General features: G+C 38.9%; 6 protein-coding genes and 1 long non-coding RNA gene across 8 annotated transcripts in view; 4 read left to right on the top strand and 3 right to left on the bottom strand.

Annotated features, from left to right (window-relative positions):
- LOC101740508 (aristaless-related homeobox protein) overlaps positions 1-5,474 on the top strand; it is an 8,401-nt gene extending 2,927 nt beyond the window's left edge. For both annotated transcript variants that reach the window (XM_062672424.1, XM_012692342.4), the window contains exons 2-3: positions 3,492-4,009; positions 4,093-5,474. In XM_062672424.1, the coding sequence (XP_062528408.1) occupies positions 3,608-4,009; positions 4,093-4,560 (870 nt within the window). In that variant the 5' untranslated portion in view covers positions 3,492-3,607 and the 3' untranslated portion in view covers positions 4,561-5,474. The remainder of the gene's footprint in view (positions 1-3,491; positions 4,010-4,092) is intronic.
- Positions 5,475-16,629: 11,155 nt separating this feature from the next.
- LOC101742165 (uncharacterized) lies at positions 16,630-18,434 on the top strand. The gene has a single exon (XM_004928580.5). It carries the CDS (start codon positions 16,659-16,661, stop codon positions 17,277-17,279), a length of 621 nt encoding a protein of 206 aa, XP_004928637.1. The 5' UTR covers positions 16,630-16,658; the 3' UTR covers positions 17,280-18,434.
- A 2,571-nt stretch (positions 18,435-21,005) lies between these two features.
- On the top strand, positions 21,006-26,691 carry LOC101742305 (estradiol 17-beta-dehydrogenase 8). The gene is made up of 7 exons (XM_004928581.4): positions 21,006-21,180; positions 21,835-21,972; positions 22,141-22,334; positions 22,847-22,952; positions 23,712-23,796; positions 24,654-24,769; positions 25,712-26,691. The coding sequence occupies exons 1-7, from the start codon at positions 21,138-21,140 to the stop codon at positions 25,795-25,797; spliced, it is 768 nt and encodes a 255-aa protein (XP_004928638.1). The 5' UTR covers positions 21,006-21,137; the 3' UTR covers positions 25,798-26,691.
- A 1,376-nt stretch (positions 26,692-28,067) lies between these two features.
- LOC101742504 (deoxynucleotidyltransferase terminal-interacting protein 2) lies at positions 28,068-30,073 on the bottom strand. Its single transcript, XM_004928582.5, has 4 exons — positions 29,837-30,073; positions 28,880-29,241; positions 28,508-28,672; positions 28,068-28,353 (listed from the first exon to the last, which is right to left on the bottom strand). The coding sequence occupies exons 1-4, from the start codon at positions 29,922-29,924 to the stop codon at positions 28,087-28,089; spliced, it is 882 nt and encodes a 293-aa protein (XP_004928639.1). The 5' UTR covers positions 29,925-30,073; the 3' UTR covers positions 28,068-28,086.
- Positions 30,074-30,401: 328 nt separating this feature from the next.
- On the top strand, positions 30,402-34,107 carry LOC110385624 (uncharacterized). Its single transcript, XR_002430867.3, has 3 exons — positions 30,402-30,619; positions 31,381-31,516; positions 33,857-34,107. It is a non-coding gene; the product is annotated as an uncharacterized LOC110385624 (long non-coding RNA).
- A 10,879-nt stretch (positions 34,108-44,986) lies between these two features.
- Positions 44,987-51,139, bottom strand: LOC101740646 (chymotrypsin-2). The gene is made up of 5 exons (XM_038015661.2): positions 51,010-51,139; positions 49,764-49,944; positions 47,847-48,093; positions 47,165-47,311; positions 44,987-45,259 (listed from the first exon to the last, which is right to left on the bottom strand). The coding sequence occupies exons 1-5, from the start codon at positions 51,137-51,139 to the stop codon at positions 45,113-45,115; spliced, it is 852 nt and encodes a 283-aa protein (XP_037871589.1). The 3' UTR covers positions 44,987-45,112.
- On the bottom strand, positions 49,814-71,300 carry LOC119629606 (uncharacterized). Its single transcript, XM_038016067.2, has 2 exons — positions 67,031-71,300; positions 49,814-49,944 (listed from the first exon to the last, which is right to left on the bottom strand). The coding sequence occupies exon 1, from the start codon at positions 71,298-71,300 to the stop codon at positions 67,260-67,262; it is 4,041 nt and encodes a 1,346-aa protein (XP_037871995.1). The 3' UTR covers positions 49,814-49,944; positions 67,031-67,259.
- Between the last annotated feature and the right edge of the window lie 201 nt (positions 71,301-71,501).

Here is a 71,501-nt window from a genome sequence, read left to right as displayed (position 1 = left end):
GACAATAGCCACCGGACATCAGGTGGACCGTGGACCTCATTTAAGCAATAAAAAAACATAGGCTAAATAAGGAAGAATAAACGTGATTTTTAAGAATTAAAAAATATCTCTTTTTCTCACTTATTCGCTGGTAGAAGAGGCTAATTCAGCTTCTCGCGGACGGGTATGTGAGCTCACGGGCTGAGAGAATTTGCTAACGCTGCTAAAGAGCAGTGCTTCGCAAACTTTACCACTGGATCACGACCCGCTAAAAAGAGAGAAACTCGACGGGCTGTTCAAAAAATATTAAAGGAGGTAGACACCGTGAATTTTGGGAAAATTATATAGAATATTATATTAAAATTATGTTTAATGAACTAATAAAATACGAAGGTTTCTATTCTGAGAGGAAACAGTTAATTTTTTTTTAAGTTTTATCATTATTATGGATAACGATTTTAATTACCTATAATACAAAAACTAAAAAGTATTAATAAACTTGATTTTCCTTGATAATGTGAGTCACTAATTCAATACAAAACATATTGTTGCACTTATGTAATTACACCAAAATAACGAAATTCGAAGTCGTCGTGGCTTAAAGGATACCTAAGACGTCCGGTGCATTCGTGTTGAGCGATGCACCGATGTTCGAATTCCAGGCGGGTACCAATTTTTCTAATGAAATACGTACTCAATAAATGTTCACGATTGACTTCCACGGTGAAGGAATAACATCGTGTAATAAAAATCAAACCCGCAAAATTATAATTTGCGTAATTAGGTACTGGTGGTAGGACCTCTTGTGAGTCCGCGCGGGTAGGTACCACCACCTTGCTTATTTCTGCCGTGAAGCAGTAATGCGTTTCGATTTGAAGGGTGGACGGCCGTTGTAACTGTATTGAGACCTTAGAACTCATATCTCAAGATGGGTGGCGGCATTTACGTCGTAGATGTCTATGGGCTCCAGTAACCACTTAGCACCAAGTGGGCTGTGAGCTCATCCACCGTTCTAAGCAACAACAAAAAAATCAACTTATAAGGCTACTTAAAAATAAATCGATGTGCGGAAGATAGATTTCAATCTACTCATTTATGCATAATAGTTTCGCTAAGCTTTTTAAGTGCTTTTTGATTGCTTAAATCGGTGGACGAACTCACGGCTCAATTGCTGTTAAGTGGTCACCGGAGCCCACCTTGAAACATGAGTTCTAAATCTTAGTTTTATATTACAACGGTCGCCCCACCCTTCAAACCGAAACTCGTTACTGCTTCACGGCAGAAATAGGCGGCTGGAGGTACCCGTAAAAAACCTGCGACATGGGACATCTATACTAATATATAAATCTACAGTGGTCTTTACGGATGTTCCGTTATAACTACTGAACCATGAATCCGATCGACTTGAAACTTGGTATCCATGTAGAAAATACATGTACTTAATGGATAGGCTAATATTTATATGAGCATTGGACTCCCTACACCAGTTGCGGGGGCGTTAATGACGAGAATCTTTGTGGGGGTGAGAAATGATAATGTTAATTTTAAATGCCCAACGAAGCGGACGGCTACAGCTAGTCTCTTATATAGTTGCGCAGACTTCTATCTTATAAAAAAAAAACTTAGTTGCGAAAATATGTTGTTCCAATTCGCAAACTGCGATTCTACAGTGCATCGTAGTGTAATCAATAGCGTACGTTTTCAGAGAGCAACCATGTGAACAAAGATTCACACACAATATTCTACTGTATTATCATGGAGGTACATCAGCCGCCGCGCCCGTGCGTGCTCTGATATGAAACTAAATGCGGCTTTGTCTGAACAGATTTTATCAACAAACCTACATTGTATGAGGAGTGCTCAATAGTCATAATGCGCTACATTCTCCTTGGAAATAAAATAAATAAATAAATACTGGCAGGCATAGTTCGGACATTAGGCATTAGTTCGGACAAAAACAATCAATTATCTTTTGTTTTTTAAAAATAGAAATCATTTATTTGCGTCGTGTCAGACCGTGTTCTTAAAACTGCATCAACATTGGAGTTCGCGCGGTAATAAAATATCCCTGCTTGAAAAAAATGACTACGGAGATGGTAAATCAAGACTTGAGAGCAACATTTGGGGTTCATGATCCTCCATATTCTGTTCCGCGTTGGTGTGCTTAGTTCAAGCGATGAAGAACTTCTATTGACGACGATCCCCGCACAGGACGCCCTACATCAGTAGTGACTGAACAAATGATTAAAAAAATTTAAAACATTGTCTTGGTGGATCGTCGTATTGCTGCTGCTTGTTTTGTAGCAGAAGGAATGAAGATTTCTATAAGAAGTGTCCATAATATTTATTATACAGAACCATTTTGGCGTGAAAAATGTGTCAGCGCGCTAGATACCCAGAATTCTTTCAGACGTGTAGAAACAAATGAGACTGAGAATTTAACAAAGTTGTTTTGGTTTGTTACAACAAGATCTCAACCGGCTTATGGCTCAATTCATGACTATGGGTGGAACATGGCTTATAAGTCGGAAAAAACAGTATATAACTTCGAAGAGACCGTTGTTTCCAACTCCAAAGAAATTTAAGGCGATTCCATCCGCTAGTAAGATCATGGGCCTTTGGACTGGAGTGGTAAGATATCTTAATTATAGAACCATTATTACGGAGACTTTGTACGCAGGACAAATAACAAAGCTGCGTGAGGAAATACGCTAGGAACGGGTGGGAAACTCGGTAAAGTTGTTTTGTATCACCAAGATCACACCCCCGCGCATAAGTCCAGAGTTGCGATGGGTACCATTCAAGAAACTGGCTTCGAATTGATGGAACATCCTCCATATTCACCGGACCTAGCAACTAGTGACTTCCACCTATTTTCGGGATTAAAGGAACATTTTAGTGGCCATACATTTAAAGATGATGACGCAGTAGTCGCCGCGGTACACGAATTTGAAGAGATCAGGACGATTTTTTAAAGGCCAATTTAAGCATTCGTGAAATATATACAAAATGTATAGACCTGAAAGATGACTACGTCGAAAAATAAAAGATAATTGCGGCATACATACTCATTCACTTTTTATTGAAAATCCCTAATTATGCATATAGTAAATTAGGGGAAACTTATTTAATTGTAGGTAAATTTATTTGTAAATAATGAAATTAATTTACAAAATTAAATTAAATTAATTTAAGGATGTCTATAACGTTTTATTTTATACCACTTATAGATAGCGATGTCTATAATTTTTGTTAACTAATTCTTTTTTTAAAGAGGAGTGTGATTTTGCTTATCGGAATGCAATGTAGGGATAAAGTGAACTTTTCCAAATTTATTATTTTAGGAATTCATATTGTTGTTTCCTTGATTAGTTAATAATACCATTATTTTATTGGGCACTGTGTCGTTTAGGTCATAAATAAAATTTATATTTTACCTTCTAATGTAAGTATAATTGTTTTTGTTGAATAAATAAAAACACATTTGATTTATCATTTAACATTTCCCGCAGATGGCATCAACGGTGGATTAAACGGTACGACTAGAAGCTACGAAGCGAAAAGCCAAGCTGCAGGCAACTATAACGCGGCTCCTGGGTCCTACGAAAACAATCACAATCTGTTCCAGATGATAAAGTGCCACGAAGACAGCCTCATACGTCTACACCAACTGACGGCTGGACGCCAAATGAATGGATCTTATGAACCGACATATCAAAATGACTTGACGTGGTACCCAAAAGACCTGCAGCGCCAATTCATCAAACCTGTAGATTACTTAGCCTACGAAGACATGCGACGGAAATACGAAGAAGGAAAAAATGGAAAAGAGAAGGAGTTGCAGAAAGAATGCGATGAAAATAAGGACGGGAAATCAGACGAGAGGAAAAAGCCGAGAAGAAACCGAACCACCTTTACTAGCCAGCAATTGGCTGCCTTAGAAAAAGTGTTTGAAAAAACGCATTATCCCGATGCTTTTGTTAGAGAAGATTTAGCAGCGAGAGTCAGTTTAACAGAAGCAAGAGTGCAGGTTAGTTTTTATAAAATTTATATTTTTTTATGTTTCATTAATTAGCATTCAGGACTAATTTTAATGGGTGTCTGTTTCAATAGGTGTGGTTTCAGAACCGTCGTGCGAAATTCCGAAGAAACGAAAGATCAGCCCTCTCAAATCACCGGAGTTCAACCAGTCAGAATTCACCAGAGCCTATGGCTGTTCCAATCGGCATTCCTCATCAACCAGACCCGAGACAAGAATTCGCCCGAAACAAAGAACCGTGGCTACATCATTTTCAAACTAACAATTTGAATTTAAATTTAGGACTGCCAATAACGAATACAGGACTGTATCAAAACGATTATTCTTTGATGATGCAGAACGTTGGTAACAGACCATACGTGCCCAACACAAATGGGTTTATGGGCCAAAGTGTTGTAGGTTATAGCGGAGGCGAAAATGCATACAGTTCATGCGGTATTATCGGGGGCTATAATGGATCGTTGTCTTCATCGCACAGTTCATACAATTTGAATTTAAGATTGAGACCACACGATTTCAGCATAAATAATTTGACTTTGTGATAAAAACAAGACTGAAATTATAAACTAAACACACTACGTTTACAACATGAGACTCTCATGACGTGACTGCTGTTGGAAAGTCAAAATGCAAAAGATCGAAATAATCTAAATTTGGCCGATCTTTATTAGCTAGCTATGCCACGATCTTGCCGTGTAGTTTCAGGATAACGCAAAAAATCTAATAATCATAACTGTGGTTAATATTGTTAAAATACAATATGTGCGTGTATGTTGCTAGTGAATATTATCAAACAGTTTACCTGTTACTTTTTTAATATTTGTGATCATAAAATGGCTATTCAATAGGTACCTATAGGCTAGGTTTTATTAAATATTGCATAACAGAATTGAGGTAAGCAACTTAAAGTTAATATACCAGGATGATTCAAATACAATCAATACTATCTTTTTTTTGTTCCTTACTATGCTGATAGCCTTGAGAGGCTATTTCAGCTTCGCCCTAACATGTAGTAGTATAGGTGAGTTCACGGGGCTCAAACCTGACGACGCCGACGTTGCTAACACGAACCTTAGCAAGAGCCGTGCTCCGCAGAATCTACCACCGGATCGGAAACGCGACCCATGAGAAGATCTGGCGAGAAACTTAGTGGACTGTGTCTGTGGGTTAATTTACTCGTCGAGCTCTTCGTCGCGAGCGACGGGTTCGACGAGAACGATGACCGGTCAATACTATCAATTTACTTATAGTCGTATAGTAATAATAATAAGACGGTCGAAATCCAAACATAGACAAATTTGTTCTAATAGAATACCGACAAAATCTTTGAATTGTATTATTATACCTAATGATAACATAAGAAATATGTATACAGGGCTTTTTATTATAGCTAATATCTTTCGATTTAATAAACTAATTTTGATGAAAGGAACAATAAATGTTATTCTGAATACTCTACCATGACTATAACTCTTTACATTTAAAAAAAAATAAAGGGGATATTGAATCAAACGTGATGCTCGTGGAAAGAAGTAGGGAAAATGGCAAACAAAAAAAAATCAAAAACATTTTGTTTTCGTTCTACTGCTCATTGTTTTTCGCTACTCCATTGCTGCTTTTATGCAAAAACGGTTAATGTACAAACGCAATGTATTGTATTAAATGTATGAATACGAAAATTCTTCTTTATGTAAGTAAAGTGGACTTTTGGCGGGAACGCGAGGAGCGAAGTTTGTTGATATAGTAATCTCTTTTGCAGGAAATAATAAATAAATAAATATTTACTAACAATCACGCCACGTTAACTGGTCCCGTGATAAGTTCGTATAGAACTTGTGTTACAGGTACCAGATAACGGATATAAATGTAAGATTTTTATTATACACATACATATATTTAATAGACATCCATAACCCTGGAAAATACATTTATATTTATCATACAAATACCTTCCCTTGGCGGGATTCGAACCCGCGACCCCTGTGTAGTGACCATGTCACTTACCACTACACCAGACGGCCGTTAAAGTAAAATAGTGTTTTGCAGGTTTAAATGTGCAATAACGGTGGTTTATTTACTGTTTAGCACAACTAAGCTTACACTAAAAGCTGTATGTATAACTTGAAGGTTCATTACAAAATTATGTAAACGAGAAGTTTCCATGAAAAGCTATGGTGTTTGCAATAATCTGATTAAATTGACGTGGATATGAAGTACAGAATATGAAAGTTAAATACTTATAAGAGTTTATTTATTTCCAAAAATTTTATTGTCGAGCATACAATTTAGTTAGTGCTGAAATAAGTTTTGTTAAAAAGAATATATCATATTTATTGATTAGGTACATTAAGAAGATTACTCAGTGAGCATTCATTTAGACATGAATAAAATAACATTTTATTGATATAAAGCTTTACTTATGTTGAGGGTATATTGACAGTAATTAATAAAGAGTTGTCAACGGTACTCTGAAGTTTCAATACACAACATGGTGACAGCGGTGATTTTTTAATCGTAAAAACTGTTTAAAATAATATTTAAGTGCATTATTTCGCGTTTAAGTGTCGTAATAAATACGAATTTTGTTTTTTCGTAATGGAACACGCCCGACCACCGTCAGAATTGAGTCTGGAAGGCAACTCCGTCAGCCGGGCTGACGCATGGAAGCGTTGGAGGAAACAATTTCATGTATTTTTGAAAGCATCAGGGGTGCATAAAGAAGAAGGCAGTGTGCAAGCCAGCTTGCTCATCAATTTAATTGGAACGGAAGGTTTCGATGTGTACGAGACGTTTAAGTTTTCAAATGACACTGAAAAAGATGACGTAACGGTTTTGTTAAAAAAATTCGACGAATACTTCGGCGTCAAACCAAATGTTACGTTGGCGAGATATAATTTCTACATGAGAAACCAGGAAGGCGGCGAGTCCATAGATCAGTATGTGACGGCTTTGAAACTGCTGAGCAAAACCTGTGAATTTAAAACCTTAGAAGACGAATTCATTCGCGATCGGATCGTATGCGGCGTAAAAAATACGATAGTTCGCGATCGTTTACTGAGAACGGACGACTTGACGATGGACAAAGCTATTAAAATATGCCAAGTCGACGAGGTATCGGCGGACAGCAGTCGCGTATTGCAGGAGTCGCGCGGAGCGAGCGCGGAGCCGGTGCGCGTGGACGCTGTGGGCGCGCGGGGTGGTGCTGGGCCACGTGCGGCGCGGGGCCGAGCCGGCGGCGCGCGAGCAGCTCGCGGCGGCCGCGGCGGCCGCGGCGGTCACCGGCTGCGTGCGGTCCCGGATGGCGCGGGGCGCCCGCCGCCTCTTTCCAGTTCATCTGCGTCCAGTACTTGTCTCAGGTGCGGAGGTCCGTGTGTTAGTTGGGCTGACTGTCCTGCGGTCTCAGTGCAGTGTTATGTGTGTCAAAATTATGGTCATTTTGCAAGAATGTGTCAAGTACATAAAGGTGTAAAAAAGTTATATGATATCGGTGTTCTAGAGGACGAAAATAAATACGAGCCGGAACTGGACGATGACTGGGAGTCGTTTTATATATCTACTTTAATTGATGGTTCCAAAATCGACTCGGTGTCGCAGGATTGGTTTGAGGTCCTCCGAGGAAAATGGGGCTCGGAAAATTTTAAACTAGACTCGGGTGCAGATATCAATGTCTTATCTTTTAAGCGATTTGTGCAGTTAGGCAATAACCCTAATAACATTGTTGTAAATCATAAGGTTAAACTGCAATCTTACAGTGGCGATTTCATTCCTATTAAGGGAATTTGTAATATTAAATGGTGGTATAAAAATGTTCAATATGATCTTAAGTTTGCGATAGCTGATATTGATTGTCAAAGTGTACTGGGACTGCAGGCGTGCTTATTATTAGGGTTAATAAAAAGAATTCACGATATAAATTTCTCTAAAAATAGTGATTTGTTCACTGGGTTAGGTTGTTTACCGGGGGAATATCATATAACGGTAGATAGGGATGTGACGCCGGTGGTGTGCGCTCCGCGGAAAGTACCGTTAAGCCTTCGTGATAACTTGAAAGACGAACTCGATAGGATGACAGAGTTAGGTGTGATTAGGAAGGTGACTCATCCGACACCTTGGGTCAACTCGTTAGTAGTAGTGGCCAAGACAAATGGTAAAATGCGCATATGCCTAGACCCGAGGCCTCTCAATAAGGCGATTCAACGTGCTCATTTTCAACTACCCACCATAAATGAGTTGGCTACCAAATTGAATGGGGCTAAATATTTTTCGGTATTGGACGCCAATTCAGGATTTTGGTCCGTAAAGCTAGATAAGGAGAGTGCCGATTTATGCACATTTATTACGCCGTTTGGGCGATATCTTTTTTTTTTTTTTTTTTTTTTTTTTTTTTTTTTTTTTTTTTTTTTTTTTTTTTTTTTTTTTTTTTTTTTTTCCTACCTAAGCTGATAGCCCTAGCGGCTATTTCAGCGTAGCCTTAAGTTTAGTAGGTGAGCTCACGGGGCTCAAACCTGACGATGTTGCTAACACGAACCCTAGCAAGAGTCGTGCTTCGCAGAATCTACCACCGGATCGGAAACGCGACCCACTGAGAAGATCCGGCGAGAAACTCAGTGGGCTGTGTCTGAGAGTTAATTTACTCGTCGAGCCCTTCGTCGCAAGCGACGGGTTCGACGAGAACGGTGACCGGTGCTTGAAGTACCTAAAAGCACCGTTAGTGGATCAGGAGGATCCGAGATGACGTGTTTAGGGCGACGTCGACTGCTTTCCATTCTGTCCGCAGGATCGGGAATGTAGTTACCGGCGGCCACGATGAGAGGGTTCTCGTGTCGTGCCGCTTTATCGAAGTGGCGCATGGACGCCGACTGAAGATACTTACTGATGGACTCTAAGTCCAGGTCGTCATGGAGGTCGACGTTCCTGACGAACCACGGGGCTCCGACGGCTATCCTGCAAAAACGGGATTGAATAATTTGAAAGGATTTTAAGTGTATGCGGGCCGCGTGAGCGAACACTACACTTGCATAGGTCATGACGGGGCGTATGCAAGTTTTGTAGAGTGTCACCTTATTTCTAAGGGACATTTTACTTCGCCTACATATCATCGGGTAGAGACGTCCTAGGATGAAGGCGGCACGATCGCGTACCGTCTTGATGTGGGGGCGGAATGTCATCCTACTGTCGAGGGTGACGCCTAAATATTTGACCTTCGGGGCCCACGGTATGGGCTGGTCGTACATCGTGATTGGGCGAACGGCGGGGGCGGGGGTGTTGACGCGCCTAGTCGGGAGAGGGATGCTCAGCGTGGTGTTCGGAGGGCGACCCCTTTTGAAGAGCACCGCTGTGCTTTTCGTGGGGTTAATGTCGATGCGCCACTTCCGGAACCACTGTCCCATGGTGGTAGCTGCGGTCTGAAGTCGTCGATGAAGCAACGCCTTCTTCCTACACGAGTAGTAGATGGCGGTGTCATCGGCGAAGAGCGCCAGATGGGTCTCCGGAGACCGGGGTATATCGTTGATATACAAACTGAATAGTAACGGGGAGAGGGCGGAGCCTTGCGGGACTCCGGCTGTGACGTGACGGGGCCGGGAACGCGTTCCCTCGACTCGATATCGGAACGAACGGTTCGACAAGTAGTCTCGTATGATGAGCACGAGTCTGTCTGGCACTCCCATGTTATACAGTTTGTATATCAAACCGTTGTGCCAGACTTTGTCGAACGCCTTCGCTATATCGAAGAAGAGGGCTCCTGTCGGAATGGGTTTCCGCCTGTTCAGCCCTAGTAAGATGTGCTCCGTGAGGCGGTGCACTTGATGGACGCACGAGTGTCTGGCGCGGAATCCAAACTGCTCGTCTATCAGAATTTTGTTCGCGGATACGAAGTCCCAGAGGCGTTTACGAAGGAGCCGTTCGTATAGTTTGCCTATCGCCGGGAGGAGACTGATGGGGCGGTAACTCGCGGTTTCGTTCTTCGGTTTGCCCGGCTTGTGTATGCCGATAACGTCCGCTTCTTTCCACGCCGCGGGAAAGATGCAGTTCGTCATAGCAGCATTTAATATGGTGGCCAACATCGTTATCAGTTGGGCTGGTAACAATTTAAGCGCGCGGTTGCGGATGCCGTCGGAGCCGGGAGCTTTCCGTGGTTGTAGGCTATCGATCGCCTCCTTGACCTCGGAAGTGGTAATGGGGGGTAACGCGTCCGAGGGCGGCAGGGAAGCTCTGCGCTCGACCTCCCTGTCGACGAACTCGGTGTGTTCGGGGTCCGCGTGTTGAGTGCTGGTGGTGCACTGCTCTTGCAGTGCATCGGCCAGCAACTCTGCCTTGTCATCGTCATCGTAAGCCGGTGATTGGCCTGAGGGGCGTACGAGAGGCGGCATAGTGGCTATAGTTTCGGACTTGAGGGTCCTAGCTAGTTGCCAGTATGCTTGGTGAGTGGGCGCGAGTTCTTTTAAATAACTATCCCAGTTTTCGTTTCGGGCGTCGCTCAAGCGGGATTTGACCTCCCGCTGTAAGCGACGCATCCGAGTCCGGTTTGAATCCGTGGGATATCGATCGTAGGCCCGGATTGCCGCGTTCCTAACTCTAACGAGGTCCCTAAGATCGGGGGAAAGTCTGATGCGGTGGAAGCAGTCCTCCACATCAACTTGCTTTGAAGATCTTGTGATCGCCGTCGAGACGTGATCAGTGAAGATATTTATGGATTCGACGGTGTCCTCGGGGGATGGAGTTGAATCCGGGCCGCAAGGGAGGATTGGTGGAGCGGTGTCAGCTAAGCACGTGCCCAGCTTCTTCCAATCCACCATGGTCCTCGTATCTGGTTCGCGGTTGAGTGGGCGACCGAGCTGCATGACGACAGGTCGGTGGTCTGAGTCGAGTTCTGACATTGCCTCGATGGAGCGCAAGCGCAGAGTTACGTTCCTCAGCAGTGCCAGATCTATTGTGCTCGGACGACGCGCGGCGTTGTACGGATAGCACGTGGGGGTCGGGGGGTTGAATATCTCGAATGTGAGGTCGTCTATGAACGCGTCGAGACGCCTACCGTTCACATTCGTGCGATGGCAGTTCCACCTAGTGTGGTGGCAATTTAAATCGCCTGCCAGAATGACCGCGTCCCCCATACCGAGCAGTGTCTCGAGGTCACTGCTCAGGAGGGGTTTGTCAGGAGGGAGATATACGGATGCGATGACGATCGGCTGGTGTCCCGTCAGCGCGATGCGGCACACTGACGCCTCGATATGTAAGAGCGAGGGAGTATCGAGAGGGACGCAGTGCAGGGCCCTCCTATAGTAAATGACAGTACCGCCCTTGCGGGTGGAGAGTCTGTCATTCCTAACCATGACGTAATTCGCGACTTTGGGGTCGCGACGCGAGGGCTTTAGGAAGGTCTCCTGCACCAGAAGGATGTCGATGAGATTGTCACGTAGAAACTCATAAACCTGGTCGCGCTGACGCGCGAGTCCGTTAGCATTGTAGAATGCTAACTTCAAAGAATGGGGTTTTAATCTCGCGTTGCACGCCATTGATTACCGGTAATCAAACCAGCGTGCGCTGGACGGACTCGATGACGTCGATGTACTCGAACGTCGCGTTTAGGCGGTCTTCGGCCGTGACCGCTCTGCGCATGGCGTCGGCGAACGCACGCATGCGGTCTATGTTTATCGCGGCGATGTAGTCGCGAATAATGGTAAAATCGTTTGAGTGCGCGGGGCTGGGGCGAGGCGCGGGACCGGGCGCGGGCGCGGGGGCGGGGCGCGGCGCGAGTAGAGGTTGCGGCGCGTACCGCGGTTGGGGTGCCGGTGTCGTTCCTGCCTTCGTGAACGGCAACGGTTTCGCCCACGCGGAGACGGTGGGCACCGGAGCCGGTACGAAAGCCGGTTTCGGCGCGCGGGGCGCCGAAGTCTTTGGGCCAGCGGTTTTAGGGGGCGCGTTTGCCGGGCGCTTCCGTGGAGCCTTGGGGCATCCACGGTAGTTGGCCGTGTGTCCCTGCTTGCGGCAGAGTACACAGCTCGGCGGCTCCGTCGCTGTCTCTTTCACGCGCGAGCAATCGGTGGTCGCGTGATCTTCTAAACATTTCACGCAACGCGGTCGCGCGTTGCAGTTACGCGCGGAGTGGCCATATAACTGGCAACGGTGGCACTGCCCGGGAGTGCCGCGTTTGTAGGGGGCCTCTACGGTGACCCCCGATAGGCCGCACACGGTGCGGAGACATGAGGCAATTTTCTTGCCCTCCGGTGTGGCTTCTAGTGCTACGAGCACCATATCATACGCGAATTTATCGCGACCGCTGTGCATCCGGTGCACGCTTATGACGGGGTAGGACTGACCTACCAGGTCATTTTTGATTTGCTCGACGTCGAGCTCTTTGGGGACTCCGCGTATTACGACGCGGAGTTCACGCTCCTCCTGGAGCGCATAGGTATGATACCCTATGCGTTCCTTGCGGAGGTATGCTGTCAAAGACCTATGGTCGTCGGATGACTCTACTTTGATTTGTATTCCATGCGGAATATTCCTCGCATGGACTACATTTATCTTGTTGGCCTTAAGGGCCAGGGATACGCGATCCCAAGAAGATTTTTCCCGCAGGATGACCGGCGGCGGCGCGGGGATTTTTCGGACGGGCGCGGGCCCGGGGCGCGGCGACGGAGTTGCGCGGCGAGGGGAGTCGGGTGTGACCACGACTTTAGGACGCGACGCGTTCGCGGCCTTGGGCTGCTTCGGCGCCGCGGACGGTTCCACGGCGCGGGCGCGTTTTTTCCCGCGCGCGACGGTGGTGAACCCTTCCGAGGTTCCCGGTTGGGGACTCGCGGCGGACTCGTACTCCATTTCCGACTCGGAGTCGGAGCCGGAGCTTACCGCTACGGAGGACGCGATCGACGCGGGCGCGGGGGTGGGGGGCGACATCGGCGAGTCGCGAGGTACCGGCGCGGGGGGCGACAACGGAGAGTCGCGGAGTGCCGGCGCGTCAAGGCCGGCCTTGTAGGCTTCGAATCTCGTGATGATGTCCGGACAAAAATCACGGACGAACTTCAAAAAGAGCGCGCCATTGGCGTCACTCATGGTGACGTGTGCCCGGGGGGGGCGTCCCCGGGACTTAAAGCAAACTCGCCGAAAGGCGAGTCCCCTGAGTGGGATTTATACCCCCTGCGCTGTACCTGCCAGCAGTGATTTGCAGGGGGGGGATGCCTATGCCGTGAAAACGGCAGTCAGCTGGGATTGGGGTGGAGAGTTTGGGAAGGTGGGACCCCACTGGGTTGTGAGTGCCACAACAAGCGGTGATCGCAGTGGGGGTTCAGTCTTTAAAAAGACTGTTTTGCACGACGGATAGATAAATAAATTTAATAAATGGTAATGAATGAATGAATGTGAATTGGCGTTTTCGAATGCACAACAAACGAATTCGAAATGTTTTTTCGACCCAAGGTCGCTACGCCAGCGCCCGTGCGTCAGGAATTCACAACAAAGTCGCGATCGACGCGACAGCGACAATGTCGTGTAAACCAAAACACAAGTTCGCGACGGCAGCGACAATAATTCGAGAAAACACGTCCGGACTCGACAGCGTTGCAAACGGAATTGAGGGCGATATCAATACCTAAGATTACCGTTCGGACCGAACTGCGCACCGGAGGTATTCCACGCTAAATTAAAACAATTGTTAGAAGGTTTAGACGGTGTTGAGTCGTTTATTGATGATATTATTGTCTGGGGGTCCACTAGGCGAGAACATGATGTAAGACTAAATGCGTTATTTCAAAAAGCGCGAGATATTAATTTAAAGTTTAACAAAGATAAGTGTCGCATTTGTGTCGATGAGGTGACATATTTGGGACATATTTTTAATAAAGACGGAATGAAAGTAGATACGGAAAAAGTGCGGGCTGTAATCAATATGCCGGAACCTACGGATTGTAAAAGTTTAGAAAGGTTCTTGGGTGCAATTAATTATTTATCAAAGTTTATACCTAACTACTCGCAACACATATTTCCATTGACTAGATTATTGAAAAAAGATGTCGAGTGGTGTTGGGAAATAGGTCACAAAAACGCCTTTGATAAATTAAAGAAACTGATATGCGAGGCTCCGGTATTATCGTTGTTTGACGTAGGCAGTGAGGTATTGTTGTCGGTGGACGCGAGCAGCGTCGCACTTGGCGCGGTGCTGATGCAGCGCGGCCGCCCGGTCGAGTACGCGTCGCGCACACTCACCGACACACAACAGAGATACGCTCAGATTGAAAAAGAAATGTTAGCTATTGTCTTTGCTTGTGAAAAATTTCACCAGTACATTTATGGAAAAAGGTATATAGTCATAGAAACTGACCATAAACCTCTTGAAAGTATTTTTAAAAAGCCGCTCAATTCAGTCCCAGCACGCTTGCAGCGTATGATGTTAAAATTACAAGGGTACGATCTGAAAATTACTTATAAACCGGGGAAGTATATGTATATACCCGACACGTTATCACGTGCGCCTCTTCCGGATTTATATGACGATAAAATTAGTAAGGCAGTATTGAACCAATTGAAAATGGTAATTAACAATGTACCGATGTCTCAAAGCAAACTGACATTAGTTAAGAAAGAAACTAGTAAAGATGAGTATTTGAAACGTTTGTTAGTTTACATTAATGAAGGTTGGCCCGTTCATAAATATAATGTTGATAGTGATTTAAAGTATTTTTGGTCCATGAGAGACGAGCTGTACTCTGTTGACGGAGTAATTTTTAAAGATAAACAGGTATTGATACCTAACTCGCTTAAAACTGAAATGTTAAAAATAATTCATGACGGCCACCTAGGGATAGATCGTTGTAAAAGACGCGCACGTGAGGTACTGTTCTGGCCGGGTATATCGAATGACATAGAATCATATATTAAAAAATGTAAGGTTTGTCAGGAGAATTCAAATAAACCAAGTAAAGAGCCCATGATTCCGATAACTGTTCCGAAACTGCCATGGAACAAAGTTGGTACCGATCTATTCGAGTACGGAAAAAAACATTACTTGATTTTAGTGGATTACTATTCGGGATTTATTGAAGTCTCACAGTTAAGAGATACGTCGTCAAACTCTGTTATAAAAGAATTAAAACAGAACTTTGCTCGCTATGGCATTCCGGAAACGGTTGTTAGCGATAACGGTCCCCAATATTCTTCTCGAAATTTTAAAAAGTTCGCAGAAGAGTGGTGCTTCAATCATATTACTTCATCACCGTATTACGCACAATCAAACGGCAAGAGTGAGAGGTCAGTACAAACTATAAAGAAAATGTTAAAAAAATCAATAGACAGTAGAACAGATTTTTATTTGAATCTATTGAGCTATAATAACACGCCGCGAGAAAATTTGAATTCTCCCGCACAACTGTTAATGGGACGGAGATTAAATTGTAGATTACCAGTTCATCCAGATTTGTTAAAACGTTATAATTGTAATGATCAGCAACAGCATAAAACAATAATAGAAAAACAATTAAAAAGTAAAATGTATTATGACCAACATTGTAAAGAGCAGCCGGAGCTAAGTGTCGGCGATGATGTAATTATGTTAGAACATAATAATGAACGAATGCGCGGCACTGTCGTAGGCAAGGCATCTGCACCGCGTTCATACATTGTAAAAAACAAATTAGGTATATATCGACGTAATCGCCGACATTTAATTAAAAATATGCCTGATGAGAAACCTAATGTTGTGGAAAAGCTGAAGAATGATCGGCGCGGCACAATAGTGATCGTATCAGACGAGTCAAGTGGGGGAGAATATGAGATGAGTGTGGATGAGGATGGTTCAGTGTACTCTGAAGTTTCAATACACAACAACTTACAACTTTGTGATTTATTTGTCTATTTACTGTTCTTCAGGTTTAAATGTGTAATAGCGGTGGTTTATTAACTGTTTAATATCTGTGAAAGTGCACAGATGTGGGAAAGCGGATGTTTAGCGGTAGGCAGCGGCTTGGCTCTGCCCCTGGCGTTGCTGACGTCCATAAGCGATGGTAACCACTTACAATCAGGTGGGCCGTATGCTCGTCTGCCTGCTCGGGCAACAAGAAAAAAATAAACAAAGCCGCTGGACGTAGTTTCTCTGGATCCTCCTAAAAGTCAACTGAAAAAGACTTCGTAAATAATCACACCATTTTACTGAGATTAAATTTCATCCCATATCATATCAACTCATTTTCCTTTGATTTCATCCCAGTTGATTAATGTCTCAAATTAATCATTTCATTTCACTCCATATTATCATTTTTCATAAAAATATCCCATATCATATCGTTTTATTTCATTCCATTTCATGCTATGTTTCACATTAATCAACTTCATTTCATTTCATAATATCATATTTCATAAAAAAATATATTATATAAAAGATTACGCTGTATGGGATGATACCTTTGCCTTTTTATTTGGAAAAATAAAACTACTACTACTGGACAGGAGTGGTGAATCCAACGTTGTGTATTTATCAACAAAAAAAAACAAGAAATATAAACTTTTAAAATAAGATAACGAAATCAAATACAATACGATTTCAGTAATTTTTTTATAGAAAAATAAGAAGATTCTGTTCCTAGGATATTGTTTCTGTGAATTTGAGACAAAGTGCATTTTAAAAAAAAAACAACGCAACGCGACTGCGATGGCAGTAACTCTTAGTAAAGCTTTGGTATTATTCTTATCAATTTCTTTTCTAACTAGCACTGCGTACAAATATTTCGTACAAAAGAAGAAGAAAGAAAAACAGAAAGAAACTAACGAAGTCATAATGTTTTCGTACGAAGAGTGTGAACTAAAGAAGAGTAAATATTCGCGGTGCACTATCACAAAAAGCATGGACAGATTTTTACACTATTTAGCTTCACCCAAGTACAGTCTTGATGTATGTATTTACGTTTTCACCAACTCTGATATTGCGAATGTGTTACTAAAACTACACTACAAAGGTATTAAAATCCGCATTATCATAGATGCCGACATGGCATACTGTACAGGTTCAAATTTGAGAAGAATGGAGCGTCAAGGCATACCTGTACGCTGGATGAAGTCTACAAATCTAATGCACCACAAGTTCTGCATAATAGATGCAGTGAATATAGATGATGTACACCCTTTAGTAATAGCAGGGTCATTGAACTGGACCAATCAGGCACTTTGCGGAAACTGGGAGAATGTTCTGGTGACATCACAAGCTGATCTTGTAAACCAGTTTAAGACTGAATTTGAGAAACTTTGGTTACAGTTTACACCAATAACCAGTTAATATTTGTATTATTAATTAGTTTATTATGGATGACTAAAATTCGTTTTTAAGAAAAAAGTTTATAAAATAAACTGCGAAAGTGCTTCTAGGTATATATTGCCTATATGTTAAGTCCTGTTTTATAAATTGATTAAGACATAAGTGTTTTGTGTAGACCTTAGACACAAAAAAACAGGAATTAAGTTGTAATTATTTGACTAAATTTATTAAAAAGTTTTAATGGTTGGCAGCAGCATGGCTCTGCCTCTGGCATTGCTGATGTCCATGGGTTATGGTAATTACTCACCATCAGGTGGGCCGTATGCTCGTCTGCCGACAAGGGCAATAAAAAAAATTGAAAAATGATAATGTCATCTTAAATAACTATTTATAATTTTGGTCTCAAGTTAAACAAAAGATTGTAAAAGTATTACAATACCAAGATTTACTTTATATAGCGTATTTTTTTGGAAGTAGACTTAAAAACAAAATAATATAACAAATACCTAATCAAACTTATCTATAATTATTGAGGAGTGGCATTCAGTGGTCGCTGTCTATTCATGTGAGAAATGAGCTATACACACTTTCAGGCCTTAACACGTTCAGTAGGCATTCTGTTTTAATAGTTTTTTTTTGTTGCCTTGATAGCCTAAAAGGCTATTTGAAGTACCAGGAGGTGAGCTTATGGGGCTCAAGCTGGAAGGACTTGGCAACAATAGCTTTATTAAAAGCAGTGCTTCACTGAATCTACCAGATTTGAATCGCATCCAACTGAGTAGGTTTGGTGAGAAACTATGGGTTGTGTCTATGGGCTAGGTTGCACCTTGAACTCTGTCTCATTTGACAAGTTTAAAAATGTATACATATCTCTTTTATATTAAAGCAAATTGAAGTTACTGCCTCCACACAACACAAGTCTAGATCATTCATAGACCACTACAAGGGAGATTCTGCACATAGTCTTAAAATGTTCTAGATTTAATCTATAAAACTATTTTTTTTACATCATAAATCATTAAACTTGTCTTGTTTGGTGCAGCTTCTCACATATCCTCTTTCACACCATCCGGCGAAAGGTCAAAAGGTCTCCCCCCTCACCTACTTTAACTCAGGTGATTTAAAGTTAAACTAAGTTAATTATAAGTTTTTAAATAAAACTATAGTATAAGTAAATGAGTTTTTTTGATATACCTAGTCTATTTAAAACAAAGTACATTTATGGTGTTGAATTTCTTTCACACATTGTTATTCGATGTTTAATTATGTTCAAAATATTTTAGTTCATCCAAAATTTAATTTAAAATCAATAACTAAATTCCACTTGAAAAGAAAAAAGCGAGTGATGTTTTAATCTTTTATAATCATAAAATATTGCTTATATCGGTTTAATTCACACTAAAAACAAGGAATTTATTGAAATACTATTGAATCCCTTTCTTAAAGTTTATTTCAGAATTAAATTAACATTAGTTATAGGTACCTAATTCGCATTTTACTCTGTATAGCACGTAACCGCATACTATCTATGGTAGCCGTTATCTAGTTTGAATTAGTGGGACTTTTTGGCGGGAACGCGAGGAGTGAAGTTATGTGATTTGTTTTATTTTGTCTATTTCGTGTTTCTTCAGGTTTAAATGTGTAATAACCGAGGTTTATTAACTGTTTAATATCTGTGAAACTGCACAAATGTGGGAAAATGAAACAAAGCCGCTGGACATAACTTCTCGGGATTCTCCAAAAAGTCTACTGAAAAAATCTCAGTAAATGACCACAATTTTACTGAGATTATATTTCATCCCATATCATCTCATCGCATCTCATTTAATTTCATCCCAGTTGATTAATGTCACAAATTAATTGTCTTCGTTTCATTTCATTTCACTCCATATTATCATTTTTCATAAAAATAAGAACATTTAATAAGACATGACTTAAAGGTCATAGTTACCAGGTTATAAAATCACTTTAAAAAAGTTTGAATTAGTTGTGTATATCAGTTCTCAGAAAAATCCACTGCATGCCGCCATCGGTCACCGCTCCCAACATCTGCGGACCGTCAAGACTCAAGACGTACATTCACAGTTTAAGCAAAAAAAGCAAAAATAGATGTTATCTATTTACCCGGAAATTGCGGTTAATGGGGACGAAATTAGTATTAATGGAGAAGTTTGCTAGGGCTGGCACTATTTGGTTTTAATTCATTTACTTATTTATTTGCACCAACAAAGTGATCATCAATAAAAAAACATTGAAAACTGACAAAAGTACATGGCAGATGTCACCTTAATTATAGGTAGGTGAATGAAGTTAGCCCCACAAAAAAATTTTTTTTTCCTATTTTATACTTATTTTCTATTAATTCGTTTGTTCATCATTTGTTCATGATTGTTCACTGTTAATAATTATTTGTTCTGCAGTTATTTATTTTAAAAAAAATATTTAAAAATGTACCTACAAGTTAGCCCCTCTAATGCAATTTTTAATATTTTTTCATCCTTAATGACTCGTAAATATTCATTTTCGATTGTTCTTATATAAAACACGTTTGTTCTCTTTCGAAATTATATTCCTAACATTAGTAAAATAACATTTTAATACGATAGGTAATGGAAAAAATGTATTTGGTCTAACTTAACGCCAATGCACATTATTTCATTTATTTATTTTTTATTTTTTTTAATTAAACTGTATACCAATTAATTGCTCCTTCAGGATTTATATTTGTTTTTTTTTTCACGATTAAAACCGCGTAGAAAGTTTAGGCATTATAGTTGACGCATGCGCAGTACACATATTTTGCATACATTTATTCAACTAATAAAAATAGTAAATTAAACAAAAAACGAGTAATTTCGAAAGAGAACAAACGTGTTTTATATAAGAACAATCGAAAATGAATATTTACGAGTCATTAAGGATGAAAAAATATTAAAAATTGCATTAGAGGGGCTAAATTGTAGGTATATTTTTAAATATTTTTTTTAAATAAATAACTGCAGAACAAACAATTATTAACAGTGAACAATCATGAACAAATGATGAACAAACGAATTAATAGAACATAAGTATAAAATAGGAAAAAAAAATTTTTTTGAGGGGCTAACTTCATTCACCTATTATAGGTGCAATCGACGGTCCATTGACAATAAAAAAAATTATATAGATAACTAAAACTTGATTACATTTAATTACTTATGATTAATTTATATTTACTTGGGAAATTATCCGCGACAGATTTTTCCTGTTAGTTGTGAGACAATTACAAAAAACATTTATTTTATCACTTAAAACTAGTTCAGCGCAATTGGACAACTCTAAATGAACATTGACGGAGGCCGCGCTATCGCGCACATTATTGTAATCCCAAAGGATTCTGTTTATGGGAGAGTAAGCACCTAAATTCGAACGAGCGGGCTTTCTTATAAGCGCTTTATATTTCTTGGTTCTTGGTAAGTACTTAGGGGCTGATATTTTTATCTGGGCTAAGAGCTTAGGTGTGTCCACCTGATTAATCCATGGAATATCCGACATTATGCTCTGTAATTGGAAAACTACCATTAAGTAATGGTTAATTCCAGAGCATAATGCGTCTCAGTGACGCACAATGCCGAATTATGCTAAAGCTTAGTTGAGCATTATGCCGCATAATGCGTTCTTGTGCTGTAATTGGAAAACGGCTATTGAGCGTCGAAAGTTTTTCCTGATTTTCCCCCATTCACCTCTCAGTCCCTAATCACCCCATTGTACGGTACTGATAAGAAACATAGATTATACACTTAATTTAAGATAAAAAAGTTCAAAGTCAAACTTTTGAATGTGATTTTATTATTACGTTTTTGTGAATTTTATACTATTTTCTGAATAATACAGGACAATATGGTGTCGGGTTTAGTAGTAGGTCGCCTTGCTCTCGTTACTGGTAAGTTTGTGTTGGTATTAAGAGAAAAATAACCGAGCACACACTTAAAACTGTAAATACGAGCTTCGTCTAAATTATGAACCATATTGAACGTAAATTATTCCTTACATGCAAACTATAATCAAATAATTACTATCCCTGAAACTAACGATACAAAAATCAAGATTGGAATAGGTTAGTAATAAAAATCAAAGAGTATCAAATATTATATTTCAATTAAGAAGAATAAGAAGTTGGCTGAAAAGTTTTACAAGGATATAGGTGCTAACGATTGAGAATCGGTACAGCTTTGCTCATGCTCAATCAAGATTGAGGTATTTAATATAAAAAAAATCATCAAGATCAAAGCTTCATTTTCATATCCACTTTAAATAACTGGAGTCAAAAAGAACTGTGATCCTGTCCAACACGGTGTGGAGAGCAATCATTAATCAACAAAAAAAACTTTCAAAATCAGTGTGTTTTCCAAGATTAACATTTCTGGAGTAATTAATTAAATAGAAAATGTTTAAACTACAATAAAAACTTATTGTACTAATTTAATTGCCACAAATTTATTTATTCAATTGTTTAATTCTCTCTATTTGAATTAGCAAAGATCTTTGAAGAATACAGTTATTACTAAAAAAATTCATTTACAATTTATTAGTACAGGTGCCGGTTCTGGGATTGGTCGTGCAGCGTGCCAAGTTTTATCAAAAGAGGGAGCCACTGTGATAGCCGCAGACAGGAAGTATGAAGCTGCTGTACAAACTATAAAAACTCATACAGCATTAGCACCTGGTACTAATGGTTTGTGAAATTTCAATATATATGTATTTGAGTACTTTGAAATATTAACTCCTGCTTATTTTTGTTTAAACTTCTCTTGGCTTTCTAGAATGGGACTAGAGTGGAATAACTATTCGGAATAAGTATTGATTTATGTATTCCTGTTCCTTAAGTGCTCTGTATCCGTAGGTGGTGAGGAGCATAGTGCTGTGGAATTAGACGTTTCCAACAGTAAAGCAGTCCAAGACCTGGTACAAGATACACTGAAGCAATATAAAAAGCCTCCTTGCATCATTGTCAACTCTGCCGGCATTACCAGGGATAATTGGATGCTGAAACTCTCAGAGGAAGACTATGATAGTGTGCTTAATGTAAACTTGAAGGTGGGTAAATGTAGAGTTTTTATGTAAAATGTAAGCATGCAAGCATGTATGCAAAGTAAAATGCCTATTGTTATGAAAACTTTGTTTAGTTTCTTGTGTGGTATGTTACATAGTACCATTCAAAAACAAAAACTGAATATGCTTACCAGAACCTGTATATGTCACAGTGTCTCACCCACCACGAGACCTGAGGTATTGTAAAATGGCTGACCGAAAGAAATAGAATGCACAACTGTTTGGTGGCAGAATTAGGCAGGATGGTGGTATCCAAAAGCTTAGGCTTATAATACAGACCAGTAATTACGCAAATTTACAAAATTCGGGATTTCGATTTTATTCTATCATAATTCAATCATAATGAAAGTTCTTCTGTAGCATATGGTAGTTACCTATGATTGCTCTTTTAGTACCTGGTAGGTACCGATATAGTCACATTGTTTGATACCAGTACACGGGGCGCCGAATTCTTTAGGCCATGACCACTTCATTAAATATCAATATTAAATCAACAGGGTACATTCTTAGTGATGCAGGCATTTGCAAAAGCGATGGCCGAGTCGTCAGTGACGGGTTCTATAATAAATATCTCTAGCATTGTTGGAAAATACGGAAACATGGGTATGTGTATGTTATGTAAATTAATAAAAAATTATTCATATAGTTAATGAATTATTATAATATTTAGCAATTTTGTATATTAAAAAAATACTTTGAGTTTTTACCATGGTTGTTTGTATGTCAGAAACGAGTCATACATAGTCAGGGGGGAGTCTAGTGGTCAACAAAGACTGATTTGAAAGAGGGTAGATAAGATCCTAACATCTCTGGAAGGTATAGATATGGAGCAAAGTCTGTGTATGAAAAAGTGTCCAACCAATTAGATGTGTGCAGTGCATAAGATTATAAAAATTCACAATTGTTCAATTGTCAATGTTTATTGAAGAAAATTTGCGACGAATCATTTATTAACTGTACAAGCGATCCAGTTTATCATCTTAGACTCTTTTAAAAGAAACGTGAAGACACATTATTCACTGACAATACTTGAAAACTGAATGCATGTTTTTACGCACGTGTCTTAAATAATATTAAACCTAAATATGCCTAATGATATGTGTATAAGTAGTTTATTCTATTGATATTATTATAGTAATATGCATTATTTAGTGCAATGTATAACGTATAATATTGTTTGTATAATAAATTAAAAAAAGACATATTTCTATGAGTTCTTTGTATAAGAAACAAGAATTCTTTAAAATTTATTAACCTATGTAACCTAGTTATTTTTCTTTCAAAATTCTCTTTTTGTTCTGTGGCTGAATGGAAGAAATCTCTGAGCGATAAGAGCGCCTATAGTGCTTTACTATCTTACAGGGCAGACAAACTATGCGAGTAGTAAGGCTGGAGTGGTCGCGATGACTCAATCCGCAGCCAAGGAGTTAGGAAAATTCAACATAAGGTCAGATATGTAACAATTTGTTTAATTATTGTAAATTGATAAATAACTATTATTATGGTAATCTTTAACTTGGTATTATACATTTTCATTGGGTGGATGAGTGTTTGTGGTTTTGTTTATCGACTTTAACGACGGTGGAGACTTACCGAGTTTAGTAATTACTACCCACATAATTATGTCTCTTGAGGCGCCTTGAGACAATAGGCCGAAGTTTCAATTGTTTTCTATAAAACCTATACTGTCAATCAGTAGTATATCCATGTTAGCTTACAATACGCCTAGGAGTTACCCAGGTTTAAAATTTTTGTGAGTTTGATTGTATCGATGCCATTCCGTCCCATAGACATAGCTCACTGAGTTTCTCACCGGACCTTCTCAGTGACTCGCGATTCCGATTCGGTGGTAGATTCTGCAAAGCCCCGCTCTTGCTAGGGCTAGTGTCAGCAAATTCTCTCAGGTTGAGCCGATGAGCTGTCCAAGCCTAGCTGGAATAGCCTCTTAGGCTACTGGCGAATTGGAAGGGAAAAATAAACAGCCATCCCTGATTGTAGTATTTGTTCGTGAACATCTTTCGAAAATTTACCTTATTACAAATAAGTAAAACACTAGTCATATGTTTTGTAGGTAATAATGACCCTTGTGCTTAGTGTGAGTTTCTTAACGTTCTCTATAGCGTAAAAGTTAACCCAATTTTGTATGCAGTTGGAACAGCGCCCCTAGCGGCAAACGTACGCAAACGTTCCAATAAAAATATTAGCTAACTTTGACGCTATCGAGAACGTTAAAAAACTCGCACTAAGCACACCTGTCACATCTAGGCTAACACATATTAGTTCTATTACAATTATCATTTTCAGGGTGAACGCAATCTTACCTGGATTCATTGACACACCGATAATAAAAACAGTCCCTGACAAAGTCAAGGAACAGATTGTGAAATTAGTCCCACTAGGACGACTCGGTAATCCTGCAGGTGAGTTAATGACTGAGTCAATGTGGTCTTTATGATTAAAGAGGTCGATGACCGACGTCGTTCTTGTTAAAACAATAAATAAATAAAAATCGTTTAGAAATTAAAAAGAAAACACAAGAAACAACAGAAAACAGCAAGACGAACCTTCTGGTTAATCGAGTTAGATGTTAGTGCTAAGTAATAATGTTATTGTTTTGCCATCGGTACTTAATGAGTTTTTTTTTAGTTTTTTTTATTGCTTAGATGTGTGGACGAGCTCACAGCCCACCTGGTGTAAAGTGGTTACTGGAGCCCATAGACATCTACAACCACACACCTTGAGATATAGTTCTAAGGTCTCAGTATAGTCACAACGGCTGCCCCACCCTTCAAACCGAAACGCATTACTGCTTCACGGCAGAAATAGGCGGGGCGGTGGTACCTACCCGTGCGGACTCACAAGAGGTCCTACCACCAGTAATAAAGTTTGCAAATTTATTAGTTAATCAGCTATATGGAAGTTGGTGAAAATAATGTTGAAAGTTACCCGTACAAAGGTCAAATTGTTAAAAGCGTGTTAAAAAGCTAAGATGATGAATATCATTTTCACACTAACGAAAAGTACTAAACAATAAAATTGAAAAGAAGACATTTCACCTTTCACTACTTGTTTAACGATTTGATTTGTTCTCACTAGAAGGAGCCATTGGTTTAATTCGATATTGACTAGCAATGGATTATTATATTATATAGCTTTTTTTATTTAATCTTACATTTAGATTATTGTTTTGAAAAAGAAACGAAACTAAATTAAAGTATAATATTTCATTTCCTCAAAGCAGACATTAGGTATCTCTCCACTTAATAGAAAAAATCATGATTCATATGATTTATTGATCTGATTAATAATTCTTATAAAAAATTTGAAGAAAGAAAGCACAAATTTAAGAAATTTATTTACAGAAGTTGCAGAGGTAATCGCCTTCTTAAGTTCCGACAAGAGCTCTTTCATCACTGGTGCTGCTATTGACGTCAGTGGAGGGTATTAAAAAATAATTATAATCCAGCAAAGTATAAAGTTTATAATGGCATTGACCAATATTTATATAATATAATGAACGAGTACTTAGTAATGTAAACTTAATAGTGATATAGTCTGCGTTTTGGGCAACTCCACACAATATAAACTCAAAGAATTGGTTTACAAAAGTAACGCACTGAGTTTCTCGCCGGATCTTCTCAGTGGGTCGCGTATCCGATCTGGTGGTAGATTCTGCGACTGCTCTTGCTAGGGCTAGTGTAAGCAAGTGGCCAGGTTGAGACCCGTGTGCTACACATTCGGTGATGCTAAGATGCCCAAGCGTTACAAACAAAAGTTTAGATAAGTACCTGGTCGGTTCGCACAATGAATTTGTCACAAGCGGTAGGCAGCGGCTTGGCTCTGCCCCTGGCATTGCTGAAGTCCATGGGCGACGGTAACCACTCACCATCAGGTGGGCCGTATGCTCGTCTGCCTACAAGGGCAATAAAAAAAAAAACTCGCTAATACAAACGAGTATGAAATATTAAACAAATATCGACTTAGGCCTTTGAACAGTGAAACAGATTTTTACGCTTTCCTTTTGAAGCTATTCATGGGTTGTTTCAGGAACTTAGGGCATTTAAACTGTTATTTTTGAATTCAATATTTACAAATTTTTCTAATGAATAAATATGTTTAATACATTAAAATAGATACAGTTTAAAATAAAAATAAAAATGTAAATTAACTTTATACCTGTATTTTACTATAGGCTAATAATAATAGCTAAGCTATAAACCCTTTTATTGGAATCAGAAACAATGTCTTCCCGCACCTGTGATATTTTTTCATTACCTATAATCAAACATAATAATGATGTACTGTAACTTGAGCTTAAATAAAATGTTATATTTGTGTTTTAGTGTTGTTTTTTTTTCAACCTTTCATGGTTACTTTGATGGTATATACCTATCACTAGATAAGCTTACGGCCAGTCTTAAGTCTTGAACTGTCGTGATCATATTGTAGTATCACTTTTATTGTGTAACGACTGTCACCATTCTATGAGCCGAAATGGGTCTGCTTCTCAACAGAAATAAGTCACACACACGGGAAGTTTTATATTACTTAGGGTAAATGACCTCACGGCGTCCCTGCGCTGTTCAGTGGTTTCCGGTAAGCCCGTAGACGTCCACAACATAAATGCCTAGTAATTGTAGTCGTCGTGGCCTAAAGGATAAGACGTCCGGTGCATTCGTGTGTAGCGATGCACCGGTGTTCGAATCCCGCAGGCGGGTACCAAATTTTTTTAATGAAATACGTACTTAGCAAATGTTCACGATTGACTTCCACTGTGAAGGAATAACATCTATACTAATATATAAATCTACAGTGGTTTTTACGGATGTTCCGTTATAAGTACTGAAGCATGCATCTGATTGAATTGAAACTTGGAAACCATGTAGAAAATATATGTACGTAATGGATAGGCTAATATTTATATGTTGCGGGGGCGTTAATGATGAGAATCTTTGGAACTCATATTATTATGTCAAGGTAGGTGACGGCATTTATGTTGTAGATGTGTATGGGCTCTGATACTTAACATCAGGAGAACCGTGAGCTCGTCCACCCACCTATGCAATAAAAAAAGTTTCATGCTCTGTACAACAGTTGTCTTATTCTCAAAATCGAAACGCTTTTCTTTACGGAAAAAATAAGAGGGTAGTACTTATCCGTTCAGACTTACAAGACCCTACCACCAGTAATCAACTACTACATATCAGATAATTTTTGGCAGAGAAGGAAAAATAGTCTTCTAAAATTGACACATCAAGAATGTCACTTAAAATTTTCAACCATAAAACACAATTATATTTTTCCACAAAAATTTCGAAGTACATCAAGGGTAAATTGGGCCACCATAAGGGTTTTTAAAAAAATGTTAATATGAGCAATTGGTTTGGCATTACTTTTTTTATTCTGTATACAATTAGTTCCTAGAGCACAAAGACACTTCAAAATCAATGCCAATGCTCCTCAAGAGGCAGTTAATTGGAAGTTTCAAATGCATTCTTGCAACACTTAGTTGTTTTTTACTTTTTAATCGGTGGATAGATTTGCAGTTTAGGCCTCTGGTATTGTTTTGGCACACATGACTTTGCATAAAAAGGCATATTAATATCAATTATTTTATGTGGTGTTTGTGAGAATAGTTGTTCTAGGTAATAAATATGAACTCTGCTCTGATATAATGATAACAAGCAATATAATTTTGGTAGAACACATAAAAAAAAATGCGTGTATAACCAACTTTTTATTGACTACTAGATTTTTTAGTTTTAGTATTCTTAGTTTTTAACTTATTTTTCTTTAATTCTGCTTTATTTTTTTGTCTCTTGTCTCTCATGAACGTTCTGTATTCTGTCTTTTTCTTCTCATCAATGATTTCCTTGTATTTCTTTTTATTGTATTTTTGGAATTCAGCATCAGCCAGGAGTTCTTCTACCATGGTCCTCTTTCGTTGCTTTCTTGTTACACGTTCATTGACATGATCAAGTGGAGAATCCATGATTCGGCCAACCTGAAAAATGGGCAATAATTTAAATCTAGTTTCTTGTATATGGGCATAATTAATGTAAGTTAAGTAAGCTCAAGGCTAGAACTTAAATAATAACGAAACTTAAATAATAATAAGGGATAATAATACAATATGTATACATTCATATCTAACATACCTGAAAGTATTTGGGTAAAACTTTCATGTCATTCTTCTTATAGAAATGTTTCGGATCTAATGCTGATCTCATCTTGAGCACTTGCAGGTCATTCTTAAGATCTTTTGTCACTTCAGGAGCTGGTAAATTAAACCACTGTGAGCCTTTCGTCTTCTCGCGTTCCCTCTGAAAATAACAAGTAATGAATAAATGCAATATTTTCCAATGTTTTGATTTCATAAAAATTGATGTCAGCATCAACAAATTGTCATAAATAAAAAAAGAATAAAAAAACTAGTAATTTAATTTTCATTATGGAAAACCAACCTTTAAAATAGTAAACTACGTGTAATTAGTATTATGATTTAGAATAAAAATAATAACTATAATTACCTTTCGCATTGCTTTCAGTTGGTGTTTATTAACATGATACTTTGGTAAGCTGTGTTGTTTTTCCAAACCAGGCTTTAAGACAGATGTTTTCATTTCTTTTTCCACATCTACAACTCCAATTTTAGATTTTAACTGGCCAGTTTCAGTGTCTAGTTGGTCAAAGTGAAATTTCAATTTATTTCCTTTATTTTTAATAAGGGACTGTGTCCAATTCATATCTGAAAAGAAATCCTCAAATTGGCTGTCTAGTTTAATGCTTTTTAACTTTTTCTGTATTTCTTCCTCTGCATCTTTTTGGGCATCGAGTTCTTGTTTCTTTTTATCAAACAGTTGAAGTATTGCCTTTGTGGTTTCTTCTTTTTCTGAAAATATAGCCAGATAATATTTAAATATAAATTAAAGTCTGTTTTTGGTTCTGAAAGTTTTCTTGAGGTTGTGTATGGTGATTTACACTATACTAAGTCTGTAACATTTGTTTTCAATTTGCTTTGCAAACTGGCGCCATTTCTTCGTGCAGGGACGTGTTTGTTTCGCTATCGAAATAGTCAGAATGGCGGTACCTATCCGTGTAGACTCACAAATTATTATTCTACTAGTATTTACTAGTACCCAATTTAGGAAGCAAGACGATTAGTAAAGTTAAAAAGATTAGGAATAGGCTGAGCTAGTAGGTGAGCTCACGGGACTCAAACCTGACGACGTTGCTAACACGAACCCTAGCAAGAGTCGTGCTTCGCAGAATCTATCTCCCGGAAATGCGACCCACAGAGAAGATCCGGCGAGAAACTCAGTGGGCTGTGTGTGGGTCAATTTACTCGCCGAGCCCTTCGTCGCAAGCGACGGGTTCGACGAGAACGATGACCGGTTTAACCAAGTACCTAGGTAATATCTTAAGATTATATATATTTATTTATACCTCATTTTACTTCAATATATTGATAACAGTTTTTAACTAACCTATAAAATAAGGTTTATCATTTTTTTCAAATAACTCATCCTTCAGCTGCAGATCATCGTCACCAGCGGTGTCGATTATAAAATCCATTATAATATATATTATTCTAGCGTGCACTCGTACGGGACATTTGAAAATATATATGATTTATTAATGATAATGTATCTACGATTTGTTTACAAAACGTACATAAACCACATTTATCGAAATGTGACAGCAGTGTAGCGAGTAGTGACAGTAGAAGTCTAGTAGTTCTATTTTTCCAACAGGAAAGGCCAAGGTATCAAACCATACAAACTCTTTTGTAATTCTGTATTACCTACGAAAATTGGAAGCGAAATATACTGATTAATTTGAGACATTAAATGATTGGTATGAAATGAAATGAAACAAAATTATATGGAATAAAATATATTCTGAGTAAAATGGTTGTTATTTACCGAGACTTTTTCAGTGGACTTGTTCCATTTTCTCACATTTGCGTACTTTCACAGAAATTAAATAGTTAATAAGCCACCGTGGCTACACATTAAAGCCTGAACAAACATCAAATTAACAAAATAAAACAGTTCACCCAGCTTCACTCCTCACGTTCCCGCCAAAAAGTTTCATAAGCCTTTGACAGCTGTAGCAGTTCCATTTTTCCAATACAAAATGGCGAAAATTTCTTAGTATACAATCAAATTTATGAAGGGGAGAATTTATAAAGAGTACCGTATTGTGGGATTAGTTGAAAAAGTGTCCATTTGTAAATATTAAAACAAGTTGCGAGTGAAGTGTGTTGGGTAGGAAATTTTAATTTATCGTGGCTTTTGTAGTTAATAAATATACAGTAATTAAAATCTCAGCTATTTTTTATAATTTTATTTATGTATGAAGTGTTTCTTTTCTTCATATTTTAACCTAAAAGTTTAAGGCGCAGTTTTTAAAAGCTTTCCATTTGCTAATATAGCGCCTTTTCTGGGAACCCTTTTTAATACACTGAGCTGATCATTCTTACTTCTACCCTCCTTCTAAATCATTTACTTTGAAATTGCGGAATTTCCTAAATAAAAGTTTGAAATATCTAACAAAATTTTTACGGAGAGACGATTTCGTTTCAATTTATCTAATATCTACTTTGTTGTTTTATTTCATCTAATTTCGTTTCAATTTATACAACAGACATGGTTTCGGCCTTTGAGACAAAACCTTTGACTATGTTTTTTACGCTTGTTCAATGCACGAAACAATTTAAAAAGAAATATTCGTAAATCATTACCTGAATTGGTCTTTTTGGCTGGAAAGCGAGTTGTGAGAACTGTTTTATTTCCTTAATTTTTCGGGTATAAGTGTGTTTTTTTTTATTTTTTTATTGCTTAGATGGATGGACGAGCTCACAGCCCACCTGGTGTTAAGTGGTTACTGGAGCCCATAGACATCTACAACGTAAATGCGCCACCCATCTTGAGATATTAGTTCTAAGGTCTCAAGTATAGTTACAATGTAGTGTAGTGATATAGTAGTGTACTGATCGTGGATAATTAACGAACTATCTGTCAAAAAGTGATTGCAGATCTCAGAGGTATCAAATTGTGAATGAACCACTCATTTGAAGACATGAGCACAATGTCTTAATTGTATCTTACAACGGCTGCACTAACTCTCAAACTGAAACGCACGACTGTATGTGACAGAAATAGGTAAGATTGTAGTTCATGCGGGCTTAAAGTACAGCCTACTACCAAAACATAAATGATATGCTTGCAGCGATGGATAATCAGTGAAAAAGCGTAAAGTTAAAAAAATTTAATAGGACATAATATTTATACAGTGAGCAATTTATTACGATGTTCTAATATTTGTTCTACTCAAAGAAACATCTACTCGCCGAGGGGCTCCGACCAATTAATTGGTTGCCCAAAAAGCTTTTCAGTCTTCCGTTACTCATTGTCTATCTTCACCTTTGAACCGGCTCAATGACTACAAATTAGTCAAATTATATGACTATACATGACTAATATGTTTAGAAATGGATGAAATTCAGTTCCACATATGTCGTTTGGTACTTTGATGTAGAAATAACTAAATCAATAATAAAATAACTGTACAGTTTGCTAAGTACAAGTACCTATATGATGCGTGTTTTCAATAGATAATTTTAGATTATAATAATACTATTAAGTTTCTCTAGGAAAGATAATTTGAGAGAACAAAGAGAAAAAAATCATTAATATTTTATTTTCCAAGAGCTATCTTTGTTTTTATTTTACATAATATAATAGGTTGGGGAAAAAGTTTCTTCGCATTTTTTAAGAAAATTCACAGCATTTTTAATATAGTTTATTTACATTTAACTAAAGTATGTAGGTACCATTTTGTTCGATAACTTTTTGCCATCTTGTAGGTAGGGACATGATCCCATTGCTATAGAAATTTTGGGGCTTCTGATTAAAATACCGCGACAATTGGTTTTGGCAGTCCTTTTGTGATGTTAAATTGACACTGCGTAAAGAATTCTGAAGAGACCGAAACTGGTGGAAATCTGATGGTGCAAGGTCAGGAATATACGGCGGATGCATTAACACCTCCCAGCCAAGCTTTCTTAATTTTTGGTGAGTGGCTAAAGATGTGTGAGGTCTAGCGTTATCATGATAAAAAACCACACCCCTTCTATTGATTAATTCCGGCCACTTTCTCTCAACTTCTTGCTTTAATCTCATCAGTTGTTCGCAGTAGAGTTCAGAATCGATGGTCCTGTCTGGTGGTAGCAGCTCATAATGAATAACGCCCTTCCAATCCCACCACACACACAGCATCACCTTGTTGCGAGTTAACCCGGGTTTCGCCACAGTCTGTGAAGCCTGACCGGCCTTTGACCACGACCTTTTTTGCACGTTCTTGTCGTACGTGATACACTTTTCATCACCAGTTATCAGCTTCTTCAAAAATGGTTCGGTTTCATTACGTCGTAATAAAGAATCACAAATGAGTACACGGCTCATTAGGTTTCTTTCAGTGAGCTCGTGAGGTACCCAAATATCGAGCTTTTTTGTGTACTCAGTTTTTTTCAAATGCGCCAAAACTGTTTTGTGGTTAATTCCCAGTTCTTCAGCTACGTCGTAACTACTGATATGCCGACCATGCTCCACTTTTTCAAAAATGGCATCGATTTTATCCGTAATAAGGCGACCAGAGCGACGTTTTGACATCAAAATTTCCGGATTGAAAACGCTTAAACCAAATTTGTGCTACTCTCACAGACACTGCACTAGGTCCATAAATATCGCAAATTTTTTTCGCGGCTTGCGTTGCATACCTCTTTTGTAGTAAAATTTTAAAATGTATCGAATTTGTTCATTAGATTCACTCATTTTGACAGTACGAAAAATAAATTAAAATCACATATTTTCCTAATTTGAATTTGGAATTATCTTCTCTAAAATTTAAACTTTTAATGATACCAAAACCAGCCAGATACAAATAGTATAGCCAAAGAGATTTTATTACAAGTTCGTACATACTATAATGCGAAAGGACTTTCCCCCCAACCTATTATGTATATCCACATTTATTTTGTCTTTCTGTTATTTAGCTACGTTCATGTGCAGGGAACTTTAAACTTTAAACAAAACGTAACAAGCGACCGAAGGTCCAAACTCGATATTTCATTTTCCGAGGGGATTAAATTTTATTCAAGGTTGAAGCTAAGGGTTCGTTGAGGCCCCTCGGCGGTCGTTATTGTGTCGCGAGCGGCCCGAGGGTCCTTCACCGCACCCGTATCTAAGAGTTTTGGTGTTGTTCACGCTTCTGATCTTCACAAATCAATACCTGAGTGGTATGAGATTTGGATACGCTTTTTTTATATTTTCGTAAACACGTGTTTACAAATTAAATAGGAAATGATTAGTAGGAATTTGAAAAAATAAAATGAAAGAATCAATTTGGAAGTTATTAATAAAGGCCAAACAAATACGATAATTTGTTGTCATGAAACAGTTTTTCTATCTCTCAAACAGGAACTAATAATTGATTCTCATCAGAATTAGGTAGGAACGTTGTGCCTACCGTAAGAGCCTAGCATCTTTCCACCAGTAAGTACTCAAGACGGCGTCAGGAAGTTGAATGGGAAAATCGTCAAGAATACAGCTACTTCTCGGTGAAGTAGGAGAACGTTAGTTATAGAAGTAGCTTGAGGACAGTTGGGTCGTAAATCCGTGGACGAGGAGAGAGAGGAAGTAAATAAGATGAAGGTTTATCTAAAAATTATAATTAAAACTACTTTTACGCCTTATCTTGCGTTTTTTATTGCTACTTTAATATTAAATTTCCAATGCTTTGAATAATTTATAGTTTTCGTGGTTACAGACGACCACGACACATATGATAATGCCAACCACCATGTTATAAAAATATTTCTAAGCATTTGATTTCACATAGAACGAACTAGCAGTGTCTGGAGGTTTGTTTGACTTGGGTTTAATCACGTTTAGAGAATTCCATTGTTGAATAAGCTACAATAGTGATAGTAATAAAACGAGATTAAACTCTAGAAATAGTTTTAGTTTAGTCCTTAGAGCCACGAAAGCCGAAGAAAAGAATTACTTCGGAATGTACTTAAGAATTTTTTCGGAATATTGTTATCCAAAAGAAAATAAATTTCAAGAATATTTAAATGTCCATCCGTCCTCACCATAGAGTTAACTCCATGGTCCTCACAAATTCGTTGACTTAGAAACTTTCGGTATCTATAAGGTAATTATTAAGGTAACATATTAAAAGATTTGGTACTTACATAATTGCCAACGAAACCGCCAAAACATTGAAGTCGTGTGAGTGAGATATCTTTATGTTCTCGCTACGCACCGATCCCGCTTTATTTTCATGTTTAAAATATTCAATCTATACGTAATTTTACAAGCGATTTTCGCGCGTCCTCCACAAAATGGCTCCAGTGATGTTATTTTATGCCACATGCAATTAATTACTCAGGAAACCTGTGAATAACACCTATCAAATAAAATATTTTAACTTCACAATGTAAAGTTTGAGTATCAGTGTGCTTAGTGCGAGTTTTTTAACGTTCTCGATAGCGTCAAAGTTAACCGAATTTTCTATGCAGTTGGAACAGCGTCTCTAACGGCAAACGTAGGCAAACGATCCCATTCCATACAAATACGAGCTAACTTTTACGCTATCGTGAACGTTAAAGAACTCGTACAAAGCACACAGAACTCCGAAACAAAACCTTTAATTGCAGTCAACAACGGGCTTAGAGAGTGACATTGAAAATATACAGACCGAAGGTCCCGGTGACCCTGTTAAGACCACACTGACCCAGTTTGGGAGTCGTGGTTTTTGTTGTGTCCCGACCCTTTCGGGGGTCCTTCGCTGGCCTCTACCTTAATGAGAATGAATGAAAACTGCAATGTATTTATATTTTCTGTCCCAGAAAACTTCGGAAAGCTTAACGTGAGTTAGAAATTAACCGAGTCGAGTTTCGAACTTCGATGAACGGCGCTCGAAGGTTCATGAACTAAAGCTATAATGTGATTTCAGTCTTATCAACTGGGGCTCATTTGCCAAGTCATTTCCTGTAAATGAAATATACTTTACAGGTCTTATTAAGGAATGTTTGTATCGGAAGTTACTGTTGCAGTTAGATATTATTATTATTATTATTATATTTTCCTTCCTATTCCCTTGTAGCCTAAGGGGCTATTTCAGCTACGTCCGGACGGCTGGGTGAGCTCACGGCCTCAACCTGAGAGAATTTGCTAACACTAGCCCTAGCAAGAGCAGTGCTTCGCAGAGTCTACCACCGGATCGGAATCGCGGCCCACTGAGAAGATCCGGCGAGAAACTCAGTGGGCTGTGTCTATGGGTTAGTTCGCTCGTCGACAGTGACTGATGCTTGAGGGTCCTAAAAGCACCGTGAGTGAATCCGGGGGATCCGACAAGACATGTTTCTGGCGACGGTGGCTTTGCTTTGCCCCGTCGCGGTCGGATAAGTTAGATATTATTTCGCGCTATGACATGTCCTTTTTCAAACGAGGCTTACAGAGAATATTCAACGGTAGGCAGCGGTTTGCGTGTGCCCTTGGCATTGCTGACATCTATGGGCGACGATAACCACCAGGGAATATCAGGTAATCATCAGGTGGACTGAGTCTGCCTACATGAGCTATTAAAAAAGAGTTTTAATTAGTATTTTGGTGGACAATTTCGTAACAACACAACAAGGGCAGTCACTCGTAACAATATTATTAATGATTATAAATTAGTTAATTAGTACCTAAGAGTACTTGTATTTTTCTAAAGCGGGCTTGGAAGCGTTAAACAACTTAAAGTAAACGCCGAGCATAATGTTATCTTATTAAAGCATCAAAGTTTAAGATCTAAAATGAAAAAAAAAACAAAGAACTCCGTAAACCGCTTTTGGGTAAAACTTTTTTTAATTCTTATACTTGCCAGTTTCGAGAAAAAGTATGCATAAATTAGAGATACGTACAGCAAAAAGGTTGTTTTATTTATCTACTTAATAATTCTAGTATCTATTTAAACTGTTTGTAACATAATATGTGTTTAAGTGCATCAAAAGAACAGTAGTAGTAGAATAGTATCAAAAGTTAGTATAGAAATTCGTGTAGTAACAATAAAAATATCATAATCTGATAGATGAAGGCTACAATTTATTATCTATCATCTTCAATTAATCATTGAACCAATCAATCAATTAATCTTGAATAATTATGACCTTCAGTTAATTATATAAATAACAAATTACTGCAACTAATTTAAAAGTATATCATGGGAATAAGCACAGGAAATAAATTTATTATTAGTTATTAACATTGGCAAATGAGAAAATGGCCATCAAGTAATGTATTTTTTTTTTGTATACAAACTAAAATTCACTTTCGAACTAGCAAAGCTTATTTATTGGTCCAGATAAGTGAAAGAGCTTCTGCTCCTGGTATACAGAGAGGCCATAGACATCAAACGGTTACTGCCTTGAGGAGGTTAAAGGGGGTTTGAACGAAGTGATGTGGCTTATTGTGTAATGGCCATCTAAACTTTTAATGGAACACATTCGTTTTCATGAAAAGACTACGTAACGATTGAATATTTAGAATAATTTATGAACTACCGTGAAATACAATGGTCACATAAAAAAATATCTATTTATTTGTGTTGTTTACTTATGAAAGCCATATTATATTTTAAAATAATTTCGTGCTTCCTTCCAATGTTTTACTAGAAGAGATGGGAATACCTTTTCCAACTTTCAACACTCGTATTATTTATCTTAAAATTACCTTGACTTTTTTATTATTATTATTTATTGCTTAGTTGGTTGGACGAGCTCACAGCCCACCTGGTGTCAAGTGGTTACTGGAGCCCATAGACATCTACAACGTAAATGCCGCCACCCACTTTGATATATGAGTTCTAATGTCTCGGTATAGTTACGTATAGTCGATCAAGGATACGTTAGTGAGGTGTTGAGGTTAGTTGTTGAAAAGTGTTTGTTTTATGAACGTGGGCGTAAATGTCTAATTAAGAGTGACGTGACTGTTTTGGTATTTTTTAATACTTTTAAAAGTGTCTTATTTGAACACTACTATCATTTATTTTACTTAATTAACACTCTTTACCTTGTTTCAATTAAGAAATTAGTGTTAAGGGAAGTTTCCTTTACACTCAAGTAAATATTACCTTAGAAAAAGCTCACGCATTAGCTTCAGCTGAAACTATATTGCTTAGCGAGTGAGAGCACCCTAATCTCAATCTCTAAAACCATTGAAGTGGAACTTTATAGAGGTATATGTCGTCTACTGAAGCGCATTAACATACAGAAGACTCGCGAGTTACTACGTTCTTTATGGCCACTTTCAGTTGCATAGAATTTAAGTGACATTTACACGATACGATTTTAAAAAATCGTGGTATAATTTACATTTGTGTCCGATGCTAGTTACCCCCATAGACACAACCCGCTGAGTTTCTCGCCAGATCTTCTCAGTGGGTAGTGTTTCCGATCCGGTGGTAGATTCTGCGAAGCACTGCTCTTGCTAGGGATAGTGTTAGCAACGTCCCCAGGTTAGAGCCTCGAGGGCTCACCTACTCGCTCGGTTACGCTGACATAGCCTCTCAAGGCTACCAGCTTAGACAGGGAAAAAAGTCAGGCAGGTAAATATTTCATTAATATTTAAGGTAGCAAATAAACTTTGAAATGTTCTTCTATTATCATAGTTAGACCTAGAGCTCATAGGCTTTACACCAAAATATTATGTAACTTGAAAATTTAAAGGTGAGTGACAATTTTTTATTGATCTGGATTTTCTAAAGATTTCACGGCACAAAGAGCAGGTAAGGGGTATTGCAGGTATTAGATTTTTTATTTTTTATTGCTTAGATGGGTGGACGAGCTCACAGCCCACCTGGTGTTAAGTGGTTACTGGAGCCCATAGACATCTACAACGTAAATGCGCCTCTCACCATGAGATATAAGTTCTAAGGTCTCAGTATAGTTACAACGGCTACCCCACCCTTCGAACCGAAACGCATTACTGCTTCACGGCGGAAATAGGCGGGGTGGTGGTACCTACCCGTGCGGACTCCCAAGAGGTCCTACCACCAGTGATTAAGCAAATTATAATTTTGCGGGTTTGATTTTTATTACACGATGTTATTCCTTCACCGTGGAAGTCAATCGTGAACATTTGTTGAGTACGTATTTCATTAGAAAAATTGGTACCCGCCTGCGGGATTCGAACACCGGTGCATCGCTACACACGAATGCACCGGACGTCTTATCCTTTAGGCCACGACGCCTTCAAATGAAATGAAAATGATTAATTTAAGTGACATTTACACGATACGATTTTAAAAAATCGTGGTATAATTTACATTTGTGTCCGATGCTAGTTACCCCCATAGACACAACCCGCTGAGTTTCTCGCCAGATCTTCTCAGTGGGTAGTGTTTCCGATCCGGTGGTAGATTCTGCGAAGCACTGCTCTTGCTAGGGATAGTGTTAGCAACGTCCCCAGGTTAGAGCCTCGAGGGCTCACCTACTCGCTCGGTTACGCTGACATAGCCTCTCAAGGCTACCAGCTTAGACAGGGAAAAAAGTCAGGCAGGTAAATATTTCATTAATATTTAAGGTAGCAAATAAACTTTGAAATGTTCTTCTATTATCATAGTTAGACCTAGAGCTCATAGGCTTTACACCAAAATATTATGTAACTTGAAAATTTAAAGGTGAGTGACAATTTTTTATTGATCTGGATTTTCTAAAGATTTCACGGCACAAAGAGCAGGTAAGGGGTATTGCAGGTATTAGATTTTTTATTTTTTATTGCTTAGATGGGTGGACGAGCTCACAGCCCACCTGGTGTTAAGTGGTTACTGGAGCCCATAGACATCTACAACGTAAATGCGCCTCTCACCATGAGATATAAGTTCTAAGGTCTCAGTATAGTTACAACGGCTACCCCACCCTTCGAACCGAAACGCATTACTGCTTCACGGCGGAAATAGGCGGGGTGGTGGTACCTACCCGTGCGGACTCCCAAGAGGTCCTACCACCAGTGATTAAGCAAATTATAATTTTGCGGGTTTGATTTTTATTACACGATGTTATTCCTTCACCGTGGAAGTCAATCGTGAACATTTGTTGAGTACGTATTTCATTAGAAAAATTGGTACCCGCCTGCGGGATTCGAACACCGGTGCATCGCTACACACGAATGCACCGGACGTCTTATCCTTTAGGCCACGACGCCTTCAAATGAAATGAAAATGATTAATTTGGGACGTTAATCAACTGGGATGAAATTAAATAAAATGAGATGATATGGAATGAAATATAATCTTAGTAAAATGGTGGTCATTTAAGTAGATTTTGATTAGATACTGATTTATCTTATCTTATATATACATATTTATTGCTTAGACGTTTGGACGAGCTCACAGCCTACCTGGTGTTAAGTGGTTACTGGAGCCCATAGTAATCTACAGCGTAAATGCGCCACACACCTTGAGATATAATTTCTAAGGTCTCAGTATAGTCACAACGGCTGCCCCACCCTTCAAACCGAAACGCATTACTGCTTCATGGCAGAAATAAGCTGGGTGGTGGTACCTACCCGTGCGGACCCACAAGAGGTCCTACCACCAGTAATTACGCAAATTATAATTTTGCGAGTTTGATTTTTATTACACGATGTTATTCGTTCACCGTGGAAGTCAATCGTAAACATTTGTTAAGTACGTATTTCATTAGAAAAATTGGTACCCGCCTGCGGGATTCAAACACCGGTGCATCGCTCATTGCTATATATAGTCTGAATCTCGGAAACGGCTCCAACGATTTTCATAAAATTTAATATACAGAAGATTTCGGGGGCGATAATTCGATCTAGCTACGATTTATTTTCAGAAAATGTTTTATTCGTGTTTTCAATAATCAACTTTATCGATAATCAACTTTATGACTCTTCCCGACATCTATTGGCGAATAATAATACTATTTCTCTTAATTGAGAGCAACTAACTGCGGTCATCATCTGGTTAAAATCTTATAAACGCTAAACGAAGTATAAAAACCACACAAAACCCATTCGTAAAAAAAGAAAATCGTATCGTAAATTGTAAAAGTAATTACGTCCGTTCCATTTGGTTGGAAACGACTCTATTGAGGCTTCATTGTCTCCGAATAGCTCCAAGGAGATGCACTTATCAATCCTTTAATGGATATAATAATATTATGTTCGTAATAACAGTAAAAATAGACTGGGATATTACGAATAGTTTCCAGTTAACGCCCATTGTAAAAGGAAACGTTTTTACATTGAATTCTAAATTAAAGTCACGTTCCTTCATACTAACGCTATACAATTACTATGTTATTACAAATTTATTTAGCTATGTATGCATGAGGTAGCGATAATAAAACAAGGTTTTTAAGGCGTAAGATATAATAATGATAGGTAGTAAAATGACAATGTGTTCGAAGTACAAATCAAACTAGAGGTCCCGCAGTAGTCGAAATTCGACTATAATTAATTGGAATTGTAAGTTTGTACACTATTATGATTCTATTTTATACGAATTCCGCCAAGACTACACTATAAAAAATATTAATAAAGACAAAAAATATTTAATCTATTCTCAATTTGACAACAGACGTCAAGAACAAAGTTTGACAATAAATAATAAGCATGCGTGTGTGTGTGTTAAATACATGGTATGTAGTATGTGTAATGTTTTCTTTATTGATTTAATGTATATTTATGCATTATTTAAAAAAAATATTAGCATTGTGCACTTCTTCTCTATACTCTCTATAAGTGTGGAAAATTTCATACCCCTCCGTCCGCGCAATTTTCGTAAAAAGGGATACAAAGTTTTTGCTTCACGTATTAATATATAGATAACGTAAGATATAATAATGATAGGTAGTAAAATGACAATGTTTTCGAAGTTTTTTTTTTTTTTTTATTGCCCTTGTAGGCAGACGTGCATACGGCCCACCTGATGGTGAGTGGTTACCGTCGCCCATGGACTTCAGCAATGCCAGGGGCAGAGCCAAGCCGCTGCCTATCGCTTAATACTCTCCACAAGCCTCTTTTAAAGAAGGACATGTCATAGCGCTCGGGAAACACCGTGGAGGGGAGCTCATTCCATAGCCGGATGGTACGTGGCAGAAAAGACCTCTGGAAACGCACTGTCGATGCCCGCAGTGGCTCCAGGTAGTATGGATGAACTCTACTCCGGTGGCGGGCGGTGCGATGGTAAAAACGAGATGCCGGTATCATCTCGAACAATTCCTCAGAGCACTCCCCATGGAACATTCGGTACAAAATACAGAGGGAACCGAAGTCCCTCCGCAGACCCAAAGGTTCCAAACGATCCGCGAGAATGGGATTATCGACGATTCGAACGGCCCTCCTCTGTATGGAGTCAAATGGAAGAAGCTGGTATTTGGGAGCCCCGGCCCAGAGATGGGAACAGTACTCCACGCGAGGCCGGACTTGTGCTTTATAAAGCAAAAGTCTTTGTCCAGGCGTGAAATACCGCTTCGCTCTGTTGAGGACTCCCAGCATTTTGGACGCCAACTTGGCTTTCATTCAGATAATAGAATATGGAAAAGAAGGTTACAACAGTAGCCTCTGTTGTGGGCTGTAAAAATTACGCATTACGAAAGATGAGACGATTTTCTTAAATACCTACATATGAGGCCGTCAGCGCAAAAGTGGCCGTGAAATTTCACCCTAATGGATTTGTAAGCATTGTTTTTGCGCGTATTGTTTTTGCCTACGGAGCAGTATAAAAGTAAAAAATTCAAGCCTCGTTATCTCTATATTAACTATGGCAAGCTTAGGCCACTTTTGCGCTGACGCCCTCATATATCCAAGTACAAGCTCGTCTTTCATACAAGTTTTACTGGTGGTAGGACCTCTTGTGACTCCGCGCGGGTAGGTACCACCACCCTGCCTATTTCTGCCGTGAAGCAGTAATGCGTTTCGGTTTGAAGGGCGGGGCAGCCATTGTAACTATACTGAGACCTTAGAACTTATATCTCATGGTGAGAGGCGCATTTACGTCGTAGACGTCTATGGGCTCCAGTAACTTACTTACACTTAACACCAGGTGGGCTCACAGCCCACCTGGTCCACCCATCTAAGAAATAAAAAACCTCGTCCACCCATCTAAGCAATAAAAAAAAGAGTTTTGTTCATCAATCATCATCATATTTATCTCGAACCCCAGCAAGTAACATTACATTTATTATTAGCCATAAACTTAAATTTACGTTAGGGTTATATTTACGTTTTTTACATGTTTTTTCTCTACCTATTCGTTGGTAGCTTAAGAGGCTATTCAAACTATTCACGGACTAGTAGATGAGCCCATGGCCTCAAGCTGAGAGAATTATTTAGTTTCATTTGAAATTGAAAATGCCGGTCCGCCTGAGTCCTAACGATTAAAAATCTTTTAACGATTGGCATTAGTTGATTAAGGAATAATTTTGAATCATCATCATCATCAGCCTTTATCTGCCCACTGCTGGACATAGGCCTTCCCCAATGCCTTCCAAATAATGCGGTCCTCCGCCTTCCGCATCTAACGACTTCCCGCAACAATTTTGAATGTGTAGTTATAATAACAATAATAAGCCTTTTATTTCCTACTAAATAATTTAACAGTTACTAGCTGACCCGGCAGACTTCGTAGTGCCTCAATCGATAAATAAAAGACCTAAACTTTTGTATAAAATAAACTTAAAACAAACAAAAGGAATCCGTCCGACGGGGGAAACGTCAAAGGAAAAACAAAATTGTTATTTTTATTTAATTCCGAGCATTTTCATATTTATCTACCTTTTAAACCTTCTGTGGACTTCCACAAATAATTCAAGACCAAAATTAGCCAAATCGGTCCAGCCGTCTCGAGTTTTAGCGAGACTAACGTACAGCAATTCATTTTTATATATAGAGATTAAAGATTAACAAGCATGATCACTTAACTAATTTAATATACTTTGGTAGTTTTATGTAGAATCCCGTATTGGGTAAAGGCTCCCTCCAATGATGCCCAATTGTCTATGTCCTGTGCGATCTTTTTCCAGTTTGGACCGGCTGTCCTTATAATCTCATCTTCCCAACGAGTCAGTGGTCTACCTCTGTTCCTTTTACCTAGTGGGCCTCTCCAAAATGTTATTTTTATGGTCCATCTCTCATCCTTAAGACTCGCAAATGTGTAGTTATCGATACATACAATACAATAAATAAATACGCATATTGTCTTTTAATAGATTATCGGAAAGCCCGAAAAATTTCAATAGCACTCGGTTGAAGGTGGAGTCGATAGCGGAGACGTAGCTGAAGATTATCTGTTGTATAATAACACAGAAAGTAGGGGGAGTGTTTGAATAATGTTGCTCGAAAAATATTTGTATAAGGAATAATTTTGTTTGAAGAACGCGATGGAATTTTCTTAGTAATATTATGAAATTATGTTTATGAAATAATTGTTCTCGTATACATTAATGTTTGAATTGCAAATGAAGGTAGGTAGTAGAGTCTTCAGTTAACATAATGAATAACGTAGCTTTTGAATTTTATTAGTAACTTTTTTATTTTATTCCTTTCTTTTATTTTATTTTCTTACGAATGAAGGATTACTGGTGGCTCGGAGGCCTCTGGAGTTTCACCAGGACAGGTGGGTGAGCAGAGGCTCAGCCAGGAGGGGTGGGACTAGCTAACAGTTGCCCGAGCGCCTCCAAAGGAGATCTAACAACTCAAGGGCCGCCCATGCAGATTTTTTTTAATTAAATAAATTTTTAGTAGACCATCTCCTTTAGTTTGAAGTTTGATAATATAATCAGCTAATTTATTGAAAGCATTGTTCGTATTATTTGATTGAGTTGCGTTTTTCTCAAAACTGTTTGGGGTTCTGCAAACCTGCAAAATGATATTGGGAACACAGTGTAAACAATAATTTGGTGTTTCATTGCAATTAAACGCGCTATATACCTATATAGTAGATATTTACTTATTAAGCATTTGGTATTTGCTAAAGTGCTCAAGTGTGGGTGGGAATAAAAAGCAAAAACCCTAGTCGTGTCTTCTCCGCGTTAAAAAAAAATCCAAAACCTTGAGTAAATTTCCATCTTGGCAGAGGGACTTTATTTTATTACATCATGTCTTGTTCCATTTTATTTCCTTTCAATTTCCATTTCATACTTAATATACTTCAGAAGAATCTACTTTATTTAATTCCGTGCCATCTCACATTTCAAAGTAAGCATACTAATAGAGTTAAGTATCCAAAAAGCATAATTTAATAAATAAAAATATATTGCCCTTATAGGCAGACGAGCATACGGCTTACTTGATGGTGAATGATTACCGTCGCCCATGGACTTCAGTTCTTCAGTCTTCCATAATGATACCATAATGTCAATAAATGATGATTTAGTTAATAACCTTAATTATGTCAACAATGGCATTGCAGGAATCCATTTACCGTAATAAAAAAAAAACACGAGGAACTAGAATGACAACACTATTACTTCGAGTTTTTTTTTAAATGTTTGAATTGGAAATCTTGCATCAGAGAATATCCTTTAGTTTGATTTGAAGCTAAATAAAAAATCAGCATCTCTTTTAATAAATAATATTATGTTTTATTTATCACTTATATACATTTTTTTTTCTGTCTTCGGTAAATTCATACACAATTAATAGAGCAACTTTATCGAGATAGTCGCCGATATTAAAAAAAAGTTAGTTTTGTTCCATTTTCTCCAATATCCAGTCTTTAAATGCGAAGACCCTTGAGTATACATCAGGGTAGCCACGAGCACAGGGCATACCCCAGGACACCACGCCCACCACCGTGTTTCCTTCCACCAACGGACCACCAGAATCGCCCTGTAATTAAAACACCTCGATTTGAATTTACCATTTTTTTTAAAACAATTGGAAAACAAGACAGTGTTTTCTTTAAAATAATTTTCTAAAGGATATTTTGCTAACAGTCGAGAGATATCAGTATATTGAGTGAATTTCTATTAATTAACACTTTGAATGGCAAAGGAAGTATTTTAAGTAAACTTTTTTGCAGATAATTCTAAACGCTTCTTTATAAGGTCATTATATTTAACCTGGCAACATTCATCAATGACAAGAAATAAAATGAAAATATCCATATTTTTTATTTCATCTTTTCCTTCCTTTTCCTTTTTTCTTTCCTTTTTTAAATTATCGTTAGAGGGCTTTATGTTAAGGCGTTTTTTGAGCCCGCACGAAGTAAGTACTACCAAGCTATCTACTTTTGCCGTGAAACAGTGATGCTGTAAAACTGAGACTTAGAACTGATATCTCAAGGTGATCTACGTTGTTGACCTCCATGGGCTCGAGAAACCAATTAACACAAGACGAGCCAAAAGTGAGCTAGACCACTCATCTAAGCAATAATAAAAAGGATTAGTTCTCGAACCGCAAGCCAGATGCGTGGGAAGCACCACCCACTGAGAATTTCGATACAGTTGAGTTGCATTGTTATAGCTAGCCTTCGCACCGGAATAAGAATAATAAAAAAAAAACGATTAATTTACCGCAGGAATAAACGTGACGGACTCAACCACTCGTGGTGGTTCATCGATCAATACTAGAAATGAAATCTAAAGGATCTGATCTGTAGACGTTAGTTAAAAGTGGTGTGATACTGCTACAAGCGGGAGCTATTGTTGATTTTGGGACGACGCGACATTTGCTTTTTGTTTCTTTGTATTGCTTTTGTGCACACGCGGATTAGGCCTATTGTTTATTGCTTAGATAGGCAGATGATCACACGGCCCACCTGATGTTAATTTAAGGGCGAGTAGTTAGTTACACTAGTAGCAGAATAGACTAGTCGCTGTCTATTGCTAAGGACTTTCCACACATCTCCAATAAAAAAGGAGAGGAATTGACTCCAAAGCCAAATAGTTTGGGTGAGGGATGACATTCTGTCCCCATATCAAAACGGTAGGCGACCGTGCCGCCTTTATATTAGGACGTCGCTACCCTATGCTTTGCAAACGAAGCAAATTGTCCCTCAGTAATAAGGTAACTCTCTACAAAACTTGCATGCGCCTCGTCATGACGTATGCAAGCGTAGTGTTCGTTCACGTGGCCCGCATCAACTTGAAGCCCCTTCAGGTTATTCAATTCCGATTCTGCAGGACAGCCGTCGGTCGGACAGCCATGGTTCCTGAGGAACGTGGATCTCCACGATGATCTGGAGCTCGACTCTATCAGTAAGTATCTACAGTCGGCATCGTTGTGCCACTTCGAGAAGGCGGCACGACATGAGAACCCTCTTGTCGTGGCCGCTGGAAGCTACACACCCGATCCTGTAGACCAAATGGTAAACCGTCGACATCACCCAAAGCACGTCATTACGGATCCTCCTGATCCATTATCGGTGATTTTAGGCACCACAAGCACCGGTCACCGTCCTCGTCGAACCCATTTCTTGCGACGAAGGGCTCGACGAGCGAATTAACCCATAGACACAGCCCACTGAGCTTCTCGCCGGATTTTCTCAGTGGGTCGCATTTCCGATCCGGTGGTAGATTCTGCGAAGCACTGCTCTTGCTAGGGTCAGTGTTAGCAACACTCCGGTTTGAGCCCCGTGAGCTCACCTACACACTTTAGGGTGAGGCCGAAATAGCCTCTGAAGGCTATCAGCATTGGTAGAAAAAAAAGTCTGCCTCACTGGTTGATGGTGCGATAGTATTAATAGCTGAAGAAAAGTAATGTGCTTAAAAATCAGATAAGTCCAGAACTCACGTGGCATGCTCCTTCTCCAACCTTGGTCATGGCGCATATCTGAGTCGAGAATACAGGGTTGATGCCAACGAAGATATCCTGGCATAGCTCCACACTCAGAGATGTTAGATTTAGCATTTGCAGGTGATTGGGGTATACCCCTGGATACTGTATCAGAAAATTGATTACTGACGTAAGCAGTATATTATACCTAAACAGTATATTACAATTAAAATAAAATCAAAACGCTGTAAAAGCAGGGTCGTAATTTTTATTCTGGTAAGGCTATTTCATAGATCAAACTAATGAAATTAATATAATATCATTGATCCTCAACGCGTGCGTAAATTCTAAAGTTCTTCGGATGTCTTGGATTTAATTAAAATTACTATGAAAGATTCCATTATAGACATATAGATGAATAATAAGGGCCAAACTAAAAAAGCGTAAAAAAAACATTAAGTTGCGTCAAATTTAAATTTTTCATGATTTGGCAGTGGCTTCGCTGTGTACCTATCGTTGCTGATGTCCATGAGCCAGGGTGATTACTTATCATGCCATAGGACGTACGCTAGTCTCCCTAAAATGGGAACAATAAAACGATCTTTTGAAACAGTACAGTGAGTAAAAGCAACCCAATGAAATCATAGTTGACAGAAAAATGGTTGACCGAGTAAAAAACGTTGTAGCATTAAGAACTCACCGAAAGTCTCCCCCACCCACTCAGCATGACGTCAGCTCCGACGTCCGTGTCATCGTCAGGCAGTTGTATTGACTGAACGTTATCATTGAACACGATGTCATTAGATACCTTCACCAGGCTGACGTCATTGCTGATGGCCATGCTGTTGTAGTCACTATGTATGATGATCGACTCGACGGAGTGGTGCTCGCCGCCTATGTGGAGATTGTTTGTTCCAACCACAACTTGCATTGTCAAATGTGATTGGCTGTAAAAGTTTATCTTTTTTTAATTTTTTTTATTGGTTTGAGGACGAGCTCACAGTCCACCTGATTTTAAGTGGTTACTGGAGCCCATAGACATCTACAACGTAAATGCGCCAACCACCTTGATATATAAGTTCTAAGGTCTCAGTATAGTTACAAAGGCTGCCCCATCTTTCAAACCGAAACGCATTACTGCTTCACGGCAGAAATAGGCGGGGTGGTGGTACCTACCCATGCGGACTCACAAGAGGTCTTACCACCAGTAAAAAGATTCGCTTTAAGATTCACGCTCGGTTCTGCGTTAGCCGTCAGCAAAAAGCCGTCAACGTCATGTCATGGCAAAAATGACGACTGGAAACGCATTGTGGATGAGCATAGCGGTCCCAGGTAGCATGGATAAAATCGGGTGAGAGGATGGCGTCATTGTAAAAAGGAAATGACGCACAATCTCGGACAATTGCTCAGAGCATTTTCCATTATCTATATCTATACTAATATTATAAAGAGGAAAGATTTCTTTGTTTGTTTGTTTCGAATAGGCTCCGAAACTACTGGACCGATTTGAAAAATTCTTTTTCCATTAGAAGCCGACATTGGCCCTGATGAACATAGGCTACTTTTTTTAAAAAAAAAATTTTTTTTTTTTTTTGGTTTCATGTGTGTTTTAATGTTTCCGAAGCGAAGCGAGGGCGGGTCGCTAGTATAATAAATATAATGAGAACCGATGTACTTCGATAAAAATTACTAATCGTTGACAACTCAAGACTTGGATTTACTTCATGTTTTTTGATTTTTTTTATATTGCTCTCATTCATGTACTCTTTCTTTTGTTTTATTCTTAACGTTTTCCACAAAAGCGTTTCCAATCACTTTGAATTTGAATACTAGATTTCGTTAATAACAAAGAAAGCTGACAAACGGAGTAGAAAAAGTTATTGAACTGTTTTATCTTTGTAGTATTGATGTGGATTTCGAAGTTAAAAAAAATAATTGTTTAAAAAATTAACAAAATACGCTTTTATAGAAAATTCAACTAAAAATAGAAAATAAATTTTAATGAATTTGAATTAAAGATAGTGTAAGAAAAAGTGATTTTATTGTAAAAAAGCGTGGGGTGCTTTTGAGGATATTATCAAAACTAGACGATGACCGGTTTTTTTTTGATAACGCCATCTTGTTTTGTCTTTGAAGCGGCTAGTTGCAAAAATCTTATACCTTTAAACGAGCAATTCTTGTATATATATAATCGAAATCCTCTGTATACTAAATTTTATGAAAATCGTTCGAAAATCGAAAGCCGTTTCCGAGATTTAGATTATATTATACATATATATTAATATACAAGCATTGCTCGTTTAAAGGTATAAGATAACCCTTTTGCTCATATCTGTTCATAAAATATTTATAACTACTGATACCATGCAAACTATTTTTTAGTTGGATTTTCTATAAAAGCGAATTCGGTTAGTTTATTTAAACTATTATTTATTTTTCATTTTTTAGTTGAATTTCAATTTTTTCTTATTTTTTAGTATTGTCATCGGTCCTTAATAAGTGTACCAAATTTCGAGTTAATACGACGTTTTGAAGGGTGTCAAAATCATGTTCAAAGATTCCGTTACATACTAACATGCATACGTCTGAAGCTAATAAAAGCGTATTAATAACTCACCCAACAGTACAGTGCGCGGCAGTCAAGACCCATTTCTCGTTAAGGATACTTCCGCCACAAAAGTGAGAATTGAAGAGTGTTCGCAGAGACGCCTGATAAGGGATACGACCATCTGGTACAGTCACACCGCCTACCACTCGTGGTGCTAAAAACGGGCTCTCGAACCCACGCAATACGAATGCTGAAATTAAACACACAATCCTGTGACATGATATGATTGATGATATGATTTAAGAATTAAACACCTTTTAATCACAATCTGTGTGTTTAGTGCGAGTGTTTTAACGTCCTCGATAGCGTAAAAGTTAACTCGAATTTGTATGCAGTTGGTACAGCGCCCTTAGCGGCAAAGCTAGGCAAACGTTCGAAATCCATACAAATTTGAGTTAACTTTTACGCTATCGAGAACGTCAAAAAACTCGCACTAAGCACCCTAAATTGTTGCGTTGTTTACGAATGGTCAAAAATAAATTCTGCCAACAAAAGTTTTCTACGGCTATAAACTTTCAATACTGGGCACGTGCCAATGATTTTATTTTCACTAGGACCGATAGTTGGCAGCCTAAATGTTTATACTGTGTTTGTACGTTTAATTCTACGCGCTAATTAAATGTTTTAAGTCTACGAGAATAAAACATTATGTTGTAGTACGTGCATCTCTGGGGAACGAAGTGCGCTGTAAAAAGGCAAGGAAGAAAATAAATGGAAGATAGCGATCGAGTTAAATGAATATCTCCGCATCAGTAATCAGACCTCGTCGGTAGATTTTTTTCAAACACTAATTGCGCTGAGAGCTTTATCGCAAGCCATCGAATCAATCAGAGTACACTGTACGATGTAAATTTGGTTTTTGTACTAATGGGAGATTTTTATCTTAGTTTTATTCTTGTGTTTGAAATAGTTAGAGTTCTATATTAAGTAATTAGCATTATTATGAACGTTAACAAATTGAGCACTTTGTAAAAACGTAAATAAATGTCTAAACATTGTTTTTTTCTATTCTATCAGCCCAGAGACGTCCACTGCTAGACATAGGCCTCCCTCGCCACAAAGATCGGTCTTGCATTACTTGCATCCAGCTGATTCCCGCGAACCTCAATAGGTCGTCTGAGTCAGTCCATCTGAGACTGAGACCTACCCACGCTACGTCTGCTGGTACGCGGCTGCCTCTCAAGAACTTTCCGACCTCAACCGCCATCCGTTCTACGAATGTGCCCTAAAAAATGCCACTTTAACGTCGCAATGCTTTGGGCTATGTTGGCTACCATGGTTTTCCTGCGAATCTCCTCATTTCTGATTTGATCTCGTAGGGAAACTCCAAGCATAGCCCTCTTCATTGCTCTTTGGGTGACCTTCAGCCTTGTCATAAGCCCCATTGTGAGCGTCCACGCCTTAGTGCCATATATCATCACTGTCAGCACACACTGGTCGAAGCCTTTTACATTACATTTTCGACATTGTTTACTAGTATAAATAATTAGATATCGTTAATGAACCGTTCTTAAACTAAATTTAATGCGATTATGTTGAGACTTGGTGCAGTTGATATTAGGCATTGGTTGGTATTATACATTATATTAGGTATATATTAGGAAGGTTGATAGTAGTAGAGCACCTGGGAAGGTCTTAGCACTATCGAAGCGTGAAGGTTGTCGTAGTTTTAAAGAAACGATATTATTCATAGAATTAGTGATTACCACAATGTATTACGACTAGGTTTTATTGTCAGATTAAAATATAAATAAGCAAAGACAGTCAAGTACCTTTTTCAAATCTATTTCTGAACTGATTATCTTTTGTTTAGTCTATTGACGAACTTTAATATTATTTAAAAAATGTGTTTTTAAATATTCATTTTCCTTCTTTAAAAATATCATTATTTAAGCTAAAAATTAAACCTTCTCCTATCTGTAGTTGCGATAAATCTTTTTTTTTTTTTATGATTGAAAGATTACTGGTGGCCCGGAGGCCTTTCCAGTTTCACCAGGACACGTGGGCGAGCAAAGGCTCAGCCAGGAGAGGTGGGATTTGCTAACAGCTACCCGAGCGCGTCCGAAGGAGACCTAACAGCTCAAGAGTAGCTGCTTCGCGAATGAATCTACTATCGGATCGGAATCGCGACCCGCTGAGAACATCCGGCGAGAAACTCAGCGAGCTGAATCATGGGTTAGGTTGCACGGCGAACTCTTTGTCGAGTTCGACGAGTACGGTTACTGAGGTCCCTAAGCCTGCTCCTAGTGTTAGAGCTGAAGGCGTCTAATGCAAAGGTTATTGGATCTGATGGATCCGTAAGGACGTGTCTAGGGCGTCGACGGTGACTGGCTCCTGCGTGATCAGGATTCGGGGAGTAGTCAGCGGCGGCAACGATAAGGCGATTATCATGACGCATAGCCTTATCGAAGTACCGTTCCGACGCTGACTTCATGTATTTCTGGATAGATTCGAGGCCCAGGTCGTCGTGTAGGTCAACGTTCCTCACGAACCACGGAGCTCCGACGGCTAACCTGCAAAAGCGGGATTGTAAAGATTGGAGGGTGTCTATGTGTGTGCGGGCCGCGTGAGCGAACACCACACTCGCGTAAGTCATGACGGGCCTAATGCAAGTTTTGTAAAGTGTCACCTTGTTCCGAAGGGACATTTTACTCCGCTTACAGATCATGGGGTAGAGTCTACCGAGAATAAACGCGGCACGGTCACGGACTGATTTTATATGCGGGCGGAATGTCATCGATGCATCCAGGGTAATGCCCAGGTACTTAACCTTCCTGGCCCAGGGTATGGGTTGTCTAAAGAGAGTAATCGGGGGTGTGAGATTCCTCCTCCTAATCTGGGAGGAAATCCGTGTGGAGCTTCCCCTCTGAAATAGCACCGCAGTACTTTTCGCTGGGTTGATGTCTATGCGCCATTTTCGGAACCACTGTCCTAGGGCTAGGGCTGCGCTCTGAAGCTTCTTCGCGATTAGGGACTTGTTTCTACTGGAATAGTAAACAGTTGTATCGTCGGCGAATAAAGCTAAATGGGTCGGCGGCGACCGGGGAATATCGTTAACGAATAAGCTAAATAGGAGGGGTGAGAGGACAGAGCCTTCCGGGACTCCAGCTCGCGATAAATCTATCGGTACTTTAGATCATATCTTTCTGGAATGCACTCTTAATGATGAATGCCCACCACTATATTGTTTATTAACTAACACTAACATCCCGTTCCCAGTTACTACGAACTATCTCTTAACATTCCCTAATCCTAAAGTTGTAAATGCATTGGCTTATTTTATTTCCCGTAATAACATTAAACTGTAAAAATATTTACAAATTTATCTCCCGTTCTCATTCATCTCATCTGCTACCATCTATCTATATCACTGATATTCTATCTACTTGACATTGGCAGAATCATTCGTCAAAGAAGAGCCTCGAACCATTAAATAAAAAAAATAAAAATAAAAATATCAATGAAAGAACAAAGAGAAAACGTAATACATAAAATGAATGTAAATCTTATATTGTAGTGATTATGATTGAATTTCCATTATTGGGCGAACAATAGTAAACATAAAAGCAACAAAAATGTACGGAGTGATTTCTACAAAAATTAACAAAGGTGATTTTTCATTCATGTCAGAATTCGTATTTGACTCTCTATTGTTATTCAAATTCGAATTCGCTTTCGTAAAATGTCATAGATCACGTTTTAAAAGACCGAGGCGCCGAGGTGGCGTATAGGAAATATGTAGAGGTCAGATTAAATTTAAAACTTTCAAATTTGTAATTTTTTTTTTGGGTAAGTTTTACATATTAAACATTCACTATTTCGATATTTTATTTATTTATTTTTTATTGCTTAAATGTGTGGACGAGCTCACAGCCCACCTGGTGTCAAGTGGTTACTGGAGCCCATAGACATCTACAACGTAAATGCGCCACCCACCTTGAGATATAAGTTCTAGGGTCTCAAGTATAGTTACAACGGGTGCGGCCCTTAAAACCGAAACGCATTACTGCTTCACGGCAGAAATAGGCAGGGTGGTGGTACCTACCCGCGCGGACTCTCAAGAGGTCCTACCACCAGTAAAAAGTCGTTTTCTTTTGCATATTTATTCTGAACGAGGTCACGCGTCATCTGGTGATGAGTTAACCCTACCTTACAATGCGAGTGAAGCTACCCACCTTAAGGCGTAAGTTCGAAGTCCCAGTATAATGTAAAACGGCAACCCCACTCTTCAAACACTGGTGCTCACACTTCACATACTCACACACGCTCTTTACTTGTGGTAGAACGCCTTGTGAGTCCGCACGAGTACCACCACTCTGTCTCTTTCTGCCGTAAAGCAGTAATGCGTTTCTGTTTGAAGAGTGAGCAGCCGTTGTTAAGTATACTGAGAACTTAGAACTCATATCTCAAGGTAGGTGGCGGCATTTACGTTATAGATGTGTATGGGCTCCGGTAACCCCTTATAATCAGGTGGGCCGTGAGCTCGTCCACCCAAATATGCAATAAAAATAAAAACAGCACAGAATAATTTCGCGGTAAAAATAAGCGGCATGATGCGTGCCAACTTACAATATCACTTCTATTGCGTTTCTATGGTAACGGCGGAACTGCTTTGACTGATGGTTAATGAACTGATAAATAACTCACCATTGCAGCAGGTCAAACAAATAACAAACAGAATGCAGAAAAACATTTTAACTATCAATTTTATTAAGAATCGATCACGCGTCGGACTTGCGTTTTGAAATATGATTGTGTATCAAACCTTTTATAGTGATTTTGTGAGGACTCTTTAGACAGACTTTGAGTGCATCGTAACGATAGGGTACACTTGAGATGAACGAACCAGACTGCAAAGACTCTTTCTATTCAAATAAATTCACAGTTGAATAACTTGTTAGTATAAGTTGATCTTTGTGGGGCCACTGCGAGGGAAATCATTTTTCTATATAGTCAAAGCATCACGGGTCATTTTTAAAAAAAAGTTGTGATATTTCTTTTATCACCTTTTTACTCTTGAGTTGTTATGTCTCCTTTGGAGGCGCTCGGGTAGCTGTTAGCAAATCCCACCCCTCCAGGCTGAGCCCTTGCTCGCCCACCTGCTCTGGTGAAACTGTACAGGCCTCTGTGCTACCAGTAATCTTTCAATCTTAAAAAAAAAACCTTTAAATTTGAAGTGGCGTAATCCAAAATTCTTGTTTTTGGTAGACGCTAAAAATGTAATTGATTTTTGTTTTGTTTTGCCGTTTTAATACATTAAGGTACGCGGTTGAGTTAAAATATGTAGATGAAAAGGGTACGCTTATCCTTTCTGGGCTAAAATAGACTGTTTAATTTCATAAATTGATAGAACACATGCTTATAAGCTGTCCGTAGTACGTAAGCTCATTTTGGTAAAATTTTATAATAAACTAGCGACCCGCCCTCGTTTCGCTTCGGAAACTGTCATTTATTATTGATTTCTCTACTATTTAATGGATGTTATTATGCATACAAACCTTTCTCTTCAATCAATCTATCTATAAAAAAAAACCGCATCAAAATCCGTTGCGTAGTTTTAAAGATTTAAGCATACATAGGGATATAGGGACAGAGAAAGCGACTTTGTTTTATACTATGTAGTGATTAAACCACTTCAATTCTAAAGGTGCGTATGTTGAAAATTTGTTAACGAGATTCAAGCATCTGTCAAATATTTTGTGTTCTATGGTATTAGGTATAGCTACCGCGCCATTCCCGTTAACCAATCCAATCGGTTAATAAAGTTGCTAAGACTACTTCTCTGAAAATATATGCTTACTCTTTGGATACATTTCATAATAACAAGTTTACAGTAACATTATGTTTTCAATTACCTACCTGATTGCTGATAGCTTAATACCTACCTGTTGATAGGACACATTGTGACAGTACTCTAAATAAATTTGAATCAAATTTCGTCTTTAGTGTCTTTAGTCAAGTATTGCATTTCCTTGTGCTTATTGTTGTATTGTGCTTAAATGTAATGCTGAATCTTTTACAAAAAAAGGCGAGAAAGTAAAAACTTACTCGGAATTTTCACGTCGGATGAAATGAATTTTTTTTTGTTGAATTGGTGGTCACTTGTAATAAAAAAACCTACAGAATTGCTTTAGGTGTAATAGTCAAAAGCTTTGTTATAAAACATAAAGTGCCGTAAAGGGTAATGGCTTTTTTTAAATGAATTCTGGTAATGAAGCGGCCTACAGAGTTGCTAAAGAATAACACAACTCTACAAAATAAATTTGTTCTTTGTCCTAACGTTTATACTAGGTTTTTCCGGTTAATTATTCACAAAAAACGAAAATAAAATACCTTTTTTTGGTATGAAGTTTGCTTTTGTGATAGTTATAGTAATAATACTCATTTTTCAATTTATTTATAAATTTAATTAATTTTAATACTTTCAAAAAAAAAACAAAATGTGTGCAATTCACACGTGGTAGAAGTGAAACCTTCCAAAATTAAAATACAATTATCCTAAACGTCTTAAGTATATGTAAAATTTTGTCATTAATAAATAATTGTAAGGTAGCGCCCTCTGTGAATTGATATTTTAATTTCACGTATAATCCTAAATTAAAATTCACTACAAGAGCATTCATACACACGTTAGTATTAAAAAATCTCACAGATGGCGCTGTATTAAATAGTATGTATATTTCTGTCTCATTCTTTGCTGGCTTCATTCTACACATTTTTGTATTTGTGTCTCTTACCTGTCGTTTTTTCCGTTGCATCCGGTTTGAAATCACAACGATTCTAAAGAAGTTTTCACTTCAAAAACCGCGCTATGAGAGTGGGGTGTTTACGTTTACACGGTGCCACTAGATAGCACTCGAGTCATAAACAATAATCAGGTGTTTTGTACAAGGCCAGAAAAACTTAAAATGTCACGAAAGTGTAAATACGATGCTGATGCATTTTGTTTCATATGTGGTCAATTTATTAAAGTTCAAAAGCAAGCAAACTGTTTCATGCCATGTATTTTTTTTCCGTCTAATTACGATCTAAAATATCGAAATTTTATGCTTTGCAGTCAAAGTAAAATTTGGTGTTGACCCGTGTAATGATTCTTCGTATAATTAGATAAAAAACAGTTTATGTTACATAGTTATTTTAAAATTATCTGCACAAGAAGCATCGTTACAGAATTCAAATAATAATCTAAAGAGAATTAGTAGTTAGAGCGAATCTTTGTTAAACTAAAATTATAATTCAATCACTTTATCTGTGGAATGTCTAAATCTTAAATCTACAAATAAAATTTTATTAATAACCAATTATTTATTTATTTTTATTTTACTGCTTTGTTGGATCGACGAACTCACCCACCTGGTGCTAAGTGGTTATCGGAGCCCATAGCCCATCAACAAGGTAAATGCCACCACCCACCTTGAGATATGGGTTCTAAGTTCTGAGTTTTTACAGTACAACGGTTGCCCCATCCTTCAAATCGAAACGCATTGCTGCTTCACGACACAAATAACACCATTCAGAGCAAATGACGTCATATGTGGTTACTAGTTTTCTTTTAGTGGTTTACTAAATGGTTCGTCATCTTTGCATCAATGCTGGGGGTCGTATCCACCTCAAGTAACTCTCTCCTTTACTATTATAATATATAGTTAAATGGTTAGCTATTGTTTAATTTGGCATCGTGCGACATCACATGTGATGAAGTTGCTTTTCTAATTTTGTGAGCTTAGCACAGCAGTTTGAAAAATTAAGAACCTCATTCTATTCCCTATTGAATGCCCAAATACAAACTCCGTAATTGACAAGTAAGTTTGTTGAAACAAAATCTGAATACATAAAATCGTATTGAACATGCAAATGATCGGATCCGCTATAATCAATGTTTTCGACTAAGACTATATTTATTATTGATCGAACGCATTTTGTTCAAGGGTTCGTAGCGTGATTTTCACTATGTCGTCGCAAGCGATGTCCCACAGACCACGCAATGGGCCAATAACCCTTATTCTAATGCAGGGGATGATGAATGCGCTGAGTTTGTTACGAATGGCCTTCATGAATGATGATGTCTGGTTTTTGTGAGTGAAAAATGTGTTTTACTTGTGAATAGAATCGATTGAGCACACGAGCTTTGTGCGAATAAAAATTGATTTTGAAATAATAACTGTGCATAGTATATTTTCTTGTAATAATTTAAAACAGATACGAGTTTGCGCATTAGTTGGTAGTATCTCGTCACCTTATTTTTTACTATCTGTGGTAGGGGTTATACTAGACTCACAGAACTAGTAGGTGAGCTCACGGGGCTCAAACCTTGATGAAGTTGCTAACACTAGCCCTAGTGCTTCGCAGAATCTACCGCCGGACCAGAAACGCGACCCACTGAGAAGATCCGGCGAGAAATGCAGTGGGCTATGTTTGTGGGTTAATTTACTCGTCGAACCATATCAACCAATAGGTAACAAATCACGTAATTGAAATTAGAAGCCCGCTCCAGCGCATGATGATACCAACTTTTGACACCTTGTGGTCAACTGTGCTTCTTCCATTACCAAAATAGAAAATAGGTTACATTTATTTCTAAAGTTAATTTTAGTGAGAATTAGAAAATTCAACAGTGTTTTGATGTTGATTGCAATAAGAGAAATCGATAAGATAACGTTGTTTCACTAGTTAACTACGTCTAAATTCGATTAGTGTGTCAAGTGAGCGTGTATAATGGTACTTAAACGAGCCTTGCGTGAATGGAGTGGATGCTCTTGATCTATTTTAATAATCTTGTTCTTGTAACTAACTTGTAACTAACTTGAGACCTTAGAACTTATATCTCAAGGTGGGTGGCGCATTTACGTTGTGGATGTCTATGGGCTCCAGTAACCACTTAACACCAGGTGGGCTGTGAGCTCGTCCACCCATCTAAGCAATAAAAAAAAATTATCTTGACTTATTAATAATTTTATCAAATTACAATTGACCTTGCGAGCACATTCGGTATAACACGATCGCCTAGTAGGTTGTAGGTAGAAGGTGGCCCTGGCTACGGGTCCACGTTCGTTTCTTGGTGTCCTTGGTTCGAACGATAGCCACTAGCACTCATAACATTCTTACTGCTGGTAGGACCTCCCTGCCTATTTCTGTCGTGAAGCAGTAATGCGTTTCGGTTTGAAGGGTGGGGCAGCCGTTGTAACTATACTCGAGACCTTAGACCTCATATCTCTAGGTGGGTGGCGCATTTACGTTGTGGATTCTATGGGCTCCAGTAACCACTTAACACCAGGTGGGCTGTGAGCTCGTCCACCTATCTAAGCAAAAAAAATATAAAAATAACACAGTAGATAATCCTAACTTGGGGACCGTTGAATGTGGAAGATTCGGTAGTAAATAAAACTGAACAATAATATTGCGCATTAGACTTGGCTAGATTTACGGAGAAATTCCTTTCAGTACAACAAGCCAGGCCCGAAAACTCTGAAATATTTGTGTTACGTTGCGAAGCAGGGATGGATTGAGTCGGATTTTCTCAGTGGGAAAGAGATTCCGAACCGTTGTCGAATTCCTAGCACTGTAACTATCGTTAGAGCAGGCATATTTAGGCAGGTGTATTTCCCTCTTTTTTTATTGTAATAATTTTTTTCTCGCCATTTGGAAAACTAAAAGTTTCCGTGGTCACAACAGATGTCTGAGCCGTTATTCGTCGACATTTTTCTATTATGCTAACTACCGTATTATTTCTATACAAAAAAAGCTTTTACGTCTAATTTCAAAAAAGTCAGAGTTCAAAGTATAGTTTTTTTTTTTAAATAATAATGGCTAAATAAAAAATGAGAGGTTAAACCGTAAAATTATATTTAATTATGGCTGTCACTCGTGAAGACCAATGAAAATACTAACTACTAAATTTTATGGCGCTGGAATACTTCTCATGAATCAAAAAGTAAGCTACAATCTTTTTTTTTTTTTATTGCTTTGATAAGTGTACGCGCTCACAGTCCACCTGGTGTTAAGTGGTTACTGGGCGCATAGACATCTACAACGTAAATGCGCCACCCACCTTGAGATATAAGTTCTAAGATCTCAGTATATTTACAACGGCTACCCTACTTTTCATATCGAAACGCATTACTGCTTCACGGCAGAAATAGGCAGGGCGGTGGTACATATCCGCGCGGACTCACAAGAGGTCCTACCACCAGTAATTACGCAAATTATAATTTTGCGGGTTTTGATTTTTATTACATGATGTTATTTCTTGACCGTGGAAGTCAATCGTGAACATTTTTTGAGTACGTATTTTTATAATGAAACCACCATACCCGCCTGGGATTCGAACATCGGTGCATCGCTCAACACGAATGCACGGGACGTCTTATCCTTTAGGCCACGACGACTTCATATATAAATGTTAATGTAGTTAATTAACTATTAGGCATGTTTTGCAACTGATCGATATTGTAAATTTAAAAACAGAATTCACTTCTTAATACGACAAACAAACTAAACTATAGCTGATGAGTAATATACCCACAATCAAAAGTTGTTAACCTCAATTCTCTAACTAACAGTAAAGTCGAAACAATAAATGGAACTATTCAGTAAACAGACCACATCCTCATAGCGCTCTGATTCTGCTAGGAAAAGCCACATTGTAAATTCTGTCGGTAAATGCTTTTGCAACTTATTTATTTAACCAGGGCAGAATTCAGAGTTTCTAATCAAAATTAAATGTATCTGGAGTTTTATCCGGCAGTGGGGCTGAGAATTAGTTTTAGTATGTTGTTGCGGCCGTAATGACCCGGTATACTTGTGACAAGCGTTTCACTGGTGGTAGTACCTCTTGTGAGTCCGCACGGGTAGGTACCACCGCCCCGCCTATTTCTGCCGTGAAGCAGTATTGCGTTTCGGCTTGAAGGGTGGGGCAGCCGTTGTAACTATGCTGAGACCCTATAACTTATATCTCGAGGTGGGTGGCGCATTTTACGTTGTAGATGTCTATGGGCTTCAGTAGCCATTTAACACCAGGTGGGCTGTGAGCTCGTCCACCCATATAAGCAATAAAAAAAACAAACATAGCTCTCAGCATCTACCATCAGTAATTCAAACTGAAATACACATTAGTTTTACTGCAAGGATAATCCGTACAGTGGAATTCACATTTGAACTTTTATATTTGCCATTTAAAACTTGCAATGTGTGTCTACAAAGTTTAATATTCTCATTGTACCCGAATGGATAGGTTACTTAGTTTATTTTTGTTAAAAAATATTCGGTTCTTGTTTTTTTTTTTGAGAAACCCTGTTTCACTTACGTATTTAGGGGATAGGAGATTTGACCTCACAAGCCCCCCCTGTGGCACACTTTGTCAATAATATGTGAGTCCCTCGAGTCCGTATCTGAGTTAATAGTTGCCCGCGACGGTCCTTGCGATGGCGTGTTATTTTTCTGAACATCGCATAACAAGGTTTTGCACTCAGCTGTATTGCGTGCGAGGGCGCCTGGGAAAATGTTTCATGAACTCAAGAGCAGAACGTCAGAGCTGTAGTCGTGTTTTATAATTGTTTCTAAATCCAATATATCGGAGGCGAACTAATACATAATATTAAAGACCTTTGATGAAACACGCTTATTTAAATAGTGTCTTATATTTTATATCTCAATTAGTTTGTGTAAGTCTTTTACATGTAAACTTTTTTCATCTTTCTTTTTTTGGCAATGTCGTCTGTCATTTTTACTTTTTTTACTTCCTCTAAATAGGTTACAATCTTTCTATCTGGATGTAGTTGTGGCCTTTTTATTTACTACCATATCTATACTAATATATAAATCTACAGTGGTTTTTACGGATGTTCCGTTATAACTACTGAACCATGCATCCGATTGACTTGAAACTTGGTGTCCTTGTAGAAAATACATGTACTTAATGGATAGGCTAATATTTATATGAATGTTAGATTCCCTACACCAGTTGCGGGGGCGTTAATGATGAGAACCTTTGTGGGGGTGAGATATTATGATAATGTTAATTTACTTGTCAATTAAAGCAGTAGCGCCAATTGCCTGTGTCATATAGTATTTTTTTCGATATTTGAAAGTCTTAGTTAAAACTATTGTTTGGATTCAGTATACGGCTGACGATACTGTCGTCCTTAATCACGAAAACTATATAGTAATCGAAACGTCAGTAACAATAAAATGAAAATAACAATGTGACATTAAAATAGTGATAGTACTTTTAATTATGTATCAACATTACATACATAGATCTAAAACAGAGCTGCATTTGCAATTATTACGGGTAATTTCGATCAGTGGAAATGTTTTTCCGTAACCCAAATAATCTGCTAGGATTTTTGAAAAAAAAAAGAAAAGGTCTCCAGTAATTGCGATAAACAAGGAAATTTTTAGCAACAACTTAACAGCTAGAGAAGGTTATTCATCAGTGTGGAACATTATTTCATCGGGTCTGCAGTGACACTAGGTTAATTAAGACGTGCTCAGAAAGTAAATTCTTTAAGTCCAGTAGTTTCAGAGACGTTTCCCTCCATTAATTAGGCTCGTATTTTGATCTTGTTTACTTCAAGATTCATGGGCTAATAAAATAGTTTGTTATCACAAAAAGAATGTGATGCTATTTACATTTTTTTATTCATCACGTATTTTAATTTTAATGTTGAATCTATGGTCTAGATTGGTTACTGATTGTACTGTATTCCTGCTCATCAGTGACGAATCTTTGGAGTAGGACATTGACAACGAGCACAAAAAAACTCCTTACGGGCTAAGGATTTTTTTTCTACCCAGTTGATACTGGCCAGGAAATTGGAGTAAGGATATAAACTTATTACACTGTATTCGGTCCTTGGTGCGGGGGTAAACTTTGCAAGTTCATCGAACGTCTTAAAGTCGTTGAAAATGACGTACAAAGATTCTGTTACATATTAAACTAATATGCACACTATCGAAATGGTGTTTAAGTGCGATACAGTTATTGGACCTACCTACCTTGCTCGATGAACTTTTTCAGTTATGTAACAGGGTATTTGGTAGTATATGTGTAATAATGTAAAAATTTCATGCAATGTTACATATAGTTTTTTGAAGTGAAACTTCTTTATCGACTTAGGGAGAAAAAAAAGTATGTAACGTTTTTCGGTTACGCGCCATCTTAATTTCTGTACATTTTTCCGTTACGCGCCATGTTTATTTTTATTTAGTTTGTTATCAACAGATGTCGCTGCACGTAAATTCAACAATTCCTGAATCGCGGTGACGAGATGTTACACAGTTGATAGACGTTCTCGTATTTCTCTTTCTAAATCATATCTACCTGACGTTGGGATACCGTGATCACGCAGGCGGTTCCCCCGGGGTGCGGCTGCTCCATTGCACTGCGGAGTGGTTGACCCTTGCGATAGTTTTATATTTCAAAAGCTTCACTTCTACCGTGTGTAATTTGCACACAAACACACTCACATTTTTTTTTTCTTCTCTATTATATAAACTAATATATAAATCTAGAGTGGTTTTTACGGATGTTCCGTTATAACTAACTACTGACTGAACTATGTAACCGATTGACTTGAAACTTGGTATCCATGTATAAATACATGTACTTAATGGATAAATGGATGGATAGGCTAATATTTATATGAAGGTTGGACTCCCTAATAATAAGGACAATAAATAATAATGACGTTAATTTTAAATGCCCAGCGAAGCGGGCGAGTACGGCTAGTTATACAATAAACCGCTTTTTTACCAATGCATGCAGTCGGTACCTGTAATTGTGTTAGTATTTAGTGTGAGATCAATGTACGTGTTACCTGTATGTAATATTCTATGCTGATGATGTTATACATGTTGGTACCCAATAAATAAAATAAAAAAAAAGTAGAATTGCAGGTGAGGTATAATAGATGTTGTAATCACTAACGACAGATGGATTTTGTTCGAGTAATTGCTTTATAAAACTAATTGTAATTAATTACTATTAAATCCCTACTATCTTCTTTTCCACCGTCTGCGATGCTCTCACGACCGAAATAGAGAGACTATTAAATCGGAAAGCCTTTAATAATTTCACCGAGCTTGCCCAGTGCAATAGAAAATTTACTTAAATTATACTTTGTTAGTATTTCTAGAATTGCAGACATAAATAAAACCACTGCTATAGTTGCCACTGGACAAATACACTATGAAGTAATCTCATTCGAGAATTGACTAAACTAGAATGTTATTGACTAGTGATTTTACTCATCATTTTAGGCCTTACAGCCCAGGGTGGGCCTCAGCCTGGTCCAGTATGTCTCTCCAGACTGCTCTGTTCAGAGCTTTTTCCTTCCAGTTCCTGACACCGGTAGCTTTGAGGTCGAGTTCTACGCCATCTAACCATCGGAGTTTAAGCCTGCCAAGACTTCTGCGGCCCTTTGGTTTGCCATAGAGCAGTTGTCTTGGCATTTACTGGTGGTAGGACCTCTTATGAGTCCGCACGGGTAGGTACCACCACCCCGCCTATTTCTGCCGTGAAGCAGTAATGCGTTTCGGCTTGAAGGGTGGGACAGCCGTTGTGACTATACTGAGACCTTAGAACTTATATCTCAAGGTGGGTGGCGCATTTACGTTGTCTATCTAAGCAATAAAAAAAAATTAAAAAAAGTTCTGGACTCCTCCCTTCGAACTACATGTCCTGCCCATCGTACGCCTCCAATTTTTATAGTTTTAATTAATGATTTTACTAGAAGTTTTAATTATCATCGGAACAACTTCGTGCAACGTATTTCTGTGGGCATTTTTAAAACGAAGCTATGTTATTAAATTAAATATGAAACAAAAGACCGGCTCCAGTAAAAACATAGCGGGCTTTTTCCTAAGCTAAGAAATAAAACAAATGTTTACCCAGCGTAATTGCTTAAACGTATCCATCTCCAAAAGCCTTACTAACATTCCAGTTATATAAAATATACAGTGGTACCTCAGTATACGGGTGCCCTAATAATAGGTTGGGGAAAAAGTTTCTTCGCATTTTTTATAATAAGAAAATTCACAACATTTTTTAATATAGTTTATTTACATTTAACTAAAGTATGTAGGTACCATTTTGTTCGATAACTTTTTGCCATCTTGTAGGTGGAGACATGATCCCATTGCTATAGAAATTTTTGGGCTTCTGATCATAATACCGCGACAATTGGTTTTGCCAGTCTTCCCGTGATGTTAACCTGACACTGCCTAAAGAACTCTGAAGAGACAGTTTTGATATACGAGCCGCAGAGCGAGCGATATTTTGCTTTGAGATGAGAGCAAGATTTGAGATACGAGGAATTGCACACTACACCTAAGAGTCTAACATATTTTCCCACCTCAGATTAGACCTCGGTCTGTGTGCCTGCTTTTTCGTTTTCGAAGCATTTTCGATAAGTTGAGTTCGCGTTTTTTGCTTTTTGTATAATACATTTACAAGACATTATCACATTTATTTTTATAGCTATGAATCCGAAGAAGAAGATGATGTTTATTGATGATTATTTTGTTTTTATAGAATATTTATTTGCTATTTTTAATAAATGTTTCTTCTTGTAAAGACATTTTTCTTATTCAAAAACACTTAACAAAAAGAACTGAGGTGATTTTTTGGGAGCTAGAACGGATTAGTGGCATTTCAATAAATTTCAATGGGGAAAATTACTTTGACATGCGAGCAAGGTTACGGCACCAATTAAACTCGTATGTCGAAATGCCATTGTATTACAAAAATATATTCCTAGTTCTATATAATGTAATAGTATATTTATTAGATAGATAATAATATTAAAGAGTTCATTTCACCTTTTTACTTAGTATTATTAATGCACTCGAGTTTTTTTCTTTTATTTAATAATTGGGAAAGTCATTACAAGTGGAAGACAATGGGCTCTGAAAATTACGCAACACTAACACAGTGAGCTCTCGTCGAATCATTTAAAGCAGCAAGGAAAGATGTATACAAATTAAAGCTAAAACAGTCTCTTACAGCTAGTTCTATTACACTTTGCAGAACTTTGCACTTGTCTGTTCCTACACGTCGTTATTAGCAATTACCGAGCGCCCTGCCTAAGCTGCGTGTCCCAGTGCTAGCAGTGAATTCTAAAAGAAAATCTTTGGTTGGCCGTTTTAAATTTTATATCGCTTCCATTTTGAACCTACGTTTGACTGGCTAGTCGATTCCCTTTCCTTGTGGCTTATAGGCCTAAAGCGCGCGTGTTGTATTCACTTCTTCTCAGTGGATCGCGAGACCGACCTGTGTGCTCAGTGCGAGTTTTTTAACGTTTTCGATAGCGTAAAAGTTAGCACATATTTGTATGGAATGGTATCGTTTGCGTACGTTTGTCGCTAGGTGCGCTGTTCCAACTGCATACAAAATTGACTGAACTTTTACGCTATCGAGAACATTAAGAAACTCGCACTAAGCACACCGGTGGTAGATTAGGTGAAGCGGTGTATTTGCTGGGGAGAGATGTTAGCAAATTTTGGCTGAATGCCGTAAGCTCTCTCACCAGCCATGGTGAAGCTAAAATAGCCACCGGTCAAAGATACTGGCGGAAAGGAAGGCAAAAAAAGTATTTGCGTCATAGGTGTGTATACCAATATTTTTAAATTAAAATTGGTAATTCATCTAAAGTTCATCTAAAACAATTTATAGTAATTATGTAAGTGCTTTCTTAAGCCTGTACAGATATAAATATACTTATAAAAATTGATAAATTCCATTTCCTACTGTGTTCATCAACTTCTTTTCTTGGGTTTTGTTTAATAGCTACTGACGAATTTTAATCGTTATCTATTTTATTATGAGTTAGCCTTTTTTCAGTGTTATTAAGGAATCAAAATAAGAAAAATGTATAAACAATGAATCGATTACTTGACGCAACATCGATTATTCGAAATACGATCATTAAATTATGAACGCTTTAAGCAAGTTTAATTTTTTATATTTTTTTAATGCTTAGATTTGTGGACGAGTTCACAGCCCACCTGGTGTTAAGTGGTTGCTGGAGCCCATAGACGTCTACAACGTAAATGCGCCAGCCTTCAAACCGAAACGCATTACTGCTTGACGGCAGAAATAGGCAAGTAGCCGAAGCTTGAATTTTAAGTAGTTATATTTTTTTATATTATTTGTTTCTTACTATATGGTGACGCAGGTGAGCGTCACCTTAAACGTGAGCTGATGAGCTGAAAGGGGGCATATGAACTCTGCGGAGAATGAGCGGACACGAAAGGGTAGGTAGGAAAACGGGACTTACTTGGAGGCTGATGCTGGCACTATCACGGTCGTAGTGGTGTTCCTCTGCGATGGGTGGCACATACACCTTTTCACCGGTTCACACTATACCTTTTACTTAGTATCGAAAGGCGCGCGCGCACAATTTACTCAATATCGAACGAGCGTATCTCCGCGTGCCGTCATGTACCGCACTGTTATGAGAGGTGCGGGGTGCGTACGGGCGACGGCACCCGAGTTGAGCCGAACATTTACGAACGTCGCGCTGTCGCGCGAACATCCTGGGGCGGCCGGGGCTGAACTTCTTCATGTGCTGAATCCAGCGGCAACCTGGCTAACTTGAACACAGGTCTCCGCAGACTTCCATGCTTCGTGTCCAAATCCACGACTCTGATCACTCCATCCTTGCCGGGTAACGTGCGGATAATCCTTCCAAGTTTCCATTGCAGCGGGGGCTGATTGTCCTCTTTGATGAGGACGAGCTCTCCAACATGAGGAGGTGAGGATGTGGAAAGCCATTTGGAGCGGGTTTGGAGGGTATGGAGACAGGATTTGGTCCACAGAGTCCAAAAACGCTGAGAGAGAGCTTGGATGAGCTGAAAACGCTTAAGAGCTGATAATGGCCTATCATCAAAAGATGGCTCAGGAAGAGCGGTGAGTGGACGGCCAATAAGAAAGTGGCCAGCTGTTAGTGGCTCAAAGTCGGAGGGATCTGACGAAAGTGGACAGAGAGGTCTAGAATTAAGTACTGCCTCGACTCGAGTTAAAAGTGTGGAAAATTCTTCAAACGTGAGGTGCTGTTCACCTATAACATGATAAAGTAACTTCTTAGTGCTCTTGACCGCAATTTCATGAAGGCCCCCGAACCAGGGTCCCGTGGGCGGTTGGAGCAGCCAAGTTATGTGCTGATTAGCGAGCCTATGCGTGATTGTGTCATTATTTTGCGCGAGAAAATCTTGTACCTCAATGAGATGATTCTTAGCTCCTACATAATTTGTGCCACAGTCAGAACGGATAAGAGTAGGAGTACCGCGACGCGATACAAACCGTTGCATTGCAGCAAGAAACGCTTCAGTGCTGAGTGACGAAACGAGTTCCAAGTGAACCGCCTTAGTAGATAAGCAAACAAAGACACAAAAGTATGCCTTCATGAGTTTGGCGTTACGTAAAGTACTAGATTTAATGAGAAACGGGCCAGCAAAATCTGTAGAGACCTGACTAAATACTGGCTGGGGTGTGACCCTGTCTGCGGGCAAATCAGCCATCAACGGAGCTCTGGCCTGAGCGCGATATCGGAAACATCTAATGCATTTGTACACGCGATGCCTGATGACACGACGTGCTGAGAGTATCCAGAACTGCTGACGGAGGATAGCGTGTAATGTGTCAGCCCCAGGATGACAGTTTATTCTGTGATAGTGGTCTACGATGAGATCAACTAGTGGGCTAGAGCTGGGCAGAACGAGAGGATGCTGAGCATCGTATCTTATTGGCGCATGAGTGAGGCGACCACCAACTCTCAAGAGATCATCTTTCATCAAGGGTGAAAGACGCTGAAGTCGAACGGTACAAATCTTGCCTGCCTGAAGACGGTAAATATCTTCCGCAAACTCATTGTGTTGAACAGAGCGAACCCAGAATAACAGAGCATCTCTACGTTCTCCAACTGTCAAGGGACCAGAGCGCCTATCAGTTGAGTTGTGTCTACAATTGAAAATAAAGCGTTTTATGCAAGCTGTCACTCCAACGAGCTTGTCGAGAGAACTGAATCGAGTAAGCAAGTCAAGGTCGAGGTCAGGAACTGCTATATGAGCTGGTACTTTCTTGGGCTTCAGACCTGGTAATGCATGGTGGCCTAGAGCAGGAGGCATTTTGGGCCAGGTGTCAGGAGGCTCCTTCAGCCAGCTAGGAGACCACCAAAGATCATGAGCCGATAGTGACTGGGCAGACATTCCCCTGCTCGCACAGTCTGCAGGGTTCAGGTTTGTAGGAACATGTTTCCATGTGGAGGTGATTGGATTGGATGTTATCTTGGCAACCCTGTTAGCTTCAAAGACCTGAAGTCTATGAGGAGGTGTGTTTAGCCATGCTAGGACAATGGTACTGTCTGACCAGCATATGTGTTGCTTTATGGTAATATGGGACAACAATTGAGTCGAGACACGTATCATAAGCTGTGTTAAGAGACTTGCAGCAGATAACTCCATCTTGGGGATGGTAAGACGATTTTTAACGGGTGCGACTCGTGATTTAGCAATTACGAGGTATACGTTGACACATCTGTGCTCATCGAGTTCATGGAGATAAATAACGGCAGCAAAACCTGCCTCTGAGGCGTCTGCGAACCCGTGAAGCGAGTAAGTAGACTTAAATTTGTTTGTACAAATAAGGCGAGGCAAACGAAGGGTTGACAATTGGGGCAGATCTTGTGATATGCGGTTCCATTCTGTTTGCACTTCAACAGGGGTGTGTTCGTCCCATTCTAACTTTAGAAGCCACAGCTTCTGTAGGAGAAGCTTTGCGCGGAAGATAACAGGAGTAACCCAACCGTTAGGGTCATAAAGAGAGGCGACTGTGCTGAGGATTGAGCGTTTGGTAATTTGTTTTATTGAGGGGAGAGAAATACGATAAGTTAACTCATCCGATTGAGGAATCCACTGTATACCTAATACTTTTATGGAGTTGGAGTCTGGGCTAATGTCAAAGTTCTTGGGCATGTCACACTGATCATCGGGAAATCTTTCGAGAAGCTGAGGGCAGTTTGAGGTCCATTTACTGAGCTGAAAACCACCTAAGGCTAGTAAGTTAATCAAGTCGTTTTGGAGAGCTTGAGCCTTTACTACAGAATCGTGACCAGTGAGAATATCATCGACGAATATGGACTTGCGCAGGACTTGAGCAGCTGCAGGATAGCGATGACCTTCATCATCCGCTAATTGGATTAAAGTGCGTATAGCATGATATGGGCTTGATCGTAACCCGTATGTAACAGTGTTTAGGGCATATGTAAGCAGAGGCTGATCTGGCGAAGAGCGCCAGAGAATGAGCTGGTAACGCCTCTGATCGGGATGTATGAGTATGTTTCTGAACATCATACAAATGTCAGTGCTGAAAACTACGGGATGAGTTCTAAACGACAAGATAATATCGACAATGTCCTGTTGAAGAGCTGGACCAGTGTGTAAACAGTCATTTAGGCTGACACCATTTGAGCTTTTACAGCTACCATCAAAAACAGTGCGTAGCTTGTCTGATCCCGACTTGAAGATGCCATGATGAGGGATATAGAAGTGAGGTTTATGAGCAAAAGTACTCGGGTGGCATGGGGACATGTGACCCAGCTTCTGATAATCTGCCATGAAATCAATGTATTTCACACGGAGATATGGGTCAGCTTGTAACTTCTTTTCAAGATTAAGAAACCTGCGCAATGCTATGGCATGGGTACTTCCTAGCTCGGGCATATTATGTAAAAAGGGTAAAGTTACCGTATATTGACCTGAGGGTTTACGAGTAGTGGTAGTGCGGAATATTTCTTCACACTGATCTTGCAAAGGGGTAGTTTCAACATGAAGTTGGGGCTCTTCAGATTCCCAGAACTTCTCAAGGCTCTTGCGAATGTCATGTGTAGATACCTCGAGTTCTGGTTGTGCGCTGACAATGTGAGCCGATTCAGTTTTGCTTACAGGAGCAGTATACAAATCGTGTATGGGTCCTAACAATGCAAAATCAAATATCGTGCCGAAGGCTATTGGCCTGCCGGGCCCCAATGAGACTTTAGTCCCATCTAAAACCTGTCCGAGGATATCCGAGCCTAACAACAGATCAATTGGAGCTGGTGTATGGTATCCTTGATCAGCTAAGGGGATCGTTGACTGGTCTACCATATGTGATATATCCTGTACCTTCCCTAGAGGCAGATAACCGGTAACATGCTTTAAAATATGAGCTGTAGCCGTTATCGTAGGTGTTTCGCTATGAGTGGGTCGACATACAATTTTTATTGATGCCTTGGAGTACTGTGTGTGCTGATTTCCCACTCCCGAAATTTGTAATGAAGTATTCTTTAGTGGTAGTTGTAAAGTTCGAGCTATGCGCTGAGTAATTAATGTTACCATACTGCCACAATCCAATAGGGCTCGTGCTCTTTGAAATTGACCATGAACATCTGCTATTTCTAAGGTGACAGTAGGCAATAATATGGGTGTATTAGGGTTGTGGTTTTCATGTTGTGCTGAAGTTATGGTTTGTGTTGATACCGTGGGACGAGTGTGTGTTGTATGGGTGTGCATGAGCTGAGCGTATTTCTCTTCCTGGTCGTGTTCGGTGATGGTAGATAGTCATTGGTTCCGGCGTGGTGATCGCGATTGATGTAGCGAAGAACCATGAGTTTGATACTCTTGGGGTGAGACTGGCCTATTTGCCTCTTTATACAACCAGGGCAAATGTGGTGAAGCCACTTGTGGTGTGTGTGATAGGCTCGGCGTATGCGA

The sequence above is a fragment of the Bombyx mori genome, chromosome 15 (genome assembly GCF_030269925.1).
Source record: "Bombyx mori chromosome 15, ASM3026992v2".
Classification (NCBI taxonomy): Eukaryota; Metazoa; Arthropoda; class Insecta; order Lepidoptera; family Bombycidae; genus Bombyx; species Bombyx mori.
Note: the sequence above shows the minus strand (reverse complement) of the source record. Positions and strands in the feature narration are given on the sequence as shown.

What these genes read in the sequence shown, in the direction of transcription:
- LOC101742165 (XM_004928580.5), top strand. Translation starts at nt 16,659, where the DNA reads ATGGCAGTAACTCTTAGTAAAGCTTTGGTATTATTCTTATCAATTTCT.
- LOC101742305 (XM_004928581.4), top strand. Translation starts at nt 21,138, where the DNA reads ATGGTGTCGGGTTTAGTAGTAGGTCGCCTTGCTCTCGTTACTG. An exon ending in TGCTTAATGTAAACTTGAAG is followed by an intron (nt 22,335 to 22,846) that starts GTGGGTAAATGT and finishes TTAAATCAACAG; the next exon opens with GGTACATTCTTAGTGATGCA. An exon ending in TTAGGAAAATTCAACATAAG is followed by an intron (nt 23,797 to 24,653) that starts GTCAGATATGTA and finishes TATCATTTTCAG; the next exon opens with GGTGAACGCAATCTTACCTG.
- LOC101742504 (XM_004928582.5), bottom strand. Translation starts at nt 29,924, where the DNA reads ATGGATTTTATAATCGACACCGCTGGTGACGATGATCTGCAGCTGAAG. An exon ending in TGATAAACCTTATTTTATAG is followed by an intron (nt 29,242 to 29,836) that starts GTTAGTTAAAAA and finishes CTATATTTTCAG; the next exon opens with AAAAAGAAGAAACCACAAAG. An exon ending in TTTTACCCAAATACTTTCAG is followed by an intron (nt 28,354 to 28,507) that starts GTATGTTAGATA and finishes CCCATTTTTCAG; the next exon opens with GTTGGCCGAATCATGGATTC.
- LOC101740646 (XM_038015661.2), bottom strand. Translation starts at nt 51,139, where the DNA reads ATGGGGCTTATGACAAGGCTGAAGGTCACCCAAAGAGCAATGAAGAGG. An exon ending in GGTAGCCAACATAGCCCAAA is followed by an intron (nt 49,945 to 51,009) that starts GCATTGCGACGT and finishes GTTTAATTTCAG; the next exon opens with CATTCGTATTGCGTGGGTTC. An exon ending in TTGGAGAAGGAGCATGCCAC is followed by an intron (nt 45,260 to 47,164) that starts GTGAGTTCTGGA and finishes TTTTAATTACAG; the next exon opens with GGCGATTCTGGTGGTCCGTT.
- LOC119629606 (XM_038016067.2), bottom strand. Translation starts at nt 71,300, where the DNA reads ATGCACACCCATACAACACACACTCGTCCCACGGTATCAACACAAACC.